This window comes from Tubulanus polymorphus, chromosome 5 (genome assembly GCF_964204645.1).
Source record: "Tubulanus polymorphus chromosome 5, tnTubPoly1.2, whole genome shotgun sequence".
Classification (NCBI taxonomy): Eukaryota; Metazoa; Nemertea; class Palaeonemertea; order Tubulaniformes; family Tubulanidae; genus Tubulanus; species Tubulanus polymorphus.
In genome coordinates, this window is record NC_134029.1 from 24,308,356 (window position 1) to 24,359,535 (window position 51,180).

Sequence of the window (51,180 nt, forward strand, 5' to 3'; positions counted from 1 at the left end):
AGTAAGTCAGTTAGAATTAGATCTTTTAAACGTAAAAAATGCACATAAATACATCAATAAATCAGTGCTGAATTGTTACTGATTGCTAACATTATTTCATGTTTTTGTCACTTCTTCGTCGTTGTCCATTCGTCGATCATTTTAAACCCGTTTTGCTAATATTTTCATAATTCATAATATTTCATAATAAAAAATAATAATACATTTTCATAATATTTTCCATTCACTTTTCGTTAAATCGCCCCGGTAATAACGAGGCTGTGGATCCCAGCTGTTTGGTCAGTTATTGACGAATACACAATCGCGAATAAACTTATTTTCAGTCAAATATCGTAGAGATATAATTACTGATGTAAAGCATCAGACAAATCTTTCTCTAAATGTAATTATTTCCATAATTTCTCGATCTTTTTATTTTTGATGTTATTATGTTTTATGATGTTTCAATAACTAATCAGTCTGTACCGATGGTGGCGCATATGTAATTAATCATCTAATACAATAAATGAATGTAGTTATTCAAAATACTTGCATGATTTTACTATTATCTAAGACTTTGAATTAATTCAATATCTATATGCCATATCGAGAAAAAATCCTACAAAAATGAAAAATTCTTGAACAGTTTATATGAATATATTCGAGCAACGTTTCGGTTAAATACTATAAGCCGAGTATACGCCTGATGATGGCTTACAGTATTTAGTCGAAACGTCGCTCGAAATATATCCATATACACTATTTAAGAATTTTTCATCATTTTTGGCGGGAATTGATTGTGGGATTTTTTCTATGATTTTCATCTTACAACACGGATTTTGTGTATCTTCTCGTCTCGAGTATGCTATATGTCAAAACGGAAGAAGCTATATTAACGGCGATGTTACCACGAATTATGGTGTTAATTATCAGCGGTTACAACAGCACGATAACGGCTTCAAGGCTGATATTTACTTCTGGTTTCTTTTATCTTGAAATAGGAATTGGTCCCTTTATTTATTCAATTGGTAAATTTTGATTACAGCAAGGTTTAAAGCAAAAACGTGCTTGTGACGTTCATGCTAGAACCCAGAATCAGACTCCATGGTGACAATTAGTAAAGTATGAACCGCAGATTCTGGATACGATTGCAATCAGGTCACCGAACACTCTTTAACACTAAAACCGTTTTAACTGAGTTCTTGGAGACATTCAAATGAATAAAACATCCCAGCGGTCGTTACTGCGTAAAGTTGCCGTGACGAGTCCGTTACCGTGTCCGATATCGTTACCGTGACGTAACTATATCGGCACGGTCCGGATATTGCAAAACAGCGGTCGTTTTGTTGCTTGAAAAACGTATTTTTATTTACAATCAATTCTTAACAAACGAAACTCCTGTACAATTCAACAACACAAAGATCAAATAGTATATAACATACAAAATATTGTGAACATGATAAATGATGGTTTTGTTTATGTGAGAATTACAATTCTGAAAACTACGTCCCCAACATGTATCGGTTACTGGTCTGGTTAATATACTCTTAAAACTGCAACTTGTCGTTCATTATTAGTTAACAGATTAGTTGCTTAACTTGGATAAGTACCGAATGTTGAAATTCCCGTTTTATATCCAAATACGTTTAGTTAATTATCAACGCTGCATTCCAAAACCAATTTTAAAGCGACAATATTTCCTGGTACCAGACCTGGAGGGGGGGGGTATATTTCTCAGAAAGACTTCACAAACCTGAAGTGATAATCACTATAACGTCAGATTTAGTTGTGTTGGTGCGGTAAACTCTACGCCGTTCTTTAAACCCTTTCCTCGATGATACGATCTTGGTAATATATTCACCCCGAACAGTGAGTTCATATTGATAACCTTGTACACCTTCACAATTGTTGTCACGATGTCGGACCTCAATAATGTCCGGTACACACTGAAACAACTAAAACGCGACACTAGACGCTTTTGATGCTTCTATTTCGAAGCAAGCAAGGAAAGAGATTGTTCTAATTCATTTTTGCATCAGCGTTTTTGTTTAAACACACAATATGTATGTATATCTCGTCCACAAAGAATGCACATCTTTTCTTTCACAGATCCCCTATTGGAAAAGTATACGTACATATATCTCAACCCCTCGCGCTAAAGTCGGTGAATTCTACGAGGTTTATTCTAAAAAGAGAATAATATGCATATTTCCCAAATTTTCAACTCCTCGGTGAAATATTTCTAGCAAATCCTTTGATGTTAAATAGTGTTCGTATTCAATAGATGTACGATATAGAGTTAGGCGTAGAACAGAAACAAAACGGAATGTACGTAATACACGTTTCCCTTATTCAAATATCGTCGATTCGTATTTTATACAGAGACACGAACAATTCGAAAAACCATTGAGATTATTGAAAACTATACAAACAGTACAGAACCTCGCGTGCTTACTCGATAGAAATATGAAATTCAAACTAGCCATTTGATGAAATCTATAATATATTATACCGGATTATCATTAGAACTTTTATAGGTTCTTAAATTTTTTTCAATTTCATATATACGAATATATACGAATTTCGTATACCGGATGATAAGAAGGAAACAATAGACTAGTTAAAGGGTTCATAGATTAGATTTAACTCGAGAAATTCAGAAGTTATTATTTTTCAATATGCTGCAGATGGTTTTATAATAATTTACCCATTGGTGCAATAACCAATATAAACAATGACGAACAGAAAGTAGCGCTGAGGAATATCCAAAATAATACGCGGTCGACTCGCTGAGCCACTTCACGCCATTCCTGTATAACTTCGTCCTCTTGTTCTTCTCTATCGTGTTTTTCGATGATTTTCTTCAAAGCGATGAGAATTTCTTGATTCGTACGCGGATAGTTATTGCCGGCTGCGGCACGCGAGGATGTGTGATGATTGCTGCGCGGACTGTGGTATGTACAGCTGTCCGCTCGTTCACCGGCCGCTGAACTGATCGAATCGGCGGTCGCGTCGCTCGACGTGTTCTCCAATTCTTCGCGAATTTCTTGAGCAATATTCTCAATTGTCAGTTTCAGAGACATGTTTCTAATGTAGGTGGCTGGTTCTCCGGATGAGTAATACTCGCCGATCGACGGTTTTCGTTCCCAGCAACAGTTTTTGGGAATCCGTTTCATGAGTAAACATTTGCGAAGCCATTGAGGCACGGTCGTCTTGTTCGGACCTCTGTGATGTAGGTTCAATACGAACACAGTCATTATTACCGATACTGACGTCATCGACATTACTATCGTTAAATATATACCTAAATAAAGAGAAAAAAAAGATGGAAATAAAATGGTTTAATTATTGAAACTGAAAAAACTGAGAAGTGAGACGAGAAGATACACAATATCCGTGTAATGATGATAACGAGAGAAATTCCACAATAACGAAGCCAAGATTGAAAAATTCTCTATCAGAATGATTATATTTGAGGAGCGACGTTTCGGCTAACAACTGTTAGCCATCATCAGGCGTACTCAGACTCAGTACGCCCTGATGGGTAACAGTTGTTAGCCGAAACGTCGCTCCTCAAATACAATCATTCTGATATAGAATTTTAAATCTTGGCTTCGTTATTGCGGGATTCCTCTCGTTAACTGAGTAGTGGTTTAGGCGTTCGACACGGCGTCGCGGGTTCGAACCCCGTACATTACCGTGAGACAATGATTGGCTCTCTCCACCTAAAGTAAATGGGCACTGTCTCCAATCCGAGAATAAATGGGTTCCTGGCCCGATAGATGTCTCCTGAGCGCTGGGCAGACATTATTGTTGAACATCGGCACTCGAAGCTTGAATAAGGCTCCGCCTTATTTTCTTATCGGTATAGTTTGAATAATAGTTTAGAGTTTAGGGGGGGACCAGGTTTCAGTACAACAACTCATCATATCATCGAGTCTATACAATTGGGGCTCATTATGCTTTCGACCGTCTTGTCATATAAGAGATATACTTACTAATTAGCGGTACAAATTCTGACGTTTCAGGCAGATTTTCCGCAACTGCCAACATGAAAACGGAAAACGCCAACAGTACAGTAATACCGAGAGCTATCTTCTCTCCAGAATCGGGTGGAAGACAAAAAACTAACAGAGTCAGGGCGGACATCATTATACACGGAAATATCACGTTATACATGTAATATAAAGTTCGCCTTTTGATGTAAATGTGAAACGTAACGTCGGGAAAAGGTTCAATACAACACGGGTAAATAACGACATTACGTTCCACGAATATATTAGTTAAATCCCATTCTCCGTTTACTATATAATTAGATATGTCCACATCGTCCGAACGGTTTGTTATGTCGACTTGAAATCCGTCGTAAGTCCACGATCCGAATTTTAGTCGACACTTCTGCTCGTCGAACGGAAAATACGTAACGTCCAGTTTGCACGTGCTTTGCAGTTTTGTAGGCACCGGCCAAAATACTGTACCATCTGATTGGATCATTGCATTTGCGGGCATTTGATCATCAGTATATTCTGCAGCGCTGCAATGTAGAAAAATAGAAAATTCCATTGACTCAGTGGTGGTGGCTAACCCTGATCCTAACCCGTGGTGACCACTATCTATTCGTTAACGAATTGGGGCTTATTTCCAAGGTTTTATTGTCCTACAATTCAATACGATGCGATAATCGTTAATCGCTTCTAAAACAAGACACAAAATACAAGACATCCACGTTGACCTGACAGACCTATACGAACTGGGACTTTACTGGACTAACGTCCTGTGGATTCAGGTAAAGGTTTAAGATTGTGGACTATTTTTGCATTTTTAGTGATTAAAACCCATGTCATAACTAAAAGAATTGAACAGAAGGTTCCTGCCTATTGGGTTTAATCTCTAGACTAGAATCCTTGACGCGCGGGTAACACAGTCGACAGGATTCAGATACGAGCTACTTACTTATTATACAAAACAATATCAGGAAGCCATATTTTATGACATGGTAACCGTATCGTGTGAATTTGACCGAAATTTTTTGGTTTCCATTTCAGAAATTCGTCATTCCATTCCTGAAATAAAAAATGAAATAACTTTAGAACGTTAGAACTTTTGACCCGCTGGATCCGGGAGACTTTTGTGACTTTAGTAAGAAGGCCTTCAAAACATTGCGAATGCCTTGCAATAATCAACGATTTCATCATCAGTTACATCATTTTGAAAACCCAATGTTGTCAATAATCGAGGGTATTTTATCAGTTATCCGGACACCACTGCTGGAGTGTCCTTTTCTAATCAGTTTACCCCCTTGTTATTTGGTGACACCCACAGATCAGTCACAGATTAACGTCACGATTATAGGATGTGCTTCTATTAAGCGGTTAAGCCGAAACCACTTTTCAACATTCTCGATTGCGAATTATTCGAGGCTCAAAATTCAGCGTTTTATGTCTTTAAATAAATACGATTCGACGACGGGTTTATTTTCGTTGGATTCGGTCTTTATTTGTTTTTCATCCCGAAGCGGTGATTATCGTCAGTTCTGTTTCTCTTTAAACTGTGTCGTCAATCGGGAAGATTTGATCGAAATTACGAATAAACAACACCGCATTTAGTTTATTAGTCGCGGAATTCGCGACGAGAAAACGGAGAAAAATTCAGGGCGAATTGCCTGATATATTTCATCCTTAAAATGTTCTAGTATCTCGTTAATATACGAGGAATCTGTCAGAAACGTCACTCATTTATTCATAAGCGACAGAATTCTAGACACATTTATTACGCGAAATGGATTTTCATTGATTTTATATGTTTTTCGATAACCCTTTTGCCATGTCATGTTGTGTAACCTGTTTTTCAGCCCAATCAGTGAGTTTGTTTCAGACACGTCCAGCGATGATCTCGAAGTGAGAGTTCGAAACGTCGTGTATTTTGATTTAAATTCTTGATAAATAAAGTTAGTTTTTTCTGTTCTCCACGTCAGAGTGGACTAGGCTATTCTACTGCGTGTATTTCTAATCCAGTCTCTACTTTAATTTGTATCAGTTTAGGTTTGTCTTGAGAAGAGGCGTATTTTAACCCGTTAACGTTCGACGCATTATCAAAGATACAGAAATGAGAAAAAGGCGAGAATGTTTGTTATCTTATGGATAGCCATCAAAACTGAAGGATTTAGAATCTTTGAAGTAAATTATAGATTCCAACAAACTTTTATTTTTTTCGGAAGAGAAAACTATGAAGTTCAATGAGAGAATATAGCTGCAAAGGTTTTAAACAGAAAACCCTAAAAATCCGCTCGATCAAGCAATGTTTGATGTTCAGAGATTTACAGAACGCTTTCATTGTTAATGAAGCCTGTCTTTAGTTGGATTTTAATTACAGTTCAGTTCATGCTAGATTTCAACACGACTAATTTTCAACGTTCGAATCTAAATTGCAGTTCTTCCTGATCCTAAATTGGTGTTGTTGTCTTGGTTTGGTATCGAGAGAAGTATTTGCCTCGAAGTGTAACTGCGATGTCGCGAGTCAGTCACCTTTGTTTTAGACACACCGTCAACTTGTCTTTACGTGACGGTGAAAATCTACAAAACCTTTGAGAGAGAATGTGTTTATTTCGCTGCCTCCTGCGATCAGAACCTCCCTAGGCCTCACTGTGTATCGATAATTTTTTCCGCTAGATTAACGCAGATAATTTGCGCCATCGAAAGTGGAAAATGTCACAATGCACGAACAGCCCTCACTCTCTTACTCACTCGCCCCTCACTCTCCCACTTGCTCCTCACTCACTCGCTCCCACGAGACACTTGTCTATATTTGATGGGGTATAATTAGTTTCTGGTTCTGCGTCAGAATATTCTGACCTTTCTTACTGATCCGATCAGGAGATAGGAAGAACACGGATTATATCTCAGGCCGTTATCAGTCACATGTTTTGCCTCACGATCTGATTGGTATTGGTGATTATTATAAAACCGGGTAATGGCGCCTTGCTGGGTCTCCATCATCGTATTCATTTTAAGCCGATTGATTTTTGCCAGAGAATAAGGAATGGAGTCTGCGTGAAATGCTACTCTTGCTATCACCATCTTTACTGAAAATTGCTGTCCCTGATTTGAAACAATTTAGGACTACTATGTGATGGATGATACCAAGGACTTTTCGTTTTAGAGTCACATCATGCGAGTTACCTATTGACCCTTACGATAGGGGGCGCTTTATGTCAAGGTCACGCTAGTGGCACCAAAATCCACCAAAAATCTTATATTTCGTAGAGAAAGATTCTCTGATGGATCGAATGATCGTTTAATCTAAATTCTCGCGTGTAATATTCGCTGATTAACGACATGTTGAATGGGGATATCTTTCTATGACGTGTGCGAATTGAATCGCTGATCACCCGGCGGACTAATCTATAGAGTGATTAGTATTCTCGAGTATTTGGTGTTACGGGCGTCTGATGTTCTGTTTCACGCGACCGGTCCGTCGGTAACTAATTCCGTCGCATTTGTTCCAGTATAGGCGATAATTAGCCATTTAGAGGGTCGTAAATTCTGTGATCAGTAACAGTTGATTCATCGAAGCGCGTTGATATAAACACTGCACGGGCTGATACTGCTAGCGCTCATTCAAAAACCTCGCATTTTCTTTGAATATTCAAACGGCTTAGATTTTCGCGGGTTGTTGTCATTTTTCTGGTTTGAACCCTTCATTGACTGGTGCTATATTCACATTTGCGTTTCGTGTGTCCCCTTTTCTTCATTATGTCATCAATTTTATACTTAGAATAAATTACAATCGTGAATCGCCTACTGTTAATCGTAGTTTGTTTGCCTATCTAGGGGGCAGCACCTTACTGTCTGCGATGATTCAGTGATTTTACCATATAATATGAGACGGTATTTTCGGATTCATTTTGTAGAGTTCTAGGTTCAGTTTTTTAAGTTGCATATGTTAGTTTTTCAAACTGATATCGTCGTGACACAATACGTACCTGATCCAACCAAACGTTTGTCACAAGAATCTGATTTTTCTCATCCTGAAAAGAAAGATGACGAAAGTAACTGATTTAGAATTCCATAAAAGGAAGCAAACATCGGCCCTATATTAGGTTGTAACCAGTGTAGACCTCCGCATCGATGTCTAATTAACACAATCGTCTACTATCACGGTTTGACTCTTCAAAGTTGAAATTTCATATGTAGTTCATTCCTAATGTTATGAAATTAAAAGGATTCAAATCTTAAAACCCAGGGCCCAGTTTTATAGACCGGTATTAACTCCAGGGTCCAGTTTCACAGTTCTGAATTAACACTTGACCCTGGGTTAAAACATTGAAAATAAACTGACTTTAACTCAGAGTTAACTCTTACTCACAACTGTGGAACTGGGCCGAGGTGGCTAACTTAATTCACTTCCATTTGAATTAACCCCTAGGTTAATGATGATACCAGTCAATAAAACCGGGCCCGGGACTGCATCCAAAACAGTGTAAAAGAACAAAGGGACTGGGTACCAAACTGTGGAACTGGGTCCTGTAACTGTGGAACTGGGTCCTGTAACTGTGGAACTGGGTCCTGTAACTGCGGAACTGGGTCCTGTAACTGCGGAACTCGGTCCTGTAACTGCGGAACTGGGTCCTGTAACTGTGAAAATTGGTCCTGTAACTGTGGAACTGGGTTCTGTAACTGTGGAACTGGGTCCTGTAACTGTGGAACTGGGTCCTGTAACTGCGGAACTGGGTCCTGTAACTGTGGAACTGGGTTCAGTAACTGTGAAAATGGGTCCTGTAACTGTGGAACTGGGTCCTGTAACTGTGGAACTGGGGTCGGACTCACTGTCACATTCCGGTCACGACACTGTTCTGAATATTTGCCGCCCACGACGCCGCCACATTTTTTAATGAACCATCGCCACGAATGCATTTTCTTTTCTTTCTTTTCTCATCAAAGAAAAGCAAAAAAAAATGGTTTTAATCCTTCATTCAACGAGTCGAGAGTCTGAACGTTTTACGTTCGTCGTGATTTGAATACAAGTCGTGGATGATTCCGTTTGATCCTGAGACAAGTCGTAAACCGCAAAGCGTCGACACTACAGCAGTGGATCTCGTTTAAAAACATCGACAAAAATAAGATTAAACTTTCATAAAGCTTCGTGTCCTTGTTATGGATTGATTTACGGCTTTAAAAGAATCAGTAGGAAGCAGGGTTGGGGAAGGAGGGCGGGAGGAGGTCGTGTCCGCTGAGGTCGTAATTTTGAATTTCAAATTTATCTGAAGAGGAAGATGTTTGAGAAAACAAAAGTATACGATATTCAAATTGAACATTGCAGAATATATTACCAGGAATTAGAAAATGAAATAGCAAAAAAGTGAATGACTAATGTAGTTGAAAAAATGCAATCAATAACATGATCAGACATTGCGAGACATTGCGTGGCATTGCGTGGCACGCATCGTCGATTTAATCAACGATTTTAGGTAAACGGTGCACGCGGTGTATCTGACACAGACGTAGCCAGCCATCAGTTTGAGAATTTCACTAGAAATCGTTAATGGATATGTCAAACAAATCCGGATGGGATTGATGTGTAACGGATAGGAATCACAATCACACAGTGTCGTGTATATAGTCAAAACTACGATATCGCCTAAAAACCTATCATTCATTATAAAGTTAAATCTATAAACTCGGGTATTGAATCATCAAAGGTAACACGTCTGAGTGACCCCATCACGGAGGAACCTTTTTGATACGGTTATTTTTAAGAACCCTCTCGAACAGGTTCTTTCAAGAGCCCGGAAGGGTTCCTCCACACACAGAAGCTAGCGTAGTTTTAAAGGCCCACTAAGGTTCTTCAGAAGAGCTATTTGTTCTAAGTTTGTAGTGAACCGATTCTTATAAATCCGATGTGTTGAAACTGTAAAACGAGAAATACATCCGCTCGTGTTAAAGTTCGACCAATTCATCCTGTTGACTCAATTCATCTTTTCGACTCAAAACTTTTGCTTTCAGATTTTAAACCCGTGTCCCGTTATAAATGTCACAGTTCACGCGAGACCTTGAACATTGTATTAGTTTAAAATTCTCGGCTATATTTTAAACTTCAACGGTATCATTAGAATACATTTAAAACTTTGATGTCTATAAACGCGAACAGGATGTATTGGAGACTGTTATAAGCTTGGCGTATGACAACTTAGGGCTTATTAACACATGATTCGATCGTACAAAAATTCTAAAACGGTCGTTGATGCATCATCGGTTAAATAGATGGCATAGTTTTACTTTTCGTCCTTAGGTTGGAATATGATCCGATCTGTGATGAGGTTTAGGGGTTGAAAAAGAAGTCTCATAATAATGACTGGCAACGACATTTTTCATTATTATCAAACCATCAATACATCTCCATTATGATAAGTACAACATAGTAGGGTAGATTTAAGCCGCGATCACAACGAACATCTTTGGCCCGGAACAGAGTTCGGTAGATAAGTAGGAGTCGTATAGTCAAATACTGAGCTTCAGTGTGGGTGAAGGGATGAGTGTATAATGTGCTACCAGTTTTATAACGACTCTGCTCTTATTTGAACTCGTTTAAAGACTTAAATCGAATCGAAGTGTTAATAACTGTCGCTATAGTCCTGACGTTATCCTAATATCCCACTCCCCGGATATCACTCCCCGGATATGTGAGGTCAGGTTAATATTGAAGCCTGTTGACTGTTTTCAGGGACATCTTGTTCTCAAAGTCTTATTGAAGAAAATAGACGACGATGCCGCTATGCGTATTCGTGTAACGTTTCACCAGAGTTTGAGTCATTCATTCTGAGCTACGTTCGCAGTTGTGGCAGTGTTTTTTAGATTCGACCTTTAATATAAATCGTCAGTCAGTCACGCGTTTATTCGCCAAGGAAAACTTCACAGTTAAATAATGCAAATTCGGAACGATTTTCGCGTTCACTGAGAGTCGAACGACACGGCATTAGACATTGTCATCTTGACGTGATAAACATACGCGATATAAAAACCGACTTCAAATTCAATATAGAATCATCCGCGAGGCAAGAGTCGCCCAATTAAAATATCAAATCACGACTTTTGCCTTTTAGTTGGCAGCGACACATCCGGAGCAGTATCGCGCTAAAGAACACATCCCGCGGGACAGTTATTGCCAGTGTATAACTACACAAAATAATCAGGTCTTTTCTAGTCCAATTACTCAGCCATCAGTAGAGAATGTTACTGAACTCCCGCGGGGCCTGGGAGCAAAATCAACCCCGCACAATGGCCGTCAAAGTTCAAGCTGACTTAACCGCAGACGGAATACGCTACAGGGCAAACCTTAAACCGGCAAACCTTATACCGGCAAACCTTATACCGGCAAACCTTTCCTATCTGCCGAATTCTTATACATGAAAAGCTCCATTATGGATGAATCATTCTACTCAAGGTTAGAGTATCTCTTATAGTCTGTTCTATAAGAGCTGTGTAAATTGTCGGATTCGACAGCAGTCACGAGTCTGTACGGCGCAGGCGACACGCTGGGTCAATTCCATTCAGATAATGATGAAATCATAGTCTGTCGGATACTGCGCATACGCCCGTATATGATAATCCGAAATCAACGAATCTTTATTGATCGCCTGAAAAAACCTTGTCATGTTCGCCCCTAATGTGTGTACACGTGATTGATAACTGCAGCAGGGATTTAAGTAACTTATGCACCCCTGGTAATATACCAGCCACACGGACAGAGATATATTCTGGAGAGAGAGCGCGGACTTTTACGTAAACTCATTGTGAAAGCATTGAGCAACAGACACATTTCTTTCACTGGTTGCTAATACGGGAATGGATCTTGTTCATAAACCTGGCACTTTCTCTCTCTCTCTCTTACCATTGCAGCCAGTCCACGATAAACCAGTCGCAGAACCTTTTCATTCTTTCAGTAAATCTCTGCGCAAAGGAAGTAAAAGAGTTTAAAAGAATTGTTGGTTTTCAGCTGCGCGTTAGATCTGATTGAGCACTGTGATATCAGTCGTAGGTTGACAGGAAGTTGGCGTTGTAACTCTACGCAGGGAAAAGTAAAATCGAAGCCTTGAAACTCGTCACTGATATCGATAAACAATAATACAAGTTGTCGGGTCTATTGATGATGCGTGTCGGTTCCTGTATAGCCATCGAGTTCCACTTAGATTCAGCTCACTCTCTATGAAATATCCTTGAACACCTGACGATTTCAGCGTTACTGCTGATTTCAGCGTTACTGTTGATTTCAGCGTTTCTGTTGTTTCTGTTACTGCTGTTGCTGTTGCTGCTGTTTCTGTTACTGCTGTTGCTGCTGGGGTGCTGGTACTGCTGCTGCTGCTGGTGCTGGTACTGCTGCTTTTGCTGCAGCTGCATTAGACCCAATATCACATTTTCTTCTCGCTCAATGTTTCTTCAACTTCAAACATTTGCGTAATGGACGGAATGACACAGTTCCACATCTGTCGGACACGGTTCCGCATCTATCGGGCACAGTTCCACATCTGTCGGACACGGTTCCGCATCCGTAGGACACAGTTCCGCATCCGTCAGACATCTGTAGAGAGATCTGACATTTTGATATCTGATATTGTAGATATCTGTAGGACAGAGTTGCGTAGTTGCATGGTACAATATACTTCACAAATGGAATCAAAATATAGAAAATGAACGTATTATGACTCCGGACTCAACTCACATGCCTTTTATGAAATAAGATCGAGATTTTTTTAGATGAAAATTTTTTGCGGTCATATCGGTCACCTTCATCCCCTTCATCCAGTCACGACACACCGGTCTCTGATTGCTTGCAGCTCACCGGAGCGCACCTAACGCTCTTCAGTCAGCCACCGCGCGCAATGTCTCATCCGGATTACTGTGAACCAATCAATATCAATCTCAGGTAAAAATCAGAAAGTTGTGCCGTTTACTTTCTGTAAGGTGATCTGACCAGACGATTCACGAGTTGGAAGTAGTTTGACTCGATCTAGTTTTAACTCTAAAAGTACGTCTGATGATGGCTAGTATTTAGCCGAAACGTTGCTCAAATAAATATCTTGTCTAGTATTGACATCTTTTTGGCTGAATTTGTTGTGGGATCTTTCTCGTTTATTCATCATACACGGATATTTTGTATCTTCTCGACTCAGTTCTGGACATTTGCCACACAACAACAACAGATAGTCGGGAGATTTACAAATTTCGAGAGTCCGTCGTGTAAATTGTGTTTGCCAACCATTATGATAGTTGTCTATGGCTCGAAATTCAAGTTCCAATTTATATCTCGAAATGACAGGCTATATACAGAGATTTAAAAAGATAACAAACAAAAAAATTATAATATTCAACAGTTAAATAGAGAGAAAAAAAAAGTATCTTTCTGTGTATGGGTAGCCTTGAGGCTGCTGAGGTCACAAGCATCCAGTAAAAAGGGAATGGACATAATATGAAAAGAAATGAGAATGTCTCCCCAGGTGACTGACCCTCCATTGTGAAAGAGGGCAAATAACCACAGACACTTCCTGCGTCGGATGTCGAATATCGCAAATCTTTCGGTCGTAAATAGGTCAATCGTCGGAAGAAAATGTCGCAAGGAATATTCCATTTACCGCATCGTTAAACTAGTTACTGCAGGTATCGGTATTTATGACCAGTGTCAGCAGTGATTGAATTTACCACGGCTGACAGCAGCAGCGGCAGCAGCGGCGACGACAGGTCATCTGAGTAAAGTTATTACTGCCTGGCCGCGGTTAGATCCCCGATACAAACACACCGCAGTTTTACCCGAAAACTACATCATTCAACAACTGAAGCAATTGGATGATTTTACCGCCAGCGAGTTCTGTTTATCGAATCACGTGATCTTGTTTGTAAATGATTCGATTGGCCGTTTTTACTGTCCACGTGACCTGATTCGAATACGGCTGGTATTTTCTACGTTGGTAAATGTTCGACAAAAAGCGACCGTTTTCCATTCAATGACAGATGTACGGAGGTTATACCTAATGCCATTTTGGGTGTCCTATCCGGTGTTAGACACGGATTTTCAATTGTTTTCGGAGTTTCCTAGATGAGATGCGTATTCATTATTTCTTGGCTTCCTCTGGGTTGGAACCTTGTTAGCTCGTGCGAGTGAGTGGGATGACAATAACATGAAATCCAAGCTTACAATGATACTCATCAGTATAATTCTATACTTATTTGGGTTGATATTCCGGCAGGCGGAAGTTGTTGGACGTCCTTGTAAAATGAGGCTTTAAACCTACCTACTGAGTCTTGATACAGTCTCTACTTACACCACTCGTGTCGTGTAGACTTTCTACGCAGAATGAAAGGAGACCGAGGGCGAATTATTGCTTCGCGCACGAGATAAGAAAACGTCGAAGAATCTGCACTTGAAAGAATAAGTGAATTGAGATAAACAGCAGCGAGCGTCGACCGCACATGGACGACAGCCTCGGGCTAAACTTACTTTTCCTTTTATAATCGTTATCAATAACCGATAACGATTACCCTCCGATCTATTACTAGCTGCTTGTCGTCTGTCAATCATAACAGCACAAAATATCAACTATCCTGAAGTATCCTGAAGAAACTGATCGGTTGTGAAACTTTGCGTTTGTCGTGTTTTTATCCGCACACTATCGTATGTACGATACGTGTGTGATGGGCGCCAAAGGGCCATGTTTCAGGGATTCAAGTTTGTTACTTCTCCTGTTGTCCATCGACTTGAATTATCTTTTAATCGTCGTGTATTTTTCTTATGGTATTAGATTCGTGAACAAAGAATGATGATGATGATGATGAGATAATTGTTAGACGCCTATTTCAATGAGCAAAACCAACAGTTGACGATTTGACAATTCATATTGACAATTTCCAAGTTTTGACTAAATTTCATCATCAAAGAAACGGAAATCGTTTATAGTTTTGACGAAGTTTAATCAAAATTTCGAAATTGTCTAAATAAACTGTTAAATGGGTTTTGCTGATTAACTCTGATATACTTAGTTTGACATCAGTATACATCGGTCAATGTTAGACGTCTTGTATTTCTCCGAGTCTAAAACCTTTCTGCAGAAAATTCAATTCGTTTCAATTCGCTGTAAATAATTGAGGCTTTCTGATGAATCGCGATGGAGCATTCTTTAACGTCTGGGAATTTGAAACGATGGTAGACGATGCATGACCGCGAAGGGACTTCACATTCTGGTCCCAGTTCCACAGTTCTGAGTTGGTGTTAACTCTGAGTTAAAATCAGTTCATTTTCAATGAGTTAACTATTGAGTCAAATTTAACTCAGCAACAGTATACCCCGATAACCATGAATTAGTTGATTCTCTCAGGCTGCTAATGAAACTTACCATGTCAAATATTTGCGTCATTGTCAGACCCATTTTAATGGTCACTGTTGAACTCGCATTCCGCACCGGTCTCACCGATTTCTCATACTTCCTCAGAATATGGTTCATTAATTTTTGTTCGTCCGGTTCACGCTCCGGATCCGGATACATGAAATCATCGTCGTCGTCATCGTTATCGTCGTCGTCCGGGTCGTTGTCCGGTTTCGGCTGCGCTTTCTTTGGTTCGTTTGATTTGGACGGGTTTCGTTTATCAGCCTCTATTATAGTGTACGGTACGTCTTTATTCGGGTTGATTGTACTGGTATTAGTTGTGATGTCTCTGTCACCGGTGGTCGATCTCCCTGAAATAAAATTAAACTAATTCAATTTCAAGATTAGAACGAAGAACGAAGTCACTTTCAGCTCGTAAACCGTTAAACGATATCCTTAAACTTAATCGCGTAGAAACGAAATGGAAGAAAACCACGTAACAGAATTTCCCCGGAGATCATGCAAAATGACTTCTAAATTTACATTTTTCTAAACCTCGTGAATGTTGAGACAACATCACATATTGGGATGAAAATAAACTGGACTTTTCTGAAATAGTTGATAAATCTTGTTAACAATTAAATCCCTTCAGAGAAAATGATGAATGTAATTATATTTGAATATACGTAATAATCATGTTTCTTTATCCGTGAACCGGGACCCTTTAAAATCCATGTATAAACATTTCTTAAATGAAATATATGTTCGGGAGAAGAAAAAATGAACCGCCGGATTTTCAGCTGCGCGAAACTGTAAGCTATTCGGTTTCCTCGGGAGACAACTTTTCTGAAAACGAAACCCATTTTCTCTTCGAAACTGTAATTTCATTTTATCGCAAAATGGAGAAAAAGGAAGACAGGATTGGCTGCCGGCACCAGCAGACGAGACTTATTGCGCGCGCATCTTCTCGATTCCATTAAAATTCATTAGTTGTGAATCATGAGAAAAAAAACATTTCTGTATAAAAACATAATGTGACAAAACAGTGTCAATCTATGCGGCGCCCAACGTCTCTCCTCCCCCTTTTCTCATCTCTTGAGTCCTCCTCTCCTACCCTCTCTCATCTCTTGAGTCCTCCTCTCTCTCCCTCTCTCATCTCTTGAGTCCTCCTCTCTCTCCCTCTCTCATCTCTTGAGTCCTCCTCTCTCTCCCTCTCTCATCTCTTGAGTCCTCCTCTCTCTCCCTCTCTCATCTCTTGAGTCCTCCTCTCTCTCCCTCTCTCATCTCTTGAGTCCTCCTCTCTCTCCCTCTCTCATCTCTTGAGTCCTCCTCTCTCTCCCTCTCTCATCTCTTGAGTCCTCCTCTCTCTCCCTCTCTCATCTCTTGAGTCCACCTCTCTCTCCCTCTCTCATCTCTTGAGTCCTCCTCTCTCTCCCTCTCTCATCCCCCTCTCTCATCTCTCGAACCCCTCTCTCCCCACATCATCTCTCTACCCTTTCTCTCACTCCCCTTTCTCTCACTCCCCTCTCACTCTCAACTCAATCTATCACGCTCTAGCTCCCCACAGGAAATTCGCTTGTGATACCGCAATATTTTCCTCGATCTAGATAAAGATAACTGAATGTCCTTCATAAAGGACGTAAGGTAAATGAACTCCAGTGATGGGCATTCATTGGTTATATTTGAGTAATGAATATTTGCTTGAAATATAGATTATCTATTGCGGGTTCTCGGTATTTTAATCTCGCCAGCATTAAGCCTCATCGATACAGGCAAAATGATGATGTTTCCTCTCCCGTAACATCACATGTCGATATATGAAACAACAATATCGCGACGCCGCAGGTTTTCGGCACTTTACTCATGTAATTCCAGTCTCAACACGTATGTTCGTGTTTTCTGTCGAATCATGTCTAAGTGTTTTACATATTTCATGTCTCTGCCGTCGCGTTCGAAGAATGGAGGTACACGAAGCACTACAGACGGATATTATCCGTGTTTCCACCGAGAATCTGCTGACATTGAGGAGACTTCATTCCCTCAGTCGTGGGTAAAACAATCAACTTCATTACAACGAAAATTATCTTATAATTCAGAAATAAATCCAAGCACATCCCTTCAGAAATTATCATTAAGGGTTTTGACAGTTTGCATCACACGTTTGCTAACAGGGGCCAGCTGCACAGTCGTGACTTAAGTCCAAAAGTGGTCTCAAATCTTAAGACAGGTCTTGTTGTAAGATTGGCAATAGAACTAAGTTAGTCTTTGGTCTTGAATCTAAGCCATGACTATGCAACCGACCCCTGGACGCGACGTCATGATTATTTGCCGTGAGCTAGCTGGATCCAGATCTATTGTTCACGGTTAAAATTTCTAATTTCAAATCTCGAACAATGTGGGAACTGTGTTCTGAAGGTTGCAGCAATGTCGGCCAGTTGAACTGATCTTAGAATAGGGATTGACCTGTTATTTATTTGATTGGTAGATTTCGTAGGGATCGAAACGGGTTTTTTAGATATCAGTCCAAAAATCGACCAACAGGGATACATCTATCTTTCCGCTGTGGTTTGTGGCGACTCTCCACATTTCTCTGATGTGACATATTACAAGGATGTTTTTACTTTGGACACTAATTCCCCGTATAACAATGCGGGAATCTATTTCCGTTTTGAATATCCTGCTCGCAGAGAAGGTGAATAGATAGATCTTCATCAGTTTTATCAGTAAATTGAGATTGATAAAGGACTCGACTGAACAGACGCGCTGTACACCCACCTCGACCTCCTCAGTCGCAGCCGAGTCAGCGCCATATCCATCATCGAATCGTCTTCTCAATCCTAATCGAATCAGTCGTCGAGGTAAATTCAGATTTACCTTTCTATCGACTTAAAAACAACATCCGGCGACTCGGTAAATATTCGAGTTTCAGTCACGCGAGAATCGACGAGATTTTCACTCGGTAATAAATTCGATTGTGCTTGAATTATTTCTTCAATCTGATTCAACAATATCGTCCTCGAGTCCCTCCGATATTTCGTGTTCAAATTCAATTGTTTTTCTATCTTAAATTTAACCTCAAAACCCGTCGTAACGAAATATTCTAGTTTGCACACGATGGTCGGTCTCTGGTGTTGATGGAAAATGATTTTTCCAAATTGAATATTTCTTCTTTATTGGAATTGATTTTGAGATAACACTTTTACTTCCTACCTCGAAACCGTTCGATTGAAAAAAGCTTAATGTCTCTCGTGTCAATCGTCGTGAAGGTGACTTTTAGAGATGATATGTAATTTATAATATTAATTTTACACGTTGCTTTTTATCTAGAGGATTAACAAGGAGCAGTCAAACATAATTAACACAGTATTAAAAAACACGAATAACTTGAGATGCTAGAAAATTTAACGAGGAACCCTAAAATAACACCTATAATGGTTCTCCAAAGAACCCTGTAAAGAAACATGTGATCATATTGAAAGGGGTTCTTTCAAAGATGAACCCTACGACTTAATAAAAGAATTGCTTCTCTTTTGTCACCTGTTATCAAACACATTGTTCTAAATATTGCAAGAAATGTGATATTTCAGAAATATGTTGGTGCTGTCACTGTGGGTTGATATTGCGGTTGTGGATCCAGTTCAATCCACGGTTAATATTAGAATCCCGATTTGAGACATGACAAAATATTTCATTTTGGAGTCGAATCTAACCAAAAGACTGCAGTGTAACTGGATCCTGATTTGTGTCAGAGCTGCAAAAATATCTTGTGTCTTCTGTGTCGAATAAAGGGGTGAAATGTTGATGGTTGAGGTTTGCGATTCAATCAGTTTTAAACGGAAGGAGGGGGCTTTTACAAGTTATATCGTTACCATAGTATCGTTCACACTTGACCAAGAAACTTCCTTTGTTTCCAAATGTTAAATGGCGCACTGCTCAGATTCCGGTTTTTATGCAATACATGCTCAAATCATTCTTTCCTACGTCGAAAAATTCATTTTATACTCGATTTACACAGAATCTTTAATCGACGCAATCAGTCAAACTGGAATGTCACCGGAGATGACTAGAACTGAAATAAATGTCTCATCTGAGACGATATACGCGAGAATCTATGGTACTCATCCATTATACACTAGCATTCTTCTGCACTAGCTGGTTTTTTCTTTTTTTCCGTCGAGCATAGGCGCCGAGTCATCGCTCGCTTCGATTCGGCGCGAGAGATCGGTTTCAGAGAGACACGTTTCTTGTCTCCGAGAACGCGAGTCGGTCGTGTGGATAAACACGACGCGGTCCGGTTCAACCATTCAGAACAAATCTTGTCATTCATATAACCAAGCAAGAGTTTCCAGTCGACCGACGCCACGTACAGCGATCTACCCGAACAACGAGCAAATCACCGAGCGACACAAAACGCGATGTTATTCAATCGAAAATGAGAAATTTGCGTGATTTCTTAGTAGTTTCTTTTCTGTTTAGAAATCAAGACATCAAAGAATATGAAAGCGTTTAACCCTCAGCGGTAGAATCATTATAACCTCAGCTATTGTAGATATTAGCCACTGATTTTACAGTGTCTTGTAACCCTTCCCCTCATTCCACTAAACAACGCTCACGGTATTAATGCTAGTCTATTTCGTATGATGAGGGCAGAGAAGAACCCTCGACCAAGAAACTCTACCGCCATCAAGATTCGAACCAGTGAAGCCTGGATTGACGAGACACCAGAGTTTCTATGCGAAGGGCTGGACTAGACTGCATCAGGATTCGAACCAATCAACCGTGGATTGATGAGGTACCAGTATGTGAATAGCCGATACCAGTATTCTCTGTCCACTGTTGTTTTTATTGGCTGGCCATTTCGCCGATGACGCCACGGATGATTTTCGGTCGAAGCGATTTTTGATGAAGTCGAAAATGTCATTGATGATAATAAGTTATTGACCGACTGATATCGACGATCTGACGATTCGTCATCGTTCGATCAAATTAATGGGTACACAGAAAAAAACCGAACGACGAACAGAATCCGTAAAAACCCCGGATATGGTCGGGATCTGCGACGAGTGAAATAGACGGACGGTTTATCGTCACTCTGCGAGATGAAAAGTTAAGCGGAGCATGAAAGTCATGCACGGTGACTGAATGATTTGACCATTGCCGCGAGTTTATCAGATTATGTCTTGTTTTTTCAGTGCCTCTACATCAAGACCAATTCACGAGCCAGTAAAGAGTTTTTGTTATCCATGCATACAACTGCATGATCCACCTTCGGTTTATATGCATAACTGGAGAGCGAGAGAGGAGAGGGAGAGTGAGGGAGAGTGGAGAGAGAGAGGGAGTTGAGAGAGAGAGTGAATGAGCAGGTGGTTTCTACTGTACACCTTGCTGTAACTGCCCTCGTTGACATGTTTTACTGCAGACACTTAATCATGATACAAACATAAAACGATAAAATGATATAAAGCTTCGAAAATGCTGCCAATACTGTGTCTAAAATCGATGACTTGTGGTCGATGTTTGGAAACTTGGGGGCCGTTTATGAGAACGAATTGATCGTAGTCACAGTAATACAATATTGATGTGTATCTTTATGAGTCCATGGTGAAACGGACCCTGGCAACCAATGATTGTTGGTTACGTTGATTTTCGGTTGTCTATTCCTAACCTGTTTAGGTTCGATAACCAGCGTTCCTCCTTTATCGGTTACTGTTAGCAATTTTCTGTATACATTTTCTGATTATAGTATTTTCTAACAGTAATTGCTCATATTCACGACGATTCACCGATTGAAGATAAGATGCCTTGAAGAGACTGACGGCGCTGAAATATCCATCTTTCGATAAATCATCGGCGTCTCCGAGCGCGCTGTCCCCGGTGCGGGCCGTATCTTATTCAAAACATTGAATATCCCGAAATTATCTCTTCACAAACTCGTAACGAGTTCCAACAGCGGAGATGAGTGGTTTCTATCGACCAGAATGTGACAACGGCTTCCACGGGGAAAAGTAGGAGTTTAGAAAACTAGGTATGCATAAAACAGAGAAGGAATCAGTTTATTTTTGCAAACCAATGAAATAGAGACGGGTGGGTTTTAGAAATTTTCACTGATGTAGTTTCAATATGGATATCTATAAGATGTCTGTACAGCATTTGATGTTCTGAGAACACCTACCTGGTGGCACCACAAACAAAAGCCAACAAAGTATCTTTTTACCTTGGCTGCTCGATTGGTTGTCTGTACCATTGAAATAATGTAAGCCATTTATTTCTGATATAGAAGTCAATTTTGCATTTCATGTAATCAGATTTTTTCGTAATTCTCCACGAGCTAATAAACTAACTCCCACGGTGCGAAGATAGCTATTGATTTTCTCTCCGTTCCAGCTATAGGGCTGCAGTAACCAACGCGTAATACGCAGCCAATTAAATGATTATTATATAATTTGATTAACGCTCGAAACAAGCGTTACACACATAAAACCTATGTATAACAGAGATTACTTAAATGGTAGAAAGCCCGCTGGATCCCGCGTCATCACGACGAGAATCAGATAAAATAATTAATTTCATCTCGCTGGTTATTATCGTGGAAATAACCGTTTTATAATCTATGAAGCGATTAGTCGAGTTAATCTCTTCGTGAGTGAAATGCGGATTAATTTTTAGCGAATCGTAATCTCGTTGACATTTTCAGCTGTACCTGGAGCGTAAACACTTCTAACAGAAATATATTCTTTAACCTTGTAATGGTAGTTGAAAAAAGTACAGTAGAAAGAGTGCAGTATGGCTGTATTTCAGCAGAATATTGAGCTAGAATTTGCGAGGAATTTTGTTTGTGTGTTAATGTATCTCTAAGGGAAATGTAGCACGCAACAATGCGCTCATGTGAGTTCAAATATTTGAATAATGGATTTCACTAATCTGTTACTGGTTTTTATCTGCGCATTTGAACTATTATCATCACAAACATTATAAATCATTAGATGATTTATAATATGGAAACACGTAGGGCATTAGGGGCTGCAGGATTCAGCTGTCGTCGATATCACCTTTTGAACTATAAAGTATTCTAAATTCTAACTTCAAAATCTGTTTAATATCTAGTGATAAGATTCTTACCCGTGATTGTCAATGAAAAACTGTCCAGTTATGGGATTCGGACCCGTAGACTCTAGACTAGTGATTATTGCATTTTGTAACAGTCACCAAATTGATATGATGTAATGTATAATGAAAATACTGATTAGTCAAATAATTTGACTAAACTTCAGAGAAACATAAATAACATAAAATAACGATGTAATGTAACATCTATATTTTTCAATTACTGTTTATCATTATTATGCTAGTTTCATTTTCTTAATGTTGAAGTTTAGTCAAAACTTCAAAACTGTCAGAATAAATTCCAAATCCATCGACAGTTGGTTTTGCTTACTGGACTTTATAGAGTTGCGACATGAACTATTAACTAATCTTCACTCTATAACCCACAACACACTGTGGAGCCAGGTCCAGACGCTTGAGACATGCAGAATACCTCGAGGCAGGAGGGAAAAGGAGGAATCAACCAGCGGTGAATATATTTACCAGCACACTTATCGCGCCGCGACCCTTGCCCACAGTCTCTCGATGATAAATATATTGCGGAAACTGTCACCCGTAATTTTACCGGCACCAACTCGTTCGCGACTCGTCTGATTTACATTGACGCGTTCTCGGTCGGTAAAAAAACCGACAGAAAATTTCCTGTAGCGGCGATGATGAGTGCGCGACCCAAACTCTCCGGGGATTCGTCCTAACTGATTGGCTATCGTGCAACCTGTATATTTAAATAGAGTCTCAGACCACGAGATAATCGAGGTCCTAAGATTCCCGGTGACTCGCGAGCCAGATCAGTTTAGTGTACGTGTTGCCTAATGGAGGCCTTGGTGCGATTAGTTCGGGGACTAATTGTATAATGCATTCTGCCTCCCGAAGAAAATGACCAATCCCGATCGACACTGAACGTTATTCTAAACACTAAACCTAACCCACGGAAATGTGGTTGAAATTCAAATCATCAAAATCAAATGTTTACCCGGGCAAAAATCAGCTGAAAACCATTATATTCAATTGAGCCGATGTTTCATCAGGTCAAAATATGTGATAAAAATTCGTGAATCGATATGTTGCTTAGAATTATTCATCCACAGACCACGCAATTTTACAATGAGATACTCATGAATTTAGAGCTAGGAGGGTCGTGTATGTACATGAATGTCGGCGTAATATTTCAACTTGATTTGAAAGGACGACGGGTGCCATAAATCAGTGAGTTTTAGTTCAGCTGTGCATCATTTTGTGCTGGTCATTTCAACACCAACATCATGTATGTACTACTAGAAATGAGGCCACGCATGTACTACTAGAAATGAGGCCACGCATGTACTACTAGAAATGAGGCCACGCATGTACTACTAGAAATAAGGCCACACATGTACTACTAGAAATGAGGCCACACATGTACTACTAGAAATGAGGCCACGCATGTACTACTAGAAATGAGGCCACGCATGTACTACTAGAAATAAGGCCACACATGTACTACTAGAAATAAGGCCACACATGTACTACTAGAAATGAGGCCACACATGTACTACTAGAAATGAGGCCACACATGTACTACTAGAAATGAGGCCACGCATGTACTACTAGAAATGAGGCCACGCATGTACTACTAGAAATGAGGCCACGCATGTACTACTAGAAATGAGGCCACGCATGTACTACTAGAAATGAGGCCACACATGTACTACTAGAAATGAGGCCACGCATGTACTACTAGAAATGAGGCCACACATGTACTACTAGAAATGAGGCCACGCATGTACTACTAGAAATGAGGCCACACATGTACTACTAGAAATGAGGCCACGCATGTACTACTAGAAATGAGGCCACGCATGTACTACTAGAAATGAGGCCACACATGTACTACTAGAAATGAGGCCACGCATGTACTACTAGAAATGAGGCCACACATGTACTACTAGAAATGAGGCCACGCATGTACTACTAGAAATGAGGCCACGCATGTACTACTAGAAATGAGGCCACGCATGTACTACTAGAAATGAGGCCACGCATGTACTACTAGAAATGAGGCCACGCATGTACTACTAGAAATAAGACCACTCGTGTACGACTAGAAATGAGGCCACGCATGTACGACTAGAAATGAGACCACGCATGTACTACTAGAAATCAGGCCACGCATGTACTACTAGAAATCAGGCCACGCATGTACTACTAGAAATGAGACCACGCATGTACTACTAGAAATGAGGCCACGCATGTACTTCTAGAAATGAGGCCGCCTGACATCCTTTCAAACCAAGTTGAAATAGATATTCGCTATACTGCTACATTCACCACACAATAAACCCCAGTATCATAGTACGTTCGCTAGCGGCCTGTCAGTTATACATCTATTTTCATCAACGGTCGCTATTGTGCCTGTGACAATTACTGGCACTTCAGCATCGGTAACAATTCGAGCTAAAACGCTACCGGCAGATTCGGTTGCTATCAGCGGCCATCTTTCCATATGCTACGGTATACCGGAAGTGACGTATGTCAGATAGCGCGCTATGCCAGGCTATGATGGACGGTAATGTTGCGTATTAACTGAGATAACTTCGACTATTTCAGCGTCGAAATGTCGCGTTTTATGATCGCATTCAGCGTTGCGGTCAAAACGTTATTGGCCGTAACGTTTTAAGAAAATGGAGATAAAATATTCGACGACAAAACTCGATTAGTGAAAAACGCATAACGCATAACATGAAACAACTGAAGCAAATAAGATCCTCAACTCGAGGTTAAAAGCCACAAAAAAAAAACGAGAAAATATACAGATTTCAAAACGATGCCTATGTTTCAACTCGTTCGACTATCTTGGGCCAGTTCCATAGTCGAAACTTAAAAGGTTGGAAAAGTGGTCTTAAATCTTCAGACAAATCTTATGCTGTTAGTTTGCCAATAGAACTTAAATGGTCTGAGACTGGCCTATAAGCCTTGGTTATGGAATCGGGCCCAGAATACTTATATGTAACAGTAGATATCGAATATCTCGAGAAAGGATATATTCATAGCTATTTACAATGGTTATGTGGCTGTGTTCACGAACACAGTAACAGAAGATCAATGCCCACAGTTACATATTCAAAAGATTAGAAATAAGGTCGATCTTTTTATCAAGATTTATACTGAAAAGTTATAAACATCATTAGTTCACATCTCTCTAGAGATGGCCTGAAACTTAATTCTTTAATTCTTGATAAATAGAATCATTCACCACATCAGAACGAGACCGGGCTATTCTACTAGAAAACCACGATCAGCATCATTTACCCGTTACACCTTCCAGTAATGGATTGAACACTGTTACAAGACCTTACAGCAGTTTAAAAAACTTCTACAATATTTACATATCTCGATAAAAAAAACCACCGATGGGAATAAGGCTCATCTGGTGCTAACTCCGTCAATGTTCAGGTGCGACGAGCAAGGTTTTGTGGAGCGAACTACCCGTATATTGTTGTGATCTAGCGCCGTGTTATTGGTCCTTCTAGACTCGCAAATTTCCTTTACGTTGACGTAATGTGTCGACGGGGACCGATTGCAGACGACAGCCTGAAGCTAGTAATTGGTCACGTGGAATTCAAACCACCAAACCGTGTGATACAGCTGTGCGGGAATAAGTATTTTCCAGTAGTAAAAATGATACGATCAATAAAAATATCTCCGCTATAAAAAACACTTCCGTCGCGCTGAGTCTCGTTTGAAAAACTGATCGAACAATGAAATGTGAACGATGCACCTGATTCACGTCAATGCGGCTAAATTGGATCACCTGATGTTCCGGCCGATTTTGACGAGAAGATACGAGATTCAAGAGAAGCCGCTAAAGCAAACGGTTTCTCAGAAATCTGAAGTCGTATCCCTTCGATGACGCTCTATAAACTTGTTTAACTCAGTATGAACCGATATCTGCTATTCCCAGCCCTCCTGTTAGGGCGGCGGGCCAAAGTGTAGAATCTAAAGTGCTGCGTCTTAGTCGGTCTACTTACGCAATCTAATATAAGCCTACGCACACGATTGTAATGATGATATAGGCCCTGGAGAAATTTGACAGTCGATAGATTTTCTATTTCCGGAGTTAATACGCGACCAATACGTGGAACGTTTCGCGATCGTGACGAGTTTTTTTTCGTATTTTTATCGGCGGTATCTTAATGCGCACACGCGCACGCGCATACGGTATAACTCCCCCGGTTAGATGCGGGACATACCTCGTATTACACAACGAAAACAAACGGGGATTCGCCGCGAGTCGATCGTGCTCGAAAAACCACCGATTCTAAAAACATCGACAGTTAGAGATAAGAGAAAATAATCCTGACAATCTGTAACGAAAACATTATTGAACCAGTCGAGTGAAGAGGGTGCACTAAACTAGTGTTTCTTATAGAGCTGTCCGCTCTCAGACAGACTTTTACAGTTCTGGGTCGAATAACAGTCAAGACGTAACCAGTCCGTGTTATATGACCAATCAGACAACTACGACTTAAGCCCAACTTATCGGGCCCTGGGTAAATATAGACTCTGTGAATAATTGAATTTTGAACATGATTTCTACTTACTCTTAACTCTTGGAATGGGTGAGATGTGAGATGTGTCATTTTTTTTAAAGTCTACTTCGAATTTTCATTTTTCTCCGTCAGCTTTCAATTGACAATTTATTAAACTTCAAAAAAACAAAATCAATAAAAATGAATCAAAAACAATAAAAATGACCTCAATCTTCGTTACATAGAAAATGGACGAAGGTGCCTATAACACTTTGTGACCGTTGACCCTCCCGACGCGATACACAAATTTAAAAACATTATTCGGTTGAATTGTTTGCCTCAATTAAATGTTCAAACATCAAACACATTTTGATAAACATCACGAAGTCACCGAGTAAAAAATGATAGAGTTTATCATGTAGGGCACGTCGTTTCGCCGATAAGTTTCCTTATTAACATTTTCAGTTCGACGTTTCGTCTTGAAGCGGAAGAATCGCGTTTTGTTTGATTTTAACAGACGATGTTTTTCTAAAACTTTGGACGTGTGACGTAGAGAATTATAAACCACAGGCCAGAGAAAACTAGCAAATACATCGCGATCCAGTTCAACATTGATTCCTGCTGGATCCAGTTCAACATTGATTCCTGCTGGATCCAGTTCAACATTGATTCCTGCTGACAATCCAGTTCAACATTGACAAAATGTGTTTTCGTGCTAGGAAATTTAAAATTAACTCAATCTAATCTCAATCTAAGTCAAACTTATAACGGACTTCTGTGGTTCTGAATCAAATATTTCATGTTCAAATATGATACTGTTGAATCAAACTGTTAAACAGTTCCCGAGAGAATTACAATGAACTGTGAATTATTTCAATCATGTCTCAATTCTAAAAATCTCGCGTTTATGACATTTTGATTTTCTATCTCAGTCTCAAGTGAATGTTTGTTTGTTGAAGATGTCCCAAGGTTCTGATAACAGGCAAGGCACATATCAGATGGCTGCTGCTGCTGCTGCAGCTGCAGCTGCCTCTATTGCGACTCACGACGCGACATAATTTCCATCTTGAGAAAATTGATCACCGTAAGGGCTGAATTTGTATCTGTGATGTTTTGATTGTACATTGATGGTGAAGTTGAACATCAGTGTACGCTGCCGTCATGAAGAGAATATAAAGACGACCGACCGAGGGCTCATCATTCCGGCGTAATGAATTCGCTATTGTGCTCGCTGTATTCTGAATACCACTGCGGTGATATTTCCCAATATTGCATATTGATGGGCTCACGTAAGTCCGACGAATTTTTCTGCCGGATTTTCGTATAGAATCATATTCTTCTCGTCAACGAGCACAAACGGAATTTTTCTACCGAACGCGCGCGGGCGCGAATCAATGCACCAAATCAGGCTGTTTTTGTTATGATCAACAATTTATCATAAGTCGGAAATCAGACGGTGCAGCCGCGTCCCTGGACTCGTCTGAATACATCTTGCGGCGGTTCTCAATAGAACATGGGCGTGTTTAGCGCACCACCCGAACTGAGAAGCATTCCGCCTGTCATATCATGACATATTAGAACTGTTCTGGAGGAAATCAAGCACTTGACGGCTGTATAAATAGTTATTGAATCTGTCCTGACAAACTGCACCGCGATTCTCAATATATTCCCACCATTATCAAATATGATATTAATGAATTCGCGACGCATTTTTTAGTCTGAAATTTTTATAAAAATCCGTTATATTGTATCCATCAGAATTACCCCAGATGTTTCGTGCGATCATCATCGAATCATTACCGAGTAACTTATTCTATGAATATATGGGATTTTATATTCAACTTTTTACACGTAACATCTTTACATATTGATGCTACGTTTCGACACGATGAAAATGATTTAGAAAATTCACCCAATCATCCGATGGCCCCAGGGGCCAGTTGCACAGTTGTGACTTAAGTCTAAACGTGGTCTTAAATCTTAAGACTGGTCTTAAGTTGTTAGATTGGCTATATAACTAAGTTGGTCTTAGATTGGTCTTACGTATGTCTAAGTCATGACTATGCAACCGACCCCAGATGACAAACCGACGTTTTGTGACCGAATCGAAAGATTCTTCTAGTCGTAAATCGTGATTATTGTAATTATACAGAGTCTAGTACTACAGTGACCCTTTAGTCGGAGCTGGTGATGATAGGGAAGGCGATGATAGTCTCCTGCGCCGTTATAACCATGTTCGCTTTGCCTCCTTGTTGTAAAGTGGTACTTCCATAATATACCCGTATAACTTTAAAGTAATAAGGAGGCTGGCAATCAGTCTGTTGATGGGAAAATTATACAGATTCGACCTCGGCGTCGAGGGATGGTATGTAGTAGTCGACGCGTTCACCACCACTGCAGAGGGAGAGGGAGAGGGAGAGGGAGAGGGAGAGGGAGAGGGAGAGGGAGAGGGAGAGGGAGAGGGAGAGGGAGAGGGAGAGGGAGAGGGAGAGGGAGAGGGAGAGGAGAGGGAGTAGAACGAAACTTGTGGGAGGAAAAAACAAGACTTTACTCTTAGCTGTCTCCTACAGTTCTCTTAGTGGGATAATTGTCGGATTTAATGAATAAGCGAAGATTCACTCAACTACTTTGTTTTTGCCTTCTCCATTTTACTGATATCAAAATGAAATATATTTTCTCCAATTCTCAATGTAATTGCGAATCAGAATGTATAAAGTGCGATGCTATAAAAATCCATCGCTGATTGGCTGCGATTTTAATTAATACGTGATAAGTTTTCTAAAGTTAGGCCACAAATAATTGAAATCATCGTGATCTCCAAGAAAAGGTGGTATTTACAGTTCTTAGTCTGTCAAACTGGGCCAATATGGCGGACCCATATATACCGGGTATAACATGTATATGCTACCAGTTCGTTTTATAGAACTCGAGTAGATTTGGGGAAAGTGACAGAAAACCGATCGATCATAGTAGAAATGATGCCGAAACTGTTCTAAAACGACAAACTCGAAACCAACGTTTCATCATTCCGGTTCTTTTTTCCTATTGATCCACGTTTTGTTTCCAGTCGGGTGTAACTAGAATGTACTATTTATAGTTTTACTGGTGATAAACTAAGGAATAACTTATGATGTATAATTCTGATACGTAAATACATTACCTATAACGCTTAGATTTGAGACCGATCTTAGTAAGACCTCGTTATAAGATCAGTTAAAACCAGCCTCAAAATGTAAGCCCATTTTGGCCCAGAATGATTATCTATTTTATGATATAACATTGATATTTGTATTCAAATATCATAGAAACTGAAAATAATACCTAGAATAGAATCTACGTCCCTGCTGACTTCCAGTTCTGACGTCACAGTCTACGCTGTTCTCTAATTATCCACGACTCGCCATACGAGATAATCGTTAATGAAGTGAAAACCTCTTCTCGACCGAAAGTTCCTTTTAAAAAAGGATATTAACCTTAACTAAGTCTGGGCGACTGGTTGTGCTCATTATGGAAGTTAATTGCTTGAATGATCATCGCGGTGGAGTAAGCAGCTATGCAGAGACCCACTCTCACGATATAGACCATCAAATATCTCCTATCATCGAGGCTGTGCGCGTTAGGTCACTCCTTATTAGGTAATACGAAACTATTTTGTCTGGGACACTGTAAACTAAATAAACGGACCACGCCGCCTCATGAGAAAAATAAACTAGACGACCATCGTCTAGATTCCTGCGGTTAATTTGATTCCTATCTGAGTTCGTGAGATGAGAAATATTCATTTCCTAATTTGAGAAAACCACTGCAATGATTGAGGAAATGGAGAGACAATGATTAGGATGCATCAAATGTGTAAACACGGTTGTAGTCAATATATCTGAAAACATGGATATAGATTAATTTGCCGATTGAATTGATCGCTGCGAATTCGTTACTGCCGATTTATAACTATATTTTGATCATTAATCGTGCGCGATCGCGTATAAGTTTTGATTATCAGGTCGAAGGGAGCTGCTAAGGGGGATAGATGATGGACGATATCCGCTCAAGGACAGGTCTAGCTCCGTACTGTGTTTGTACTGCCCCGGTGGCAGTCAGCTAACGGAAGGTGATGATGATGATCATCATCGTTATCATCGTTAGTAGTGCTGTGTTCAACAAGACTTACCCCAAAAGACGTATAAATACAGACAAGAGGTTTGGACGTGTTTTGCGGGCGTGTAAATAGAATCAATATAAATAGACAGTTTGCGTGATTCTACGTCTAATCACTGATCACTTGTTCTTCGGAAATTATCACAAAGTAACAAATCACGAGCAGTGGATTTATAAAATCCGCCTGGCATCAAACGACGTCAGAGTCAGTTACAAGAAGCCATGAGTGTTAACCGGATTCGATCACCAGACCAGAATATAGATGGATAGAACATCATAAAGCTTACAGTTAACGGTCATCTTCTAACTATATATACATCCAACGACGAGAGAGAGAGAGAGAGAGAGAGAGAGAGTCTGAAACGTCATGCTGTCTTTGTTATTGCCAAAACAAAACTATCTTTAGGCAGGTTTCGATTGGTCTCTCTCTGTCGATTCCGGAATCTCTTCTGGCGTGTTCGTTTCGACCAGAATACGCTCTGTACCTATTCCGGAATAGCGTAATCTGTAAACCTGATCGAAGCGGCCGGTAGAGAGTTTGTAATCTGTAAACCTGATCGAAGCGGCCGGTAGAGAGTTTGTAATCTGTAAACCTTATAGAAGCGGCCGGTAGAAAGTTTGTAATCTGTAAACCTGATAGAAGCGGCCGGTAGAGAGTTTGTAATCTGTAAACCTGATAGAAGCGGCCGGTAGAGAGTTTGTAATCGCTAAACCTGATAGAAGCGGCCGGTAGAGAGTTTGTAATCTGTAAACCTGATAGAAGCGGCCGGTAGAGAGTTTGTAATCTGTAAACCTGATAGAAGCGGCCGGTAGAGAGTTTGTAATCTGTAAACCTGATAGAAGCGGCCGGTAGAGAGTTTGTAATCTGTAAACCTGATAGAAGCGGCCGGTAGAGAGTTTGTAATCGCTAAACCTGATAGAAGCGACCGGTAGAGAGTTTGTAATCTGTAAACCTGATAGAAGCGGCCGGTAGAGAGTTTGTAATCTGTAAACCCGATAGAAGCGGCCGGTAGAGAGTTTGTAATCTGTAAACCTGATAGAAGCGGCCGGTAGCGAGTTTGTAATCTGTAAACCTGATAGAAGCGGCCGGTAGAGAGTTTTCGTAAATGGGACATGGACTACAGCCGGAAGTAGCATAGATTCCCCACAAAGTTCGTCGTATTTTTTATGTGATTCCGTTGCGGGGTAACCATAAATTGGTTGTGAGTCATGCATACTAATTATCAATAATTAATTCGGATTAATTGGAACTAATGATTAAACCGCGCATGCGTGTTGAACCATGCATTATTCAGATGTCGATACAAACATACACGATACACGATATAGACGATATACAAGTTTAATGCTTATTCCCATTACGACGATTCATTACCGTTGATATGATTAATACGGACCTGGTTACAATATCATTAACATGTCCAAACCGAGCTCAGTTTTGTCGGGAGAAAAACATTAACATTTTATGATGCGTATCAAGGTGAAAGGATTGTTCTGTAGATGATAATGATATTAACACAGTGTTACTGATTCATCCTGTTGTTTCTATTTTGTTACCACATAACTAAGAGACCAAGAACACTTTGAAAGGATTCGAATGACGCCGAGTTGAGTTCATTCTGGTGTTGTGACCACGAGGGAGTGCGCACTGGTCACCAGGCGAGCCACATCTGACTGGTCACCGGGCGGGCCTCAACTGACTGGTCGCCGGGCGGGCAACACCTGACTGGTCACCGGGCGGGCCTCAACTGACTGGTCACCGGGCGGGCGAAATCTGACTGGTCACCGGGTTAGCCACACCTGACTTGTCATCGGGCGGGCAACACCTGACTGGTCACCGGGCGGGCCTCAACTGACTGGTCACCGGGCGGGCCTCAACTGACTGGTCACCGGGCGGGCCACACTGAACTGACAAACTAACATACCTCTTCAATCGCTAGAGCTCGTTGGTCTAGTGGTTAGCTTGTTGGCCTGACATGCCAGAGGTTCTAGGATCGAATCTAGGGTTAGGGTTACCCAGTGTAACTGGAATTAGGTTTGGGGCTATCGATCGCTAGAGCCGTGGACAGACATATTTTTTTCCTAGAATTCTGAATGAACCCAAAAGAATGTCTGAAATGAAGACCGTTCTAATGCTCATGTTATAAGGCTCGATAGTGTTTCACGTGTATGGCCCTCGAGACTATACCGCCACATTAATCATCACTGTCAAAAATGCCTTGATTAAATTCTTTTTTACTTCAAAATTCATCCTCCTTCTTTCCTTCTTAAACCGCAGTAATTTTCTCGTTAAGAAAAATGTCGCGTAATTAGATTCACCAGACGCGAATTTTGTATTGAAAAATCGAGCGCCGTCAACCTTGAAATGAAAAGATGTCACAATCGTTGAGATTGAGATGAAAATTTACAATAATTATGATGTGCAATTAGATTCGATAATTAAAGTCAGATTGTCGGGAGTGAAATTTGGCGTTGACTTCAACGATGTTTTAATCGCAGTCGCCGCGCGTTCGATTCTAAATCGTCAATAACAATTAAACGGGACCGGTGCTCGCTGATTAAACCATCTCTTATCCGAATTAAAACCGTATTTTAACGGGCGAATTTTTCATCGTTTCGACTCTGATAGACTTTTACAGATGATTTATTAACCGTAACGCGAGTAGAAGCAGCTTTTTCTCCGGCGGGAGTTGTTCTCTTCGCTGCCCCTAATGGCCAAATGTAGAGTGTCGCAGTCTGACGCAAACATTTTCAAGTGTCACAAAATGCATTAAGCAGCAGCGGCGGCAGAGGCAGCGGTTCGTGTTACAGTGAATAGATGCAAATACCTATCTTGAGGGGTTTTCCATCTGAATGCTCTACGCCATTGAATTGATACACTAGAAAGTTCTACACACGGTTCTACACCCGGTTGCTTTTAAGATTATTTTTTTTTAAAGTTTTTATATCTAGTTAGTCTATCACAGTGAATATCGTCTCAATAGTCAGGTCGGTTATATCCTCGGTATCGGTTGGAAGATGTTTGAAATCGGGCTACAGGTTCTCGGAGATCATTTAGAATGGTACAATCTAACTCAAACTGTGGATGGACCCTTATTCAACACAGAAATGTGGAATTAATTCCTCAAACTGTGGCATTTGTTGCTCATTTAGCTCTGAAATGTGAAACTAGGTGCAAAACTACTCAGCCCTGCTTTACGGAACGTTAGAATACAATATTGACGGTCGAATGACGTAATCGATCCTCCATTCTACCTCTATTGACTTGTATCTATCCTCTACTCGACCTCCAATGACTTGCAGACGATATTAATATTGATAAGACTCGGTGTGTGTAGGCCCTATATATACATAATATATATAGTTGATCAATATCGTTTACTTACAGAAACATGATGTAAACATTGACCGCGAGGTCGTGTACCGTATATACAAACCGTATCTTACTCAGCGCCGACAAACTTTATTCATCTGTTCATTAACCCCAGTTTCAAGATTATTATCAATAGCGAATTCGGTGACGATATTAATGAGAATATTAATCTTGATGAAACACTTCGAGTCCGTGGGTTATCGACACAATCATACAAATAAATTCCCACAATTCAAACAGAAAAACGAGTACAAAATGTTCCCTCCACCTGTAGCTTTTTTTATGTTTTGACATATAACAATAAAATGCTATGATATATCAATCAATATCATCAATCACTATATCCTAAGATCTCATGAAGAGTTCATATTCACAATCCAGAGCAAAAAGAGTGATCTAAAGGAAATATTTCGGATTGAATTTTCATTTCCTGTACTGTGGGATTTTACCGTATTCAAACATCAATCTTCAATACACGACGAAGGATTCTAGATATCAAATTACCGTTAAGTCGATATATCATTTAAAGAGAACTCCCTTCATTACACACAAATTACGATTCATTAAATCATAGGATCACCGATTTTGGTCTTAAACTATACTAGTCGCGAAGACGACGGTTTTACTGATCCTAGTGATGATTCTTTACGCCAAAGTCGTGAATGAAACTTCACTAGAAAAAGAATTGTAAGCTTTGTGTAAGATGCGTGAGAGTTTCACACATTTGTCATTGGTGTTTTATGTATTCGCTTCTCCTGCGCTTTGAGGCAAAGTCTCCGTCCACAAAAGCGGAAAATTGCATTCATCAAAAACCTGTGGAATCTTCCAGCAAACTAATCAATTCAATACCGTTCTTCAACTGCGTCAAATGAGATTGCGGAAAAAATCTTAACGTTTTTTTTTTGATGTCGCGATTGATACGTGAAGGTATTACTGGCTCCGGGATCTGATGGTAACAGTTCTGTGTAAGTGTCTCGTTTACTTAGAATTATGTAGGGACCAATATTATGGAGATCTCTATTATTTTTTGTAAGTTCTTCAATGAAGTATAAATGTAAAGCCGACTGCGGAATGGATCCGGCTAATTTTGTATCAAAATAACCCCCACTCGTTATTCAAAGTTTACAAATATCTATTGGAATAAACAGGTTCACTTGTGATCAATAAAATCATAAAGTCGATTACATTTTTATGATATCTTTTAATTCGTTTCGTTTTTCGTCCGATCCGAAACAAATATGAACAAAATCGAAAAATTAAGTAGCAAAAATTAATAGGGAGAAAAGACTGATCAATGCAATGGACCCGTGGTACCCAAAAACAAACCGCCTGGAAACTGTTAAAAGGCTATTCTACCTTTAACTTTAACTTTATTGGCAAAATCAAGGTCACAAAGTAATGACAATATGAGCATCATTATAATAATAACAAGCGAAATAGGTAGCAGTCGGTAGTAAGCAATAGAAAGTGTCTCGGAATTGTCTGAAAGATGACACAGGTCCCCAGAATACGATTGTTTGTCTGTAAAAGCCTCTTGATGTTATTGTTAGTGAACACTGCTTCTATTTCAACTATTTGTGAATTATTTGTGAATTAAGTGAAGGAACGTTTTTCATTATTTATCTCGTACGATAGTCTTGTATTATTGAATGTCTGTTCACTGGTAAGCGATGAGCAGTATTAAACGAAAATAAACGAGTTCGTTGATTAACATCGCGGCAGTCATGAAAAGCGTTTAGAAGCCCGTCCAACATGGCCCGCGAGTACAAATGGTATTACCGAGTAATTTCCTAATAATGGAGCTGTGAAGACGTGACGAATAGTTAATTGGTCGGTTTGTATTCATTCCATACTGGTGACCGACCGAGCGGCCGGGTGATAATTCCTTATTTTTATCATCAATCGCTACCATCAGAACAGACTCGCCACCACCAGTGGTCAGCTAGCGGACTGACTGTCCGTACAAGACGTCCATATATCTACTTTTATTATGCGGTGAATCTAGCGAAGAATAAATCTCGTAAAATGTTACCCTCCCTGCTGGCTTCATAGATAAAGACTTTGTTTTGATTCGGTTGATAGCTTAAACCAGCTTGACATTAACCGATATTTTGTGTATGTCAATTTATCACGTTTTAGTCAGTCGCGTTATTGCTGAATATAAATATGGTCGAATTGCGGGCAGGTTTTATAGACCGAACATGAGCTCTGGACCCCAGGATTCGTCACTGCGGTCAGTTCCCATTGATCGTGATGGAAATTCTGATGACGCATTGGAAGAAGTTCCGTGGAAGTACTCCTAGATCGACTGATTGTTCCGTGGGAGTACTCCTAGATCCTCGACTGATTGTTCCGTGGGAGTACTCCTAGATCGACTGATTGCTCCGTGGGAGCACTCCTAGATCGACTGATTGTTCCGTGGGAGCACTCCTAGATCGACTGATTGCTCCGTGGGAGTACTCCTAGATCGACTGATTGTTCCGTGGGAGTACTCCTAGATCGACTGATTGCTCCGTGGGAGTACTCCTAGATCGACTGATTGTTCCGTGGGAGCACTCCTAGATCGACTGATTGCTCCGTGGGAGTACTCCTAGATCGACTGATTGCTCCGTGGGAGTACTCCTAGATCGACTGATTGTTCCGTGGGAGTACTCCTAGATCGACTGATTGCTCCGTGGGAGTACTCCTAGATCGACTGATTGTTCCGTGGGAGTACTCCTAGATCGACTGATTGTTCCGTGGGAGTACTCCTAGATCGACTGATTGTTCCGTGGGAGTACTCCTAGATCGACTGATTGCTCCGTGGGAGTACTCCTAGATCGACTGATTGTTCCGTGGGAGTACTCCTAGATCGACTGATTGCTCCGTGGGAGTACTCCTAGATCGACTGATTGTTCCGTGGGAGTACTCCTAGATCGACTGATTGTTCCGTGGGAGTACTCCTAGATCGACTGATTGTTTTCACCTGACGGTTAGAGCAGGTGCTCTGTGACGTCACATAAATGGGATATCCTGATTCTCACAGTGGTACGAATGAGCCAGTCATTAGCTGACTTATTAATTGGTTAATGACCGAACTCGTTAATTAATTAATGACTAACGCGAGAATGAGGATATCCCATCTATGACTGACTCATTCGGGAAATATCCCATCAACGTGACGTCACCTGCACCAGCCGTCATGTGAAAACGATTTGTTCCAATTACTTGAGAATCATTTTCACAAAACTCTTCAAAAATCAATTTGAAGTCTGCAGTCGATTTAGGAATTGAGACGTTTTCGAGTCAGTTTCCCTAGTGAACCATGTTTGTTTAGCTCGGTTTTTGGTTCCATAGAATAAACCATTTTTAACTGTCTCTGAGTCGGTAAAACAAACCAACATGGCTTCGTCGTCGAAATCGCAACCTACCCAATACCGGATACCGTACATACACAAAAGCTGCTATACATATTTATTTACATCACCAGCAGAAAATCGGGCAATAAAACAACTTATCTTTTGATGTAGTAGTGACTTAGCGAGCAAACCGCAGTAGGTGCCAGTAATACTATCTAGTATCTAAACGTGTCACCCGCACGATTCAGTGACCGGTGATTTTGTGATGGTGAAAATAATTCCGTGACTTGCACCTATAATCACTCAGCTTAATGATTTAAAATGAATGGTTAATGAAAAAAATCCCAAATCCAAAACGTGATATAATAGTTGCTGAGGTTCATGTGATTTTACTGAGCTATAACAACATTTTGTCCTTTATTGTACAGCCGCAGCCGCACCCGCAGCAGCCGCAGCAGTAGCATTAGCCGCAGCCGCAGCAGCAGCCGCACCCGCAGCCGCAGCAGCAGCCGCAGCAGCCGCAGCCGCACCCGCAGCAGCCGCAGCAGTCAATGCGTTTTTAGCTTCATGAGATGAAAAATTCATTCATCGCCGCAAAATAACTGCAAATAAATCAAAACAATGAACTCACTCCGGGGCAATATGAGCTATAGCTGTCGCAACAACGCTTATATCACCCCCCTCTCTCTCTTTCTTCTTCTCCTCTCCCTCTCTCCCAACAAATTTATTCAGTAACTGAACTATGACGTCACGGTAATCGACGCCTGACGGCTGATAACGATTCAAGAAAATGTACCCGCGCGTTGGACACCTCAAGTGTCTGTGTTGTCGTAGGCAATATTGACAATTTTTCAGTAACGTCGGCGATGCATTTTTTTCTGTCTGTGGCGCTTTTGAGTTTGATGTTTCCCCGGCTGTGATTAATCGTGTCCTGCTCGATCTCATCCAATCCACGAATGAAGAATCGACAATTTTCATACGCGCTTAATTGGACCAAATGCATTATCTATAGTCGCGTTCGTGTAACCCCCTAGCTAAACCCACCCCGCTATCTCCCCTCTCCGATATCGCCTGGGTCAATTACTTTAAGTGCTCTAATATCAATTGAACGGATTTGAGGATGTTCTTAATGTTGAGAAAGCGTAATAAACTTCAATTGAAGACGACATTAGAATAACAATAGACCGTGTCTATTTCCGCTAAAACCGTAGTTAATGCATGCCACGCAGTGAACCAGTCACAAAGTAGGATTTGTTACACTTAGGAGTCCACGATGTTTTTCTATCAATAGTTAACTAAGCCACTGGGGGAAGGATCCACAGTTTGAATTCCGCCGGGCGGTTTAAGGATGTTTTGACTGATTTATTCTAAGTGACTCTGAAGTCCAATAACTAGTTGTAAACCGTCATGTTTTTGTGACGTAGTCCCGAGTCGTTGAATAAACAATTTCTTATATATTTTCTAAAATAAATATTTGCCCGATTTGAAACACGTCGACGACCCTTTAGAATATATAAATGAATTTCTTCTTTTTATGTCAAAGAGATGGTTTTCTTGCGAAATTTAATTCCGATCGCAGGCACACGACCGTGTAGCCTCTATTGGTTGAGTCGAGTTCACTAGTCAGAAAAGCTACTTCTGAAAATGACTTCTTTTTGCCATGAGACATAACTAATTCTATAAATTCCAACTTAAGAATTGGTTACTTTGAAGGGAGCAATGTAACTTCCCTTTTTCTTTTAACTTTCAGAATACCAGGTGGATATTCCCTAATTTTTGAGCATCATTTTCAAAACCAGTTGTTGATCATATTCCTAGTGAAACTGTTGTTATCACCTGTTCTCAGTACGTTCTCGGAATCGCGTCACGGCATTGAAACCCTGACGGGGGATGAACGACGATTATAATTTACACCTTGTGTTTTGTGTGTGCGTCGTGTGGGTATGCATGTGTTTGTTTTGTGTGTGCGTGTGGGTATGCATGTGTTTGTTTTGTGTGTGCGTGTGGTTATGCATGTGTTTGTTTTGTGTGTGCGTCGTGTGGGTATGCATGTGTTTGTTTTGTGTGTGCGTCGTGTGGGTATGCATGTGTTTGTTTTGTGTGTGCGTGTGGTTACGCATGTGTTTGTTTCAGTTTCATCCACAACACTCACGGTTTTAGAGTTGTGACGAGCGACTGATGGTGAATTGTGGGACTGCTCCGCCTGATGGTGAATTGTGGGACTGCTCCGAGGATCATATCGGATTAAACCAGTAACAGTTTATTGCAGTCAATTGACGGTTATCTCATTGATAGAGAGAAATGTGAAACGCTACTTTATTTTAAATCCTATTTTATTTCCCAGATACGGCGAGAGTGAGAGGGAGAGAGAGGCAGGCAGAGCGTTCAGGCGAAATCCAATAAATGACTAAATCGCCCGCTACACAATTTTACGCGTTCGGTTCAAATGACAGTTCGAAGTAATTATATCAAATCCTCAGCAGATCGATAATTTCAAATAGAAATCACAGCCAATGAAAAGCTTTTTCGATATATTTTCATTTTCATACATTCGATATATCGATTGGTAGTTTGATATTTGGCTTTTTATAATCGATTCGGATATTTTCAAAATGATTGGATATTACTGAGATTATCTCGTGGTTTATAGATGCGTTTAAGATTTTATCTGTAGCATTGCTCTACGTTGAAATTATGTCTTAATGTCTAAAAAACTTTTCTCTATTTCGGATTATCGGATATCGAATTTAATGTTCGGGGTTATAATTTGATTTGATGATTTAAATGTACTAACAGGAATTGCCAGCACTCGAGTCCAGTGTGGAGGATGTTACAATAAGGATATTACAATCTATTAGCAAATTCCCATTAATTCCAACAATCATTTTCACACCCATAACTTTATAGTACGTGTTTAGATTCATCGGGTACATTATGATTCATCGATTATAGATTGTATTACCCAACACCCCTCCCGCCCCAACCCTCCCGCCCCACCCCTCGCTCAGTTCCAAAATTGTGATTTAAGATTCAACTGAGAGTTCGTTTTGTGAGTTCAATTCTGGGACCAGTTTTACGAAACAAAGTAAAACTGAAATATGTAGAGAATTAAACACTAATGTTAACGAAAGATGAAATGTGGAACTGTCCGCACAAATAGTACCGGATATATTGCCTCACTATGTGGGAAGTGTAAGATTACATTTGTAAGAAAATCATTAAGAAATTTGTAGTGGAATCGTATTCGCAGGACAGTAGATTGTGAATCCCGATTCATCGGGTGCATCTGATTCATACATTTTGAATTCTCGCTTAGTTCCAAAATTGTGATCTAAAATCTAAAATTCGACTCCGAGTTGTGTTTTTTGAGTTAAGTTCTGACTCACTGAAAACTAACTATAACACAAGAGTTAGCTCTTAACTCGCGGTCACTGTGGATCGAGGACTGTGAGTTTATCTAGATTTATTGGGTTCCTGATCCATCCTGACCCATCGCGTTCACTCTCTCACTTTAAGTAACACAGTCATGTAAGAACCGCTTCAATTTTCAAACACGGCGCAATTAGAAAGCACCTGCTTTGCGGTTGCGGTATCGTGCGCCTTGTAAACACCGCCAGCGCTGCTCAAAGATATTCTTTCGATCGTGCATTAAAATGTTTTCGGTCGAAGTAAAAGCCTCGACTGACGTTTGATGTCTTAAAACCTCGTTATAAGCAGAACGAATGCGAGCGCGAGAAAGAGAGAGAGAGGGAGAGAAAGAATAGTTACTAAGATTCCTGAATACACACCGTGGAGACTTGAGAAGGATAAAAAAGAGACACAATAGAAATACGTCTAATAGTTGGTTTGAAATAGATAAATTGAAGAATAAGCCCATGATATCAAAGATAAACTAAGAGAGTAGTGACGTTTCAACTTAATTCTATGTGCCTTTTTCAAGAGAAAAGTGACGTTTAGACTTAATATTATGAGACATTTACAAAAACTAAGAGAGTAGTGACGTTTAGACTCGATTCTATGAAACATTTTCAAAAACTAAGAGAGTAGTGACGTTTAGACTCGATTCTATGAAACATATTCAAAAACTAAGGGAGTAGTGACGTTTAGACTCGATTCTATGAAACATTTTCAAAAACTAAGGGAGTAGTGACGTTTAGACTCGATTCTATGAAACATTTTCAAAAACTAAGGGAGTAGTGACGTTTAGACTCGATTCTATGAAACATTTTCAAAAACTAAGGGAGTAGTGACGTTTAGACTCGATTCTATGAAACATTTTCAAAAACTAAGGGAGTAGTGACGTTTAGACTCAATAATACTGAGCGATTTAAAAAAAAAGGTTTAAAATATGACAATTATTCAGAGCGTTCTAGGTTTAATCCGTAATAAATGGCTGTTCTTGGAAAGAGTGTCCAATCTGCCGCATTAAGGGCTATGTGTTTGTGCTCTTATGGTCGTTTTAAATCGTTAATAAAACAAATCCATTTCCATCCGATGTTTTATATTACACTGGACGGTCTGTAGAATACATGTATTAAATTCGCTGTAATATTAATGGCGGTTTATGTACGCAATAAAATATACTAATCATGATCGTTTAGAATGTAATGAAATAAAATAACCCCTGAAATGGACCTCAAATAATTCAATCGGAAAATTGCTCGGCACTTTTATATTTTAAATGTTTTAATTTACTCAACTACTGCTGATATCAGGGATATCAAATGCGATATCTATTACAGCATTATGTCGTGTCGTTTGAGTTTCATATTCAATATTCTCGAGATAGAGAACGAGAGAGTGAGGGGGAGAGGAAAGTGAAAGTAAGAGAGGGGAGAGAGGAGAGAGATTGGAGGGACAGTGAGAGGAGAGGGGAGAGAGGAGAGAGATGGGAGGGACAGTGAGAGTAGAGGGGTGAGATAGTGAGGGTGAGAGAGAGTGATAGTGATAGTGACATACGATGCGACGAGCGCCTGATTCTCAGCGATTGTCAGTTACAGATATATGAACCATTAAACACGTTCAATAACCCGTCACAATGTTGTTGATGCATTGATTCAAATATTGCCGTTCGATATTTGAATTGTCGATGATTACAGCAATTTTCATAGTGATTATTACGGAATTTGAATCCATTTCTAAGCGCATTACGCTGCAGGCAATGGACACTGAGAACTAACCCTCAAATATACAATATCTGGCGTTCGCGTTATTTTCGGAGCCATCCGCCGAAAGAGCAAAATAGCAAAGAATTTCGGCGAGGCTATATACGCATTCTTTTTCTTATCTCTGACGTTGATTTGAGATGAACGTGGAAAATGTATAGGGTTCGTTTGTTATCATATCGAATGGTGGTAACGTCAAGCAGTGGGGTAAACCGCATAGTTGCCATACATACTCAATCACGGCTCATCAATAACAACAATTATACATGTTTATAGGCGACTCGTTCGCTATTCAGCTGATGGGTTTTCTATAATATCAGGTGTTTTCCAGGTGGTATTTTTCATGTTCGACAAGCGGGAAGGAAAACAAAAAAACCATGCGAAATATATCAGATCAATCCCTTACATAGTATCGCCCTTACTGAACCGGTTCAAATGATATTCACAAAACAGAGTTTGTTAAAATCGACCTCTACGACGACGAAGTCGATTCCTCGGAAGTATCATTTTCATAACTGAACATCTCAATCGATACTGTTATGTTTATTTTCTAAAATTAAAATATTTCAATAAAGTATATTTAAAAAAATATCTACTAAAAATATATATTCGATATCGAAGTAACTGATAGACTATGATTTTTTTGAATCTGCTTGCGGTGTTTAGAAATAGAAGCTCTCATCTCCGGGAAAATCTTTAGATACAATTCCAGTGCTATAAATTACATTTGTTCATCTATTTTAGATTTATTGATTTGAACGAATAGAATTTCAGAACCTTAGCGAACGTCGATTCAGTTTACGGTGCAATTTTGAGTACATGTTCATTTTTCTCGTATTTCCAACCGTATATTTTATTAACGCTTTTAGAAACGGACAGAAAACTGAAAATAACTTTCTAAGCGAAATGCCCGTAACATTAATTAGTTACATTAATAAAATCGCCTGATATTCAGAAAAAAAAATTATCATAATCTTGAGGTTGTATTATAATGATTATTAATAACAGTTTGTAACTAAGAGGATTCCACTCCGGTAATGGTGTTAGAATATGAGATTTTAATGGGATTGTCAGCACAGAAAACACGTTTATTCAGAGGAATTTGAGACAATAATTTGCCTCGCTACTGGACGCCAATTAGGCCTACTAAGCAGTTATTACCCTTTTAACCACGTGTTGACAGTGAATGTTTCGGCTGAATGTATTTTGAAGTTATCGCCACCAGATGTTGAAAATAAATATGTGTCCGAATAATTTTGCGTTTGACCGGTGACGCGTGGAAGGATTTTCCGTAGTGCGAAAATCGGCACAATTGAGCGATACGCAGTTGTAATCAGGCTCTCAAGCGAGCAATAAATAAAACATCTGTCCAATTGGCGCGATGCATTGATCATCGAAACAGCAGCTGTAATATGCGTGGAATAGCTTACAAAAATATTTCACTGTTTCGCACGAGCGGTCTATTCGTGTATGTGTCCGCGTGTTATAGTCACCCTGCAGTGAAATAAATGAAAATTGAGCACATCTGGTAAATAATTACTATATTCGATTGAGTCGAATAAAACTACGTCGTATAGTTTTGAAAATGATACGATACAACGACGTGGAATTTGTTACGTAATATATTTACTCAGTAGCAGGATATAATAACAGTTAGTGCTATGTGACGGAAGTAGACAGAATCATTATGTTGTTTACATGCGGAAGAAATAAAGTTATCATTATTACAGGACTTGTCCTATATGATTATTTGATGATTAGCAATTACATGATTCCAGTGTTTAATCAAACAAATTCCACTGAGACTTTTTACCAAATGATCGTCCCAATGCAGCGGCAAAACATACATAATATGTCACTTTCCGATTTCAAAATCAAACCCCCTGTTTCGCTCCCGGCAGGTGTGGTGGGTCTGTAAGGGACACTCAATCGAAAAATCAAACAAAATTTACCAGCCAAATAAATAAATAATGGGGACAATCCCTATTTTAAGATCCAAAAAAAAAAGAAAAGAAATGCAAATCCTACACATTGGATCTTGTCCTGTCCATTTTCTAACGGTTTCCGGATCTGATGATGACGGAATTTAGTCGCCAAAATCCATAAAAGGTTTCGAAATTCAACAGTGGGATTTTCTATTTTATTTACAAGCCCTATGAAGGCAACGATAAGTCTACCGACATGTAACTGGTGCAGCTAACAAAGAGAAGATTCATCCAGTTATCGGAATGAAGAAATTTACAACGCAAGAAAAGTGAGTGGATAGAACGTAACCGGAATATAAACTTCAGTACCAGGTTTAACAGTTCTGCGTTAGAATTTGAATTTCATTTAAAATGAACTAATTTAAAATTAAAGGGTTAGCTCTAACTCATTACCGTTGAAATGGATCCTGAAGCCTATGTCTCATTCAGACTTGGTGCAAGTCGGCGAATACCTGAGTGAAATTGAAATCTGTCATCAACCACTCGATATCTAGATTCAATTTTACACCTAATCACTTCAATCACTTGCATCCACGTTACGTTCAAGTATATCGTATAACACTATAGTAATTAATGAAATTGGTAAATTTACTAAATCAGCTACGACTTCAGGATTGACTGGGTTTACGGGAATATTCGGTCAGGAGGCGGAGTTTCTCAATGAAATTACCTGCGATCGCGACTGATCTAACCGAATAACGCCTGCAAACCCGATCAACTGAAATTAGTAACGTACACATCAACAATATGGCGCCCACGTAGAGCCGCTAAAAACATTTCCATCGAAGGAAATTCAATCTGTTTACGGTGTTGATAACTGTATTTACCAGACTCTCAAACGCGATGATATTTTATTCAGAATATTTACCAAAGGCGCAATCTTAAAGTATCAGACACTCAAAATGTTATTCCGGCTCTCAAGTCGACCGGAGATGTGGGAGGGGTATGTGTCATCGAGCAATGGCATTTAACTGTATCCCAAAAGTGTTCAAATATACTTTCAGTAAGGTGGTAGTCGAGTCTGAATATTTATGCAAATCAAAACGGACACGCTTATCAGTTTAACGTACACGTGACACCCGAGTCCTGTTACGTGGTAAAATGCAGCACCATAGCCTCGGAATAACAAAATATTGAAATTCTATTGCTCAAATCTCTATTGTCGCAGTGTTCATCTTTTTAGTACATGAATTTGATTAATAGTGCTCCAGAGGTTTGCGTACAACATACCCAGTGAAGATGTCGAAACTGGTCGATTGTAAAATAAATACTGACGTTGTTATACGTTTAATGAGAAAACCATGAAATTATGATTAATCAAATGATTGTGGAATTTGGAATTATCAATAAAAAAGTATTGACTTTGATAAAACATTGTTTCAGTGAAAATAAAAAGCCTTGTTCATGCATCACGATATACCGAGTTTTGTTTGAGGTGTGTGGCAAGGTTGCATTTCAGGGTACATAAATATAAATACAGTTTAGTTTTTCATATGTTATCCCTCAAAATGATTATTTATCTTACTCTGAGATCAACGATATATACGAATAGATATGAATACATATGTTGATACGGCGGTTGTTTTGAAAAAGCTCCTTTCTCCTGTGACCTAAGATATTTGTGATATTTAATGTTATGCTACGATCCTATTTCGGGTTCGTATTACACTCGCTTTTATCCATTTTCCATGCTTGATAAAAAGCACATTTGAGAATATCTTTTATACTACCAATAAAATGCTCAACGGTGCCCTGTACGATCCCTTAGAGAACTATTAATGGGTTCGGGAAACATCGGAAGCCGAGTTGTACCGCCGATAACACAATAGCTGTTTTTAGTGAGAAAATAAGCAGTATGAATAAACTGTTTAATTAAACGAAAATGCAGTGATAACACAGCGATTCGCTGTTCGCATACAAACCAGATTTTAAACCCCCCTATTCTTCACATAGGTTTTCACTTAACAGAAACACTATCGAATTTGTTCTGTGATATCTCAAGTGAATTTAGCGGATTTCAAATGTCTGCACAGATACCCGCAACATTTCCCTGAATCCATTACAAGTTGATTATGAACAGACAGAAAAATCCAATTAAACCATCCCTTAATCCATTACATTTCATAACATACCATTATCATACAATTAAACTATCCAAATATGGCTATATACAAATAGTTTGAATATCGTTATACCATAAGTTTAAACGACTCGCGGCAGAGAAGTTCATGTAATGTGAAATTAACACGTTAACAGAAAGGTGCTAAAACTTACCGGTACACGAAAGGAAGAACAGCCACAGTACTGCAATTTTTATGACCAGTAACTTCCGATGCATTGTCATCCTTCATTATCTATACACGCAGAAACTTTGTTTGCAACACGCGACCGCAGTTTTTTTTTCAGATTCACCTCCACAAAACCTAGAGCGCCGTACAGAGGGATATGAATCTACTACGTCACTTATCCTACGCTATTCCGTAAGATTTCAGCGTCGTCGATGAAAAAGCCATATGCTTATTGCTATTGTGCGAAAAGTATCTGTCCGATCAATGTACTCATTCTACAACCACCCGAGATCCGCGTTCGTATTATCTAGTTCCAGCTTTTATTCCGAGGTGGCGCCAGGGGTTAAAAAGTTTCTCGCGCGCGCCAGAAATTCATCCGCGACGCCGAGGCGCGCATTCGATCGAATAAATACTTCCGATACGCGGAATAACTCCCGGTTTCGCTTGCACTCACGATAATCGCGTCATTAATATCGTATTTCGTGAATAGCTTATACACATATGTATTTTTTCTGGTAACTTCTGATTGGCATATTGCCAAACACACGTAGCCGGCATCGCTCAAAACATTATTTCAGCAGATAAAATAGCGCGGATTGTTTTCATAGATTTTTTTTCGTCCCGGTTTTTGTTTCTATTTCGCGTGACGATAGATAATGAATATACTGTTCCAACGCAACGATAAAACTCGGTTTCCCTCAGATTTTCTTTTCTATTTAGAAAATTATCTCTCCCGCAAAAATGCTATATCTACACGGAAGAGAAGATAATCCTATCGGCGGATAACAAAAACGACCGGTATTTTATTGGCGTCAAATACAGCTGTTGCGATCACGTGACAGATGCTATAAAGCCCTCGTAGGTCACGAACGTCTTATCGAATAGAACTTACATTTCACACGTTATTAAAAACTTGCTGATATGCATCATGCGCCGCCGATAAAACGACTCGACGTGAACTCTTCCAAATCGTAATCTCAGTCGAAACTTGTCGGTGCTTCTTCGAAAACCCTTGAATCGCTATCGAAATGCGTGTTCGATATCGAAGAATTGTCGCAGAGAGAAGCCGAGTGCTCCCACTTGTGAAAGGTTGCATTTTGATTACTTTATAAACAGTATCCACGAGTAAGCATTAACTAGGTTGCGCAATCGAATCAATAGTTCGGTCCTGATAGACACTCGATCCATATGAAAATAAATCGATAAATGATGATGATGATGAAGATGATGATGATAAAAAGTAAATATGACTTGATAACCCAGTCACTATGTATGGTCAAGGGTTTATAAACAGAGTATAGAGTGTTCTTAAGCGTTATTATTCACGTGCCAGTGTTTATTGGAACTTTTCTTACTGCAGTACAAAATTCCAATAAACAATAAGTTTGCATCATGAAGTATGGGTTCAGTTTACTATTGAATGAGACCTTAATGCAAATCAAGCGCTTCTTAAAATCAGTTCTACCTGAAACCTTCAACTTGAAACTGGGCCCATGAAACATGCACGTATCAAACTTTTGAGTGTCTTCTTTTTTCTATCTGTATCTATTTTATCCGTCTGTTTTTATATTACTCTTTGTCGACAAGTTGCTAAAATTCGTCATTTCAGAAATTTGAATCGAATTCAAATGGATTTGAAAGTTACGACTATCAGCGGTTTATACAGAGACAGCTTGACGTCGATGTTGTCAAATTATTGCGACGGAATTATCAGATCCGTCTAAATATCACCACAAGACGAATCCATAGTAAAGCCGCTGAAGTATCGTTAATTAGCAATATTAATTAGTCTTAATTGAGTTGTTACAACACGCAGTATGAGCTAGCGCCTCGAGCAGGTCCAGTTCTACCACTAATTACGTACATTTCTCATGAAGCTGAGAATTGATCGAAAACTAAACGTTTCATGATATTAGAATTCGCGAATTCGTTATTATTTGAAAAATCATTTCAAAATCGTCTCGAAGACAATGGTGTTTTTCTTGAATGAATCTTTCATTCATATTTCAGATTTTAATCGTACCAAAACTCCAGCGCTGGGATTCATAGATGTGGAAGAAAAATAGTCCCTGGGAAATGTGTCAGTTATAAACCATGGTTTTTCATTGTTACTATAGTCGTGGGTTGTCACCCAGATTGAGGATTTACTCCTAGGTATAACTTTGATACTCAGTCTGTGAAACCGGGCCCAAGTCTATTGGATAAGCTCGTCGTGTTGTTACACTTTCACTGCGGTACTTGACGGTGCTGCCACAAGAAATAGATTCATCTCTTCATTTTGTGATACGAGTCACTTATTTCCAACAAAGAAAAAACAGAGAAAATCTATGTAGAATTCGAGGTTAGAATTCGCTATCTCCATCAGAGGTTCAGACAAACACTGATATATTCAGAATGACGGAGCAACATCAAAAACTAGACTCGATAATTCGGCAGCCAGTGGGATCGATTCGGATCGATAGGGAACGTCAGCAAACTCTGTGGACTATGAATTATCCCCCACTGATCAGATATCGTAACACCATTAAAGCTCATCAATGAAAATGATGTAGTTGTCAATTTATGAAGAAACGCTTCGTTTTTCCGTCCAGGGACCCATATAAAACTACTCGGAAACCATCATCGAGAATGCTGCCACATAAAATATCAGAGAATTTTTATTTCGCGCGTTCAAATAATAACAGACCCATCAATTGCGAAAGTTTGACCAATACAAACACTTCATCTCGGATCAAATATAATTCTTTCTCTTTCTGTCACTTTTACTTGGTGGGTAATATATCATCAGAGTGTATCTCATAGCTTCTTTTTAAAAAGAGGGTTTCATCGGATCTTAACTCTTCAGATCCATAACTACTTCTCCCTTTTGCGTATGGAATCTTGGTTCGGCGGTTCAACTACAAAGTCAGATAGGACTGGACAGATTTGACCCAGCGGTGGAAATTTCACAATTACCCAAATAAAACTCAACAAACTCGAATGATCTACAAAATATTAATGCGGTTTCTTTTTATTTTGTAAAGTGATAAAGTAATACAGTTTACATGATACAGTATTTTAGAGGGACATCGTGTATTGTGGTGTATCGACAATTCGTTTGGTGAAATATTCTGAGATTTTAACTAACATACAATTTAACTATATACACATCTATAACACACGTACATACTAACTTGGAGCGTGGAGAAATCATTTGATTACTCCAAGCTTGGAGAAATTATTTGACAACCGATTACTCCAAGATAGTCTTAATAACCGACGAGAAAGATCTGCGAAGATTCTTATTTCAACATTCTCATATAATTCAAGGACTCGAACCCAAACTATTTTCAGAAATATTTGTTCACGCAGAGGGTCCAAGTCTTTGATTTAAGGTTTACATATTAGGACTTCAAATCATAATAACGTAAAATTAACTAATTATTACACAGTAAAGACGTGACACCCACAACAACTGGATCAAGACCAACCTCTCCAGCATTAGGCCTACTGGTTTTCTTTTTGAAAGACCGTTCAGAAAAAAACGACCATTTATCAATCGATATATCACTCACCCGAACGACATTCTATTAATATTGCACCAAATAATTTTATCTACGGAAAATATAATGGTAATCAGTAAGATGTAATAACACCATTAACTCATAGAGTTTATTTATCTTACAAACAACACAATAATCAAAACTCATACAGTTTGATACCTTACAATAACAAGGAGTTCCTGCGTAGATTTCTCTTCTGCGAATGCGAGTGACAAGTGACTGGTCTCTTTTACTCTTTGAGAATATGCTTTAAGACGTGCTCGCCAATGATCATCGTGCTTCATAAGGACACGAACGACGTGATAAGGCGAAGTTGAAGAAAAGAACGGTTTACTCGCTCGACTTGCATTCCTCGCTGAGACAATACGACACACACGACCCAGAAATCATTCAA

General features: G+C 39.6%; 1 protein-coding gene across 1 annotated transcript; it reads right to left on the reverse strand.

Moving 5' to 3' along the window:
• Window positions 1-2,520: 2,520 nt before the first annotated feature.
• On the reverse strand, window positions 2,521-47,611 carry LOC141905198 (neuronal acetylcholine receptor subunit alpha-10-like). Its single transcript, XM_074793999.1, has 6 exons — window positions 47,231-47,611; window positions 15,359-15,699; window positions 7,961-8,005; window positions 4,933-5,042; window positions 3,978-4,513; window positions 2,521-3,283 (listed from the first exon to the last, which is right to left on the reverse strand). The coding sequence occupies exons 1-6, from the start codon at window positions 47,298-47,300 to the stop codon at window positions 2,673-2,675; spliced, it is 1,713 nt and encodes a 570-aa protein (XP_074650100.1). The 5' UTR covers window positions 47,301-47,611; the 3' UTR covers window positions 2,521-2,672.
• Window positions 47,612-51,180: the final 3,569 nt, after the last annotated feature.

Excerpts from the sequence above, each read along its gene's own strand:
- LOC141905198 (XM_074793999.1), bottom strand. The coding sequence starts at position 47,300 with ATGACAATGCATCGGAAGTTACTGGTCATAAAAATTGCAGTACTGTGG. Across the intron at positions 5,043-7,960 it reads CAAACGTTTGGTTGGATCAG|GAATGGAATGACGAATTTCT; the intron begins GTACGTATTGTG and ends TTTTTATTTCAG. Across the intron at positions 4,514-4,932 it reads GATATTGTTTTGTATAATAA|CGCTGCAGAATATACTGATG; the intron begins GTAAGTAGCTCG and ends TCTACATTGCAG.